Source organism: Lactuca sativa, chromosome 7, assembly GCF_002870075.4.
Source record: "Lactuca sativa cultivar Salinas chromosome 7, Lsat_Salinas_v11, whole genome shotgun sequence".
Classification (NCBI taxonomy): Eukaryota; Viridiplantae; Streptophyta; class Magnoliopsida; order Asterales; family Asteraceae; genus Lactuca; species Lactuca sativa.
Genome location: NC_056629.2, coordinates 94,420,743 through 94,492,831, shown reverse-complemented (window position 1 = coordinate 94,492,831; position 72,089 = coordinate 94,420,743). Strand labels below are relative to the sequence as shown.

At 35.8% G+C, this 72,089-nt stretch overlaps 1 protein-coding gene, 1 long non-coding RNA gene and 1 pseudogene across 2 annotated transcripts; 1 reads left to right on the top strand and 2 right to left on the bottom strand.

The window, feature by feature from the left end:
* Nucleotides 1–16,915: 16,915 nt before the first annotated feature.
* On the bottom strand, nt 16,916–18,915 carry LOC111903645 (serine/threonine-protein kinase PCRK2-like; annotated as a pseudogene).
* A 15,014-nt stretch (nt 18,916–33,929) lies between these two features.
* On the top strand, nt 33,930–36,293 carry LOC111903638 (uncharacterized). Its single transcript, XM_023899395.2, has 2 exons — nt 33,930–34,586; nt 34,980–36,293. Exons 1-2 carry the CDS (start codon nt 33,930–33,932, stop codon nt 36,291–36,293), a joined length of 1,971 nt encoding a protein of 656 aa, XP_023755163.2.
* A 2,119-nt stretch (nt 36,294–38,412) lies between these two features.
* Nucleotides 38,413–39,563, bottom strand: LOC122194957 (uncharacterized). The gene is made up of 2 exons (XR_006184809.1): nt 39,319–39,563; nt 38,413–38,893 (listed from the first exon to the last, which is right to left on the bottom strand). It is a non-coding gene; the product is annotated as an uncharacterized LOC122194957 (long non-coding RNA).
* Between the last annotated feature and the right edge of the window lie 32,526 nt (nt 39,564–72,089).

The following is a 72,089-nucleotide window of genomic DNA, read 5'->3' as shown; positions in this document are numbered from 1 at the left end:
TATTACTAATGATTGTTTGGAGATATACAAGTCAGAAGCAGAAAAGTTGAAGAAGTATTTTGCTAAGAACAGACAACGAGTTTCTTTAACAACAGATCTGTGGACTTCTAGGCAAAATCTTAGTTACATGTGTTTGACAACACATTTTATCGATAAAGATTGGACCATTCATAAAAGGATAATCAACTTTTGTCCGGTTTCTGGTCATTCCGGTGAGATAATTGGAAAATATGTGGAGAAGAACTTACTTGATTGGGGAATTGACAAGGTTTTCACGGTTACAGTTGATAATGCTAGTTCAAATGACCTTTGTATTCGATACTTAAAAAGAAGACTGAATGCATGGAAGCATAATGTGTTAGATAGTCAACATTTGCATATGAGATGTTGTGCCCACATTTTAAGTCTTGTTGTCAAAGAAGGTTTAAAAGATATAGACACAAGTATTGCTCGTATTCGATCAGCTGTGAAATATGTTAGGTCTTCTCCGGCTAGGCTCCAACGCTTTAAGGGATGTGTTGAGAAAATGAAAATCGAGAGCAAAAGCCTTGTTTGTCTTGATGTTGAAACAAGGTGGAATTCAACATACTTGATGCTAGAAAGTGCCATCAAGTTTCAAGATGCTTTTGATTTATTGGAGGAGCAAGATAGTAAGTACAGGTCTGAGCTTTTATCATTGAAGAGGTTGCCTAAGGAAGAGGATTGGGAGCATGTTAGGTGTATGTTACCTTTCTTGAAAGGTTTTTATACATCTACTTTGCGTATTTCTGGCTCTTTGTATGTAACTAGCAACAACTATTTTCATGAAGTCTTTGGCATTGGAGCAATAATAAAAAAAAGATGATAGCAAGTGATGAGGGTTTTAAAAAGATGGCTGCTAAAATGAAGGAGAAATATGATAAGTATTGGAGCAATTCATCAAACATTAATGTGTTTTTATTTATTGCTCCAATTCTTGATCCATGATACAAGTTAGGTTATGTTTCCTTCATTATTAGCCAAAGTTTGATGAAGAAAAAGCCAAAAATTTGTGTGATCAAGTAGAGAAAGTATTGCGAGACTTGTATGCTCATTACTTACATGAAGTTGGAGTTACTAATGAAAATCCAACTACTAGTTCCGGACATTTTGAAGAAGAGATTCTTATTGATGTTGATGATGATCCGACAACTTTCTTGAACAACCAATACAAAAGATTGTTGGAAGAGAACTCAAGTGGTACAGGTAATTTACAAGTTGTGTTTCTTTTAGTTTTGTTAGTTATACTTACATAATTAATTTTTTGTTTACTTTAATATTTGGTGATAATTGTAGCTGCAAAATGCGAGTTGGATTGGTATTTGAGTGAGCAATGTGAGTCTTTTGACAACAAGTTCAATTTACTTAGTTGGTGGAAGAAAAATCAAGCAAGATTTCCGGTTATTGCGGCTATTGCTAGGGATGTTTTGGCAATTCCAGCTTCAACTGTAGCCTCAGAATCTTCATTTAGTACCAGGGGACGCATTCTTGATGCATTTCGTAGCTCATTGACCCCCAAAACAGTTGAAGCATTGATAAGTTCTCAAAATTGGCTTAGGTCCAAAAATGTTCCTATTGATATTGAGGAAAGTTTTGAAGCTCTTGAAAATTTTGAAGCCGGTATGACTTTGTTTTTATAGTTCTTATAGTTTCATGTTTTATTCAATCTAATGTTTAATTTTTTGTTGTTTCAGAAGTGAAGGACTTACCTCAAGCTATATCCACTCTTACTGTGGATGATTGAAGTTTTATGATGGTAAAATTTTATATTTTTTTGTGCTTTAAAATGTTGTTTATATGCAGTTTTTTATTATAATTTTATTGCTGTTTCCTATACATTTTTGTGCTGTTTTTGTGTGTTTTTAAGCTGTTTTGTGCAGTTTTTTGTGATGTTTTGTGCAGTTTTTTTTAACTGTTTTGTGCAGTTTTTTATGTGCTGTTTTGTGTTTTTTTGAGCTGTTTTGTGCAGTTTTTTTGTGATGTTTGTGATGCTTTTTAAGTTGTTTTTATACTGTTTTATATGTGCTGTTTTTTGCTATTTGTACTAAATATATATGTTTTTTTTGCAGGTTTGGTGCTTATTTTGAGACGAGTTGCTGTTTTTTATTTGTCGAAGGGTTAATGGAATGTTTTTTATGTTATCAAACTAGTGTTAAACACTTTTAAAATATCTCTTGTTGAATTATTTTGTTTTGGATGATTTTGTTTTGAATGAATATTTTACAATTGACTTATTATAGCTTGTATTTTTTGATTAATTTTGTTTTTTACATTAAGCGGGTAACCGTGAACCGAACCGTGGTTACCCGCCTTTAAACGGTGCGGTTCGGTTCGAGTTTTTGCACAATTCGGTTCGGTTTCGGTTAGTGCATATAAGATACCCACCCCGTGATAGCGGTTTACAATTTTATTACTATCTGAGCCGAACCGCCCCGTGAACACCCCTATTACTAAGGATGCTACCAGTCACTTTCAAGGGAGCTGCAAAAGACTGGTTGAAAGCACTTCTACCTGGTAAAATCACTACTTGGGCTCAAATTCGTGAGAAATTTCTAGATCAGTTTTGCCCACCTTCCAAGATAGCTAAACTCAAGAAGGCAATAGCCAACTTTGAGCAACAACCGGGGGAGTCAATATACGAAGCTTGGGAGTGCTACAAAGGGCTGTTAAGGGACATGGTTCCCTACCACCCTAAGATTTGAGCAACAACCGGGGGAGTCAATATACTTAAGATATACGAACGCTTCTGGTGCACGTATTTCCCTACCACCCTAGATGGCAACATAGGGACATGGTTCAAAACGTTACTCCCTGGTAGCATCTGCAACTTCAGCCAACTGAAATACCTCTTTTTAACCAACTTCATGCAACTATGAAAATACAAAGGCGATTGTCACTCCATTATCGGGTGTAAGCAAAGGGAAGGGGAAACAATCAAAGACTACTTCACTAGGTGCACCAAGGCAACACTAGATGTCATGGGGCATGGTGAAGGATTGATTGCAGGAGCGTTTACTTGGGGGATACTTCCGGTTTCACTATCCCAGAAACTTATGGGCAAACAACCTCAGACGAGGGCAGAACTAAAAGACCGAGCGGAGCGTTTCCTATGCCAAGAAGAAGGTGAAGCGTCAAAGCAAGCACACCTCAACGCCATGTCTTCGTCGACCAGGAAACGGCACCACCAGTCAACCTCCCACCACGATTCCTAGGGGGTAGGTTCTCAGGACGAGACAGGCGACCACATGGACGATTCAGACCTTTCACAAGGGATGAAAGGCGAGGAAGGTGAGCAAAAGTTTATGCCGTCACCGAAAAACCACCAGCGAAGGGTACTAAGACACGATATTGCGAATACCACTAGAGTAGGACGCACGACACCATGAACTGCTCGGTTTTAAAGCAGGAAATGGAGGAAAAGCAGTTGAAGGGAAACGTGATAGAAATCGCCAAAAGTCTGCGAGTTAAGTTCGACGCAGAAAACCCTAAAGACAATACAGGGGGTAGATTACCTACAAGAGATACTCATGATCCACCATAAGCGGGGGAGAGCGGAGTGCACAAACAACGTGCGAAGCATTACGGAAACCATGCAAGTGTTAACTTTCTCTACAACCGTCCCAAGCCCAGCTGGATGGAAAGGAGACAACCCCCTCGTTATACAGGGGTCCATTCGAGATACCATGATCCACCGGGTATACGTCGACACGGGGAGTTCCACAGACATCATCTACGAGCGTTGCTTCCGGCTACTGCCGAATGCATGGAAAGGGGGATTGAGACCGACAGTAGGCCAGTTCACAGGATTCACAGAGCACAGCCTGTAGCCCTTAGGTACGATCCACTTACCATTCACACTTACTAGTCAAGATACAACCAAGCGGCGGACCACTCTTGTTGATTTCGTGGTCATACGACACCCATCTGAGCACAATGTCATATTGGGACGAACCGCCTGACTAACTTTTAGGGCAATATCATCAACGATTCATGGAATAGTAAAGTTCAACACGAGCCATGGCCTAGGGACAATCCTATCCACCCCTCCAAAGGAGCTCAAATGCTATGAGATTATGCAACCAAAGGACATTTCAACTGAGGCCAAAAGGCCGAAGACGGATTCATTGAGTGGTGGGGGAGATAATCAACAGAGAGTACACAAGTCAGTAAGTAAATGTGGGAACTGCCCTCCCTGCGGCAGTAAGGCAAGCGCTGATCCAAGTGCTACAAAAATACAAACACATGTTCGCTTGGACACCCACAGACATGGTAGGGGTAGACTCGGGGATTATAGAACACAAGATAATGATAAAGCCAGGGGCCAAAGAGGTAAAAAAAGAAGCGAGTCTAGGGAGGAGATCGAAACAAGGCAATTAATGCAGAAGTGGCCAAGTTAACCAGTGTCGGGATCCTTAGGGAAGCGATTTTCCGAACATGGATCGTCAACCCAGTAATGGTCAAGAAACATGATGGTAGTTGGTGCATGTGTATTGACTACTCAGACCTTAACAAGGAATGACCCAAAGACTGCTACCCATTGTCGGAAATAGACCAAAAGGTGGAGTCTCTACAAGGGTTCCAGTGGAAGTGTTTTTTGGATGCATACAAGGGATATCATCAAATCTTAATGAGCAAGGTTGACAAAAGAGAAGACAACCTTCTACACAGATCATGGTGCTTTCTGCTATACAAACCGGAGCAACCTACCAGCGGCTGGTCGACTCTCTGTTTTCCAATCAAATCGGTAGAAAACATCGAAGTTTATGCCGATGACATGGTCATCAAAAGCCCGAATGAACAGAGACTGTTGCACGACATGGAGGAGAGATTGCGAACCTTGGAAAAGTCTAAGATGAAACTGAACCCTGAAAAGTGTACCTTTGGGGTAGAAGAGGGGTAGTTCTTGGGTTACTATGTGACAAAGGAAGGAATCCTGTTGAGCCCAGTCAAAATTGATGAGCTTAAAGACACACTCTAGCCAAGCACACTAAGGGACGCCCAAGGGTTGAACAGTAAACTAATAGTGCTCAATCCTTTTATCTGTAAGTCATCCGAGAAAGCCATGCCTCTATTTCACACGCTCGAGGGATGCATTGAGAAGAACAACTTTCGATGGACGTCGGAGGTTGAATTCGCACTGCACACGCTCCCTATGCTAGCCAGCCCAGTACCAGACGTGACGTTGCAGGTCTATCTATCCACGTCAAGGGACGCTATTTCATTAGTATTGGTAGTCGAAAGGCAAGGAACACAACTTCCGGTCTACTTTGTGAGCCTAGCCCTGTAGGGACCAAAAATCTGTTGGGTTTTGAGCAATCTAAGACTCCTAAGTGTACATGCAACCCTAAATACCTTGGATCTATGTTTTCTCTATTATACATGCAAATATCAACTTTCCAAGGTATTGTTCTATTCTAGCATACAAAACTTTGAATAACACAAGTTAGAATAACATACCTTTTGTTGGTGCTTGTCTTCATGAAGCTTGAGTGCCTAGTGCCCCAAGTGTGACACCTCAAATGGTTCACACAACACCATAAGCACTTGGAATAACTTATAGATAAATTAGAACACTTCAAGAATCGGCTTGCCCTCCATGCATATCATATTCACCAATTTTCCCAAGAAAGAGATCATTATATAGTGTGTTACAATTAGGGTAAACCCTAATTGTCATGGCTATCCATTTCCATGGATCCATGGGTTCAAATACACCATGGAGCATCCAATGGGTTTGAGCCCAACTTGATAATCCATGGAGCATTAGCCCACTATATAAGTATGAATGATTTACACAATCAACCCATATATTTAATTAATCTTCTTTTGATCACATAATTAATTCTAAATTAATTACTGATCAATACTGATTAAATAATCTTATTAATATATTAGAACTTATAATATATTAATAAACCTTAAGTGTTATTTCTCTCATTTTAGTCTATCCAAGTGCATGATGCCATGCAACCCAAATGGACCATGCCGGGTCGGGTCAAGTCTTACCAATTATAGTTATTGACTTAGACATTAATCTCTTTGTGAAATGTATATCAATTGAACATGACTTCAATGATTCTCATTTCACAATCCCAATCCTTATTGTAAATGTAAGAATACAAAGTTCTTATCATTTACCGTAATCTATGCAATGATCCTCTTGTAATGATATTCACACAAGTCACAAAGACTTGGCAACAAACATTACAAAGTATTCCAATGGAAAGCAATTCCATGGAGATGGAGTCTCAAATTTAAAGTACATTCCTTTGAACATCCTTATTTGCATTAAGTTCTTTAATCTTACACAGATTCAAAGAATAACTTCCACCTATGGAAACAATTCCATATTCCCATCTTTACCATCACTTTTGAACAAGAGTTGCCTCTTTCCAAAATATGTCAATACGATCCTTAATCTATACTTCCAATTGTCCATGAGTAACCAAACTTTGGAAAACCCCAAATTGTTCTCGACAATTGCTTAATCATCTTAGTCATATCCAGTTCTAATCCCTTTTCCCTTCTTAACGCCCTAAGCATTAGGAAAAATTAGAATGGATGAATATTATAACACATGCAATCGATCCTATATCCGAAGCATATGGGATACGATTCATGCTATAAATTTTTTATTTGCCATGTTCTCATAATTCGAACTATGAAGACGGATGCCGTAATCATAATCGAATTTGAGAAAGCAACATATATAGAAATTCCTTATGTTGAACCATTCCAACATAACATTCATATATATTCTTGACTAAATTTGATTAAAATCTCAATCTAAGCTTGTAGAATTGGAATGAAGTATAAATTTCTCTCCCTTAATTATAGTAAACAACTTTTCAAAGCGAGTTGAAACTTTTGTTTTCTATAATTAACATTGCTAACTTGCAACATAATCATCATCCTCCCACTAGCATAATGATTATTATCTAACTAGCATAACACTTTATGCTCCCACTAGCTTTGACATGTACGTAGAAATCAGTCAGATTTCAGATACTAGATTGCCTTGATAAGACTTTATCAAATCATACTCCTGGAGTCTAACCCTTTCCTTAGATAGCTCACATGTGAGTCAAAACCTTTTCCATTCTCATTAGTTAGTGTGCCGGTTAACCACACACGCTCCACTAACGACATGAGAATGCAAACTTCACACTTGCTATCCACTTAAATCTACTTAGTGAAAGAGTTTCCTCACTATCATTTTCATGAATCTGAGAGAAACCTTATGACACTTAGATTTTGATGGTGTATGTGTTCCTATCCATGTAAATTTGAAATAACCATAATCACACGACAAGGTTAGTGACAAATCCAAATTCATATGGACAGAACTTGTGCAGTCTTAATTTCTTGCCACCTGGTAGCACAAGGGCCTGCCATTGCTTCCAAGTTGTTATGCAACCAGTTGAGAACTCTCAGAACTCCAATGAAAAACCAACTTTAACTGGAATGGGCACATAATATGTCAACACGATAGGTTACAAACCTCAAGTCATGGTCTAGTGATTAACAAAACTCTTGATTAGTTCTTGAATCTATCTTAAGATCCTTTTAAGACTCCCACTGACCTCTTGACATATAAGATTCTCTTTGTCAAGAACCATTCCTCGACAAAAACGAATATTCAAGAGTTAGTGCAGATTCTTATCAAGTTAAACACTTCTCATAATTGGTCTTAGTTGGTCTTTGTTTTATCCAAAACATCACAACTTACCAATTTCAAATGTACAAGAGTAAGAACACATTTTACTCTACATTTAACAAGTGTTTTAAACCTTTATTAAGATTATGTCACTCAAGGCTTAACTTGGAGTATGACTCTAAGATTTAATTTTGGAACAAAGTATAATTTATCTTTTGATCTAACCATTTCAACAATTCACGATTCCTCTCCTTAGTCAAACAAAATGAAGTAAGGTGTCCTCAGAGGATCAATTGTGACATGGTTTCATAATCACAATGATAATCATAAAACAAGATACTCAAGTACTTTCCCATCTCTTCAAATTAGAAAAACTTTTATCTTTCTGCCTTATTTGATTCTTCTTACTCATTATGTCTATCATTGAAACTTCTCCAATGATCCAGAACTATACTTAAACTTGTAAGTATAACCACATTTACTTAACTTTAGTAAATCATAATGAATAATCTTATCAACTTTGTGGTGGACTTGATCAGCGCACACCCAAGTGTATCCGATCCCTTTGTCCTTCACTTGATTCACATATACATGTGAACAAGGAATTAGACTTAATTTCCCAAATATATAAAAAATTCTCATGATCATACAATACAAGTTGCATGATTCCAAGTTTCTATCCATCTGAAACTTGGGTGATGAGAATCTTTCCTTATTTGGTAAATTATGTCACTTCCACTAATGAAAGAATCAAATCCATTTACCCATATTGTTTATCAATGGAAACATATAATCAACAATTTTTCACAAATGCCATTGTAAGGATACTTAAAAAAAGTCAAAACCATTTTTCTTATATTTTAAAACTTTGCGGAAAAATTTACCCTTACAATCCATATGGAAAACTTGTTGTTATCTATTCCTAAGCAATATATCATAACACTTAAGTAACAACTCAAAATTCTGATCACCGAACCACGCGATCGAAATCCATCTTCGCGATCAGAATCAGCATATACTTCCTTTAAGTGTCTTCACTTTTTCTTTGATTCTTAAAACATCAACATGTGACCTCATCACATTATGCAATAAGAATCTCAGAATAGAAACTTAATAGAGTTAGACAATGGACTTTACCTGAAGTAGAGTCAAACCTATTGACTTTACCATCCTTAAGATGTTTCAGGTAAATTGAGCAGCTTCGCAACCAATGTCTTTCCTTTGGCAACAAAATCTTATGGACTCTTTGGAAACGGTACATGGGACTATCACAGACTTAACCTTTCTCTTTACCATTTGGTCAACCGAGTTGACTATGGCCGATCCCTTTCCATTGGGAAGAGAAAGTTTTTCCTGGACCTCCAATGTCAATGTCCAAATAGGTTTGGAAAGTAGATCTTCCAATCCAATTTACTTTACAAATGCTCCAAATCACTGCTGATTTAGTATCATCTAGCAAATAGGTAAGATCATTAAGGTTGTTGTCGCGACCTGTCATCAGGGAGTGACTGAAGAACCAAGTCAGCAGCCAGCTACCTCGAGACTTCGACACCCGAGTCTCCCGACTTGTCAATATGTGGCTTAATCCCCAAGATCTAAGCACATATACACTTTGCTTGCCAATAGGGATTGAGTGACTTAGAACTTATCAAGTCTTAAAACTTGTGGGATAGGGAGATTTATGATTTCTAGTCCCACAAATGCCCAACAAAGGGATTGATCTTTCACCTTCATTGCCATTTGGGATATCATCTTCATTAGGAAGCTTGTTCCTATAGATTTGGGAAGACCATAGCTGTCTAAACTAGACATCTATAATGGGAGAAATTCAAGTTAGTTGATTTAAAGTCCTTAATATAACACCCAATATGAAATATTAAGGCTAGGACCCAACAACCTATTTATAATTGGAAGAGGGATGCCGTAATCCAAATTATAAAATACTTGAAGGTAGGTAAATGACGATTTACCAATTTCCACCATGAAAACGAAATATTTTATTATTAGGTTTTATTGGTTTTGAAACTCCTAGATCTTTTGAGATACATTGAACTTTTTAATGGCATGTTTGAATCCCGATTGTGCCCTCTCAAATTTGTGACTGGGATGCCGAGGATCACAAACAAGGTGTGAATAACCATACAAATTGACTTGGTACCCTTAACAATATTACCTAATCGATGTGCCGGTTAACCACACATGCTCCACCGATCTATAATAAAGTCAAGTTACCCTTTGCCACTCTTACTAGTCCATGTTAGTGTGCCGGTTAACCACACACGCTCCACTAACGACTTGGTATGGTACAAAGTGTAATTTTATGGGCTAGCACCTTTTCACATTTTCCTAAGTAACTAAGATTGGGAATTTATAAGTGTTTAGTTACGTAGTATTTTTCATTATACTTTTAATGAAGGGAGAATTATAGTCCATTCCTACCCGTTCGGCTAACGACCCTCCACCAGTCAAGGAAGCGGTGGGTGAGAGTGGAGAACCATTAAACTGCCATCTTATAGGCACTAACCTTATACCCCCCTTATAGACCGACTTCGTGAATGAGGCCTACTAACGGTAAGATTGACTTCCTCTTATACATATCTATATAATTAAAATTATAATAATAGTATAAGGGTTGAATTTTAAACCTTTTAAAATTTCAATGTTCAATTTGGAATTAAAGTATACATGAGGAATAACTTTTCAAATTCCAAAACTTGAGGGCAAGTTTTGAAACTATTTCAAGACTCTTTAAATCATAACTTATGAGTTTAATGGTTCATTAAAATGAAGACTCTTCATTTTAATGTAACCCCTTATTCTTTAAAAACACTTTAAAGAAGTGTCTTTTCAACATCCATAACTTGAGGACAAGTTATGGAGTCATTAAACTATTTAATGGAAAAAACTCTTACATTTTATATAACCTACAAAACTTTTATGAGTTTTTAAGATTCATAAATATGACTTTTCACATAACTTGAAGACAAGTTACAAAAACATATTTTATGAACTTCTTCTAGACTAATATGGATTGAAAACAACTAAAACATAATTTTTTCATTATCAATCTAAACTAACTCATAAATCAAGGAAACATAAAATTCTTGAAAATTCATAACTTGAGGACAAGTTATGAACTCCATACAATTTTCAACAAGATCATGAATTATATCAACAAACAATTTGCACACAGTTCCTATGATCTAGCAAAACTCATAAGCATGATCATTCATAATCAACAATTTTCAAGAATAACATGAACACATATAAACTTGAAACTTTTATTATAGCATTGAAATTGGTTTAACATAATCATTACCACATTCAAAACAAGTTTTATAACCCCAAAATAGTCAAAGGCAATGATTCTAGACCAATTCCAGCACCAAAACTCGAAAATATGTTGTCTGGGGGTCCAACTCGTCGAGTGCATGAACAAACTCGGCGAGTTGGATGCATTTTGCCTTGGACTCGTTGAGTCCCTTCATGGACTCAGCGAGTCTGCTGGGCAGACAGCACCAAAAGTAGATTTTTAAGCAGTTTAAGCAAGTACAACAAGAAAACAAGCCTAGGCTCTGATACCACTGTTGGGTTTTGAGCAATCTAACACTCCTAAGTGTACATGCAACCCTAAATACCTTGGATCTATGTTTTCTCTATTATACATGCAAATATCAACTTTCCAAGGTATTGTTCTATTCTAGCATACAAAACTTTGAATAACACAAGTTAGAATAACATACCTTTTGTTGGTGCTAGTCTTCATGAAGCTTGAGTGCCTAGTGCCTCAAGTGTGACACCTCAAATGGTTCACACAACACCATAAGCACTTGGAATAACCTAGAGATAAATTAGAACACTTCAAGAATCGGCTTGCCCTCTATGCATATCATAGTCACCAATTTTCCCAAGAAAGAGATCATTATATAGTGTGTTACAATTAGGGTAAACCCTAATTGTCATGGCTATCCATTTCCATGGATCCATGGGTTCAAATACACCATGGAGCATCCAATGGGTTTGAGCCCAACTTGATAATCCATGGAGCATTAGCCCACTATATAAGTATGGATGATTTACACAATCAACCCATATATTTAATTAGTCTTCTTTTGACCACATAATTAATTCTAAATTAATTATTGATCAATACTGATTAAATAATTTTATTAATATATTAGAACTTATAATATATTAATAAACCTTAAGTTTTATTTCTCTCATTTTAGTCTATCCAAGTGCATGATGTCATGCAACCCAAATGGACCATGCCGGGTCGGGTCAAGTCTTACCAATTATAGTTATTGACTTAGACATTAATCCAACAAAATCAACTACCCAATTATCGAGAAGTAGGTGCTCTCCTTAATCTACGCGGCTCGGCGACTTCGCCGATACTTTTAGGCCCACCAAATAGAAGTATTGACCAACTGTCCGATCAAGAAGGTACTCTTAAAACAAGAGACATCTGGACGCCTCACAAAATGGGCCATAGAACTAGGAGAGCACGACCTATTGTTGTTTATTTCTAAAAATCTGATTTTTATAAGTTCAGAAATTACCTTCTTCTACAGTACACTGTTGATCCATTACTACCATCAAAACATCATGTGCCTATTGGTAGGCCAAAAAAGAAAAGAATAAGAGTTTCTAGAGAAGATGATAGTTATAGAGTTTGTAGAAGGATTAAGTCGGTTACATGTTCAAAGTGTGGAAATGTTGTGAATAATGGTAAGATTTGCAAGTGGCAAGTAGTGGGAAGATCACATGCCAGGGGTAGTGGTATGTGATTAAATGTTGTTGTAGGATAGAATCCAAGTTGATATGTATCCCTAATTTCTCTCTTAGATTGATTCCTTCCTATTGTAATGATCGGCTATATTAAGCCAATCCTTGAAATTGTTTATGTGTAAAAAATATATACATACACATTCTGTCTCCTTTACCTTTATATGGTATCATAGCATACAAGCTCCAAAGAGCTGCCGATCCAATCTCTCACTTCACAGCTTCTGACCTAGTCTCTTTCTTCAAAAACCTTGTGCTACCCCATTTTCTACAAGCTAATGATATATCTCGCTACACTACCCTACCTCACACCCATGAACTGAATGATGTAGTTGAACACCGTCACCGTCATATTGTTGAAACGGGTATTGCCCTACTCCATTACACCAACCTTCCTCCTACCTACTGGACTCATGCTTGCCAAACTACAGTCTATCTCATAAATCGTCTTCTCACACCCATTTTCAATAAGCAAAGCCCTTTCAACCAAGGTCCATCCCACACATTTTTCTTGGCTATTCGACTTCCAAGTCTGCCTATAAATGCTTTGATCTAATCACCAGACATCTCTATTACTCCCTTCACGTTGAGTTTATAGAAGCTAATTTCCCCTATCATGCCACAAATATCCTATCCTACCAACTGATGACACCTTTATTCCTGTCCCATATTCACCCACCACTTCTTTCCCAATTCCTACTTCATCCACCTTATAGTCATAAACACCTCATATGCATCCTACTTCTTTACCTTCTCATGTATCTAATCAACATTTATCCACTACTCCCCTTGCCCATCCTTCCCCAACGTCTCCCACTCACCCCACTCAAACTACTGAGTCCACTACTGACCCACCTGTCACCATTCAAAAATATCAACCTCCTCCTATCCAACTAGAGGACCTCATACCAACCTCTCCTTTTACTCTTACTACACCCACTCCTACCACCTCTCTTACTGTATCTACCACCTCTATATCCACCCTCACCACTTCCATAAAGAATCAGAAAACAAAGTCAAAAATATTTCGATCCCTCATTCATAAACTCCACCATAGTTCATCCTATTCCCCCACCCTTAAATCCAATACCTATAACCAAGCTCTTAGAGACCAAAACTAGAGACAAGCCATGAACCAGGAATTTAATGCTCATATGTAAAACGGAACATGGGAACTAGTTCCTAAAGCTTCCCACAACCCCATTGGTTGTAAATGGGTCTTCTGGATCAAACGAAATCTGGATGGAACCATCTATAAATACAAAGCTTGTTTGGTTGCTAAAGGATTCCTTCAAGAATATGGACAAGATTACTTTGATACCTTCAGTCCATTCACCAAACCGATAACCATACTTATCATTCTATCTATTTCCTTTTCACAAAATTGGCCACTAGGCCAACTTGATTTTAATTATGCTTTCCTTCATGGTGCTCTACATGACCTAACCACCAAGCTTTCTTCATGCTCAGTTCCCAAATCACGTTTGTAAGCTCATAAAGTCTCTATATGGTCTAAAGCAGGCACCACGGGCCAGGTACATCGAACTCACGTACTTCCTCCACACTTGTGGTTTTCGTAAATCCCAAGCATATGCCTCTCTAATCATTTATAATCAGAACAACATCATTTGCTTCTTTATGGTCTATGTGGATGATGTTGTACTCACAAAAAACACTAATGCCTTTCTTACAAACTTCATTCATGCCTCATCAAATCCCTTTTCTATTAAAGATTTCGGTTCTCTCCACCACTTTTTTGGAATTGAAGTTATTCCCACATCTCATGGCCTATTTCTGTCCCAACATCGCCATATTCAAGATCTCTTAACCAATTTTCATATGGATGGTGCAAAAGATGTGGCGACTCCACTAAACTCTTATATCGTTCTCAACTCCATGGACGGGTCACCTAGTGTTGATCCTACACTTGATCGGAAACTGGTGGGCTCATTATAGTATTTGGCCTTCACACGGCCAAACGTATCGTTTGCCATTAATCGTTTTTCCCAGGTTATGCATGCTCCCACTTCAAATTCATTGGCAAGCATTGAAATGAGTTCTTTGCTACTTAAAGGGTACAATTCATCATGGATTATTTCTCAAAAAGAGGAACTCTGTTAATCTCAAATCATTTTTGGACTCATATTGGGGAGGGGTCTCGAATGGAGGTCGTTCAACTATTGCTTACATACTTTATCTTGGCTCAAACATTATCTCTTGGAAATCGACACGACAAAAATCTCTCCTAGAACATTAGCCCACACATCAACGTTTGTATTTTGAAAACGATGATCAAATACAATTAAGAAATTTCTTATCTACTTCATATCTCCAGCTTTATGAAATTAGGGTCGATCTAGAAATGATAAACGACTAATGAAGATCTAACAAGCATGTGCATGATTTTTAGTGTTCGACTCCTACGTTTTCTGCCCAATGCCAATGGTTGTAACAAATGTGGATTAAAATCAACTTCAAGAGATGGAAGCATAAGTAATTTATACATATGGTTTATTTTGGTGAATCATGAATTAAGTTAATATAAAGATAATGGGCAACTCATTAGAGCATGCGTTCATTAGATGAAGCTTCAGCTTTAAATTGGTAAGAAACAGTGTCCGGATATTAATAATACTGTATCCCTACAAAATAGTGTCACACATTAGAAGGTTAATATAAAATAGAACAGAAGACAGCACTCTGGCCCATGACAGCAGATAGTAGACGAGTGAGAGGTCAAGTCTTCACACTTTTTAATATTTGCAGCATTGTACACTTTACTTTCTTATATTTATTTACATAAGAATAATTGTATGTTTTTTATTTACGTAAGAACAATTGTATTTGATATTTCAGAGTCCACCCGATGTGATTGCATTTTGATAACACTGATACAAGACTTGGGAGATTTCTTCAATTGAGAGATTTTTGTATCGAGTTGGTTGAAGACACTTTGTAACAAGTTGAGCCAACTCAAATGCTCCCTCTGGAAGATGATTATTATGCTGAAGTTGTGGGTCCATAATCATTCCCAAATTTACCTTATTCGTTAGCAATGGAGTAGCCCATTCCATCAAAATTTTGTGGTCGAGAGGTATCCTTTCATCATACTTCTTCATCCCTGTTAGCATTTTAAGCAGTACCACTCCAAAATCATAGATCTCACTGTGCACTCCGGTTTCTGCCAAAGAGGTGTTTGATTGATCAGTTGATAATCTTTAACTCAGAATTTTAGTTGTTGGGCATAAATGAATTCTTAGACATGTCGATGTCTTCAAGTTTTAATGCATGTGTGTATGTGTATATCGTAACGCCCTTGTTTTCAGAACTACTTATAAAGGTACTGTTTTTGGAAGAAAAAAAAAGCTGCCCCTTGTTATCAGAAAATGAATGTATATATATGCATATAAAATGGTGTTATAAGTCTAAAACTCTTATAAGGGGATTAGTTAAGATCATTGTTCTATAAAAGGACTTAACAAACTATATGGAACACTAAATGAATGTTTGTTTTAGAAAAATGTTATAAATTTAATTTAAAATGAAAAGTTGAAAGTAAGCAAGCAAGCACATAACTTCAACCATTGCAACCCTTGCACCTAAGCATTATACCTTTTCATTTGGTGAATGGAAATAACTACCTTAACAATAACACTAAATATCCTATGTATAACTGTCAGAATAATAGCCCACCTCAATCGTATTAAAAATAGGAAAACATATATATTGAAAATGTACAGAAAACTTCATTTTTACAAAAGAACATACCATCTCCGGGCACAGGTCCAAAAATACCATTCGATTTGTTTCTTTCAAAAGTAGAGCGGCCAGGTGGGGCAAGTAAATTGTCTATTTCATAATCCGAAAGACGAGCATTAAAATCCTGAAAATAAGCAAGAAAAGATAAACTAAAATTGATGTTACTTGTTCCATGCAAAATGCAAGCAAGTCAAAGGCAGTGTACATTACCCTGTCCACCAATATATGCTTGCCATCAAAACTATTATAAGTGGGACGATTCCTCTGATGGAAGAAAGACATGCCTTGAGCTGCTCTTTGTGCTATTTTCAATCGTGCAGCCCAAGAAAGTATAGTTGTATCTGGCTCTGCATATACCATAACATATATTTTACACCACCATCACTCAAAGCCAGTTTATGCCTGGACACTTAAAAAGCAGGATCATACATGTTTGTTGTTTGGATATATTAACAAGTTGAATTGATTAACAAATGAAGAGTACTACACAAGTAAAAATAGCAGATATGCTTACCTTTGAATAGAAGATCATCTAAAGATATCCCTGGAAAGAGCTCGTATACCCAAAACATCGTTACATTAGACAAGCAATATCCCAAAAGTCTAGTAATATTGGGATGACTGAATTCTAATAGATTCAAGTCCAACTGCATAGCCAAATTGTCAATGTAGTTCAGTGCCTTAATATATAAGCTAGAAAAGATCACAAATTGAAAGTACCTTCCAGGTTAGAATCTCCTCCTTCCTAACATATATCGCCAAGCCAACACCACATTCTGTTGGTGCATATGAGTTTTCATCAATCCAACCTTTGTAAACGGATTTGTAAGAAGTTGGAGAACGCTCCATGTCTTTGAAATCATTTGTTGCACTTACCAACTCATTGTATGTAAATGTTCTGATAGTTCCAGTTGTAAAATTTTGGATATGGTGAGCACTAAACTCAGATTTGCTAACAACTTTACCATCCTGCTTCACAAATTTGCTTCTTCTGATTGCAGCACCAAGCATCGTAGATTTTCTTCCTACCGCAACACCAGACATTACAGAGTTGCTTCCTATTGCAACACCGGGCATCACAGATTTGCTTCCTACTGCAACACCCGACATCACAGATTCGCTTCCTATTGCAACACCAGACATTACAGAGTTGCTTCCTACAGCAACATCGGGCATCACAGATTTGCTTCTTCTGACTGCAATACCAAGCGCCTTACATTTTCTTCCTACTGCAACACCAGACATCACAGATTCGCTTCCTACTGAAACTCCAGACATTACAGAGTTGCTTCCTACTGCAACACCGGGCATCACAGATTTGCTTCCTACTACAACACCCGACATCATAGATTTGCTTCTGACTGCACCACCAAGCATCACAGAATTTCTTCCTACCACAACACCAGACATCACAGATTCGTTTCCTGGTGCAACACCAGACATTATAGAGTTGCTTCCTACTGCAACACCGGGAATCACAGATTTGTTTCCTACCTCCCGATCCAACATAATGTCAACTTTGCCTGTAAAACAAGCTCTTAACTTGTAAAGGAATCTTTCTTCATTAACGATAGAATCTTTGTTTTCCCTTTCTTTTGACAGAATACACTCGAGCCTAAAGATAACCTCAGCCATGGTTGGGCGTTCTTTTTGTTTGTCACGTAAGCAATGGCATGCTATTTTTACAAACTTCTTCAAGCATTTTCTAGAGATTTGTCCCATCAGTTTTGGGTCAATAATTTGATCGAGTTTTCCCTCTTTGATTTGGCTTTGAGCCCAAGGTGCTAAACCCCATTGCTCTTCATCAAGCGTTGAATCTACTGCCTGCTTTCCGGACAACACCTCAAACAATACAACTCCAAAAGCGTAAACATCAGATTTTCTATTCAATTTTCCAGTTTCGTAGTAGCACGGGTCAAAATAGCCAAATGTCCCTTTGATATTGGTGATCACATAAGTTCGTGTCTGATACTCTGATCTGTTGCGGCAACCTTGGCCAATCCAAAGTCAGAAATTTTAGCAGCAAATTTTGCATCCAACAAAATATTCGAGGTCTTTACATCCCGGTGGATAACTCCATGTTGAGTTGATGTACCTGTGTGAAGGTAGTGTAATCCCCGAGCTGCACCTATGCATATCTTGAGTCGTTGTGACCAAGATAAGGCACAATCAGCTTTGCAAAGATGATCTTTAAGTGTACCATTGGGCATGAACTCGTAAACAAGGGCCATCTCTTTCCCTTCAATACAATAACCAACCAGGGATACAAGATTGGCATGCCGCAGCTTGGAAAGGACCTTAACTTCGGCCTCAAATTCATGGGCTCCTTGTTTGGACATGGTACGCAACCGTTTAACTGCAAATTCATGGGCTCCTTGCAATTCTTCCACATATACAGCCTGACTTTTTAATTAAATATCAATCAAGGTGGAATGTATCAAATCATGGGTACAAATCAAAGCTTTCGCGGTTGCATCTGTAAGGGAGCTTCTAGTAGCATCAATCACCCTCTGTCGACACTAAATGTTGAATCTGATACAACGGTAGAGACTGACATTCTTAAAACATACATCATCACATAAGAAAGTACAATAAACTTTATGGAATTAAGTTTCCACCAACTTAAAATTTGAAAAAAATCTTCCACCCTTTTTTCCTATTCCATCCAACAAATAAACCTCAACCTCTGATTATTAAACCCTTGCCCAGTTTTTCCTTAAATCTTGCAAAATCATCTTCCAAATCAACTTCATGCCCACTCAGTGGTGGAAATGGCTTAGAGCAAGTACTATGTGCACGCCTTGAATTTTTTTTGTAGTAGTGTAATTTTTTTATATATATACAAGTGCACTAGTAAATTTTTTTTGCAACTTCTAGATTAATTAAAAAAAGAAAGCTAACTCATTGTGTCAAAATCTAGTGCCGATTACCTCATAATCCACTAACCAAATTATATTTTTAACTTATTAGGCTTATAATAAATGAGATTTGTTCATTCATAAGTCCATTTGGATTTAAATAAAAACAAAAGCCTAAAAGGTCGATTAATTGGAATGATGGTGGGGGTATACCTACACAAGGAAGGGGAATTGGGGAGCACATATGGTCCTTCCAGTGATGCTCGCCTGTGAAGAGCAAAACTGCAAGAAAACAACTCTTCATTTCGTCTTTCTTTGCCAAATCCCACTTTCACACTGTCTCAATTTGGCTTAAATTTGGCTTCTTCTTTCTTAAGGCTTCTTGGCTTGGTTAGGCTTTTTTCCACTAGCAAGAATCAAGAATAAAGCAAGTATTTTCTTTAAAACCGTATCATATTTAACTAGTTTATAACCCGTGGGAACTACGGTTATAAAACTAATTAAACTTTAATAGTTAAAATTTAAAATTATTAATAACTTATTTTAAATAAATTATTAATTAAGAGGTTTTTTTAGTTATATAAAATTATAATCATTGATTTAAATAAATATGTAAAATTATATGACTTATAGTTTGTATTAATTTTATTTTAATTTTTATTCTAATATTGTTAATTTAATGTAATTAGAATGAGAAATTTAAATTTTGAAATTTGAAATGGAGAATCAATATGTTGACAAAATGGTATGCATTAATTATAAGACATAATAAGGTGAAACATGACAAAAAATTTGCATTAATTATGAGGCTTAATATGCTGACACATGTCAAAACGAGATTAAAAACTACTCTTTTATTAGAATAGGGAGATGCTTTCCAAGTTTAATATAACTAATATATTAATAATTTATGTTGATGCTGAAATTAGGTTTGAATTTTAGTTGTTTAATCGTTACTTGTTATGATTAATGGTTATTGTTAATTTGTTGGTGAATAGTGAAACTAGGTTAAAATTCAATAATTTCTTGTGAATTTCTCCGGTTTCAATGGATGTTTTTTCAAGAGAAACCGTATGTTAGTAGTAGTGATGAAATTGGTGGAGAGAAAAGACCACAAACTATGACTCCACAACGACAACCACAACTTACTCCAATAAGTTTTGATATTAATAATATTCCTTCGGACTCAACGGATAGGCCAAGAATTACAACTTATCACCCAAACCAAATTGATGAAATAAGAAGAGCATTTTGGATTATAGGACCTTCTCAACCAAAAGGTCACAAATTTAAAATAACCAAGATTGGTACTAAGAATAGACATTTTGTAAATGAATTGTTTGATGATTTTAATTGTTAAGAGTTGTGGGGTTTTATTAACGGCAATAGACTATCTTAAGGCAGTGAAAACAATCAAAAGATATACCTAAGTGTACATGCACCCTAGATCTAGGTTTAACTAGTTATAGCAACGAACTTTAAAAATCAACTTGAAAAAAAACATATTGGCCTCTTGATTGCTCGGTTGGGATCTCGTATGTGCTAATGCTTGCAATGGATTAAGCTAATCTCTGGAGCCTTGGTCTTGCTCTTTTTGAATGTCGCACTGGTGAATTTCCTTATACAGCAAACAAAGGACCTGTTAATCTTATGTTACAGGTAATTTTATCAACTTCAGTATATTGGTTTTTCTTTTATTCTTGCTGATATATAAATTTTTATTTCCCACATCTTAATAGATCCTCGAAGATCCATCTCCATCACCACCAAAAGACATTTTTTCTCAAGAGTTTTCTAATATTATGCATATATATAGATACAAACATGTTTTCTGATTTAATTCATATCTATAGACACCAGATTACTGTAGAACATACAATCCTAAAACAGTTCCATTGTTTTCTGGATTTAGTTATTTGGGGCAATAGAGGATATCATTGGTCAAAGAAAATGGAGAAAAATTGCTTATGGAGGTATGCAAACTGGTTTTGATGACAATCACACATACAACACTTTCCTTCAAAAAAAATGTTGATGAATGCTAATGTAATCAAAAGCCTATCCATCAATCATAAAAGCCTATCCATCAATCATAAAAGCCACATCCTGTAATTTCAAGAGCCTATCCATCAATCATAAAGTCTATGGCCAATCCCTGCTGACGTGGCCAAACCTGCTACACTTGTAGCAACTTGGATCATTGGACAGATTTCGATAACCACTCGGAGCAATCACGGTACACACGGAATTCACTTCGCAAGATACCTCCGCTCGAAGATCTCTCAAAGCTTCCTTGACATGCCAAATGACATCTGACAACCCTTGCTAACCTAGACAATAGTAGAAAACCAACCTGAGATCCAATTCATCACAATTCCCCAAGCGTTACAAATACCTGGTATCCACTGGAAATGGCCGAAGATAGCATATCCACGAACATCTGAAGGGTTCCTGACCACCTCCTCCTATGGTACCCCGACCACCCTGAGAACATAATGTAGCACCTCGTTCCGATCACAATGATAATCCAAACCCTTGGAACGAAACTTCATCGCGCAGTTTCTACAAGCATTGCACTGGATTCGCCCCTGCTGGCCTCTCAAATGCTGATCCAAACTCTTGGGTCTCCTCCCGAGACCCTCTAATAAATTCACCTAACCTGAACCTCTCTCATGAGATACTCCTAATCAATCTTCCGTCCTCGACTCTGAGATCTGTATCATTGAGGGTCTCGCACCCTGACACACTCACCAGCTCAATCGACACGACTATAATGCAATAGACAGAACATTCCGCCCACACTATAATGCAATACCTTGATGCTTCCTAAGGAACAATATCACCGATCAAACGCAACTACCGAATAACAAGCAATTCCACATAGAGACCTTAAATCACTGAAGTCGCTCCTACTCATATTGCTGCCACATGGCCGCTTTCCTGGAGAACACCTGAGGACCTTGCTGGTCCCTACCTGTCTATCAACTGTCTGGAACACCCCACACATACCCGATTGCTAAGCCAAAAATACACTCAGCAGTCCCCTGCGACCTCTGATAGACTACCTCATCCAACCATAATTGCCATGTCTCCTTCAACCCATTGATCCATCCGATCGAGATAGGCTGACAACCCGTCGCCACTGAACCCAACACCAAAAAGATGAATACTACCAGAATAACTGTATACTTACATCATACCTGGCCTCCGTCGACCCATTGTTTCCTGATTTTGACATGTCGTGGCTCTATTACGGATACAGCCACCCGAGACACATCACAATGGCTTAAACTAACATCAAACCAATCCGTTCACCACCCTGGAATTCTGCCGTCGATGCCCTTGGCATATAGATTCCCCACATCCCACTTATTCAAACAAAATCCCGCACGAATTCCGATTCGGGTTCCTATCCAAATCCAAATTGTCACTCTGGTCCTATCCAAAGATCCTCGAATCGCCATTTGCATAATGTACCATGACTTCCTGTCATCCTTTACTCGACCGATAAATAAATACCCTTAGCCGATTCCCTGAGACTTCCAGTCTCGCACCCGGTCTAACCACCAGTTTCTTATGAGATCCGATAATAGGGCTACCCAGTCGTAGCCCTACAGAAACATGCACTACTCGACCACAAAATCCTACATCACAAGGTCTAACCCTTAGCTCAGGAGTCTCTACCGATTCCATCCTAAATTCCCATAACCATCCGGGCTCGCCCCCGAATAACTGATCGGTCAATCACCTCTGGTCCTAATCCTAACTAAGTTGTGGCTCCCCCACAACCCTACGAACTAGCCTACCCTAGTCCAATTCACTAGGAAGGATCCATGAACGCACCCCAGCAGCCTTACAACACTCTCTACTGCTAGTGAATGCTACGGCTCCCCTGCAATCTTACAACACTTCCCACACTATCTGACCGATAGTGAACGCTATGGCTCCCCCGTAGTCTTACAACATTTTTCACATTACCCAATTGCTAGTGAATGCTACGGCTCCCCCATAGTCTTACAACACTTTCCACACTATCCGACTGCTAGTGAATGCTACGGCTCCCCCGTAGTCTTACAACACTTTCACCCTCACATTATCACTAACCATAGCCCTATCACTCATCTATCAATTTAAACACATCTCAACGTTGAGCGCCCACGTGGTCTATCCTTATAACTGAACTTAAACACTAACTGGAACTCTACGTGGTTCCCTCTCCCAAAGCCTGCTATATGATATCAGACGACACAAACCAAATGTTTAGGAGTTTCCCGAACTCCCATCCACGATATCCTATATATTCAGTCAGCCCCTAAGGCTGACTTTCCTCCCCTAAAGGGGAATGTGAGAGGCATCCTCGTCTTATACTCGCTTCAATCCTGGATATCTGAATAACTCTCCCCCACTTAGATTTAACTAAGTCCACTCAACATATGAGAATTGAAGGATTCCCAAACCCTCTCTCATTCCAATGATCAATCTGCTGACGACCAGTACTTAACAAAGCTTTAACACCATGAATAAACCTTCCAAAACAACATGATTCTCGAAAATCAACTAACACTTCTTGAATACAGACAATGCCAATGACTCTAGTTGTTCAAACTAATATCACACTCAGATCTCAGAGTCCAAAAGTTGGATGCTTCCAACAACACTTCGGCGACCACTTCTCTCTTCCTTTGACAACCCCAAAAGCCTTTCCAAACATAATTGCTAAGGTTACTGGAACCTAGTCATAATTCCCTTGTTCAAGCCCTTGAACCAACCCTAAAAATGATTGGAGCAGGTGCACCCACTACTCCTCCCCGGTCGTCAGACAGTCGACCTCCTTGTCGTCCACACAACGAAAAAGTAACGGGATTGCTCCCTATGGCCAATCCCAGCTGACGTGGCCAAACCTGCTACACTTGTAGCAACCTAGATCACTGGACATATTTCGATAACCACTCGGAGCAATCACGGTACACACGGAATTCGCTTCGCAAGATACATCCGCCCGAAGATCTCTCAAAGCTTCCTTGACATGCCAAATGACATCTGACAACCCTTGCTAACCTAGACAATAGTAGAAAACCAACCTGAGATCCAACTCATCACAATTCCCCAAGCGTTACAAATACCCGGTATCCACTGGAAATGGCCGAAGATAGCATATCCACGAACATCTGAAGGGTTCCTGACCACCTCCTCCTATGGTACCCCGACCACCCTGAGAACATAATGTAGCACCTCCTTCCGATCACAATGATAATCCAAACCCTTGGAACGAAACTTCATCGCAAAGTTTCTACAAGCATTGCACTGGATCCGCCCCTGCTGGCCTCTCAAATGCTGATCCAAACTCTTGGGTCTCCTCCCGAGACCCTCTAATAAATTCACCTAACCTGAACCTCTCTCATGAGATACTCCTAATCAATCTTCCGTCCTTGACTCTGAGATCCGTATCATTGAGGGTCTCGCACCCTGACTCACTCACCAGCTCAATCGACACGACTATAATGCAATAGCTAGAGCAATCTCTTTTCTAAACCGGGCTACAACTATCCCTGAGACTTGGTCTCCAAACCCGAATGTGAAATAGATCGCACAATCAACCCTTGCCGCCTGATACAAAGGATCTGAGGTGAAATCGAAATCCTGGCAGTCCTTCCACTACTGGCTCACCACCGGTGCTGGGACCAAACCATGTCCCATCCCTGCGTGCTCATCCTCATTCTGCAAAGCAACTATTCGCACGATCAAGGCATAACCAAGAATTCTCCTTCCCATAAGCTTCTCAGATTCTCCAAAACTCTCACCGATTCGAGTATGGATCTTGTGCTTTCAGTAGTACGGGCCCAATACTACCTTCCACACCTATCCATACTTTACTTAGCAATCCTCCTGAATCCTCTAAGTCGCTTACTCCACCAGTACACTAAATGGCTGCTAAACAGCAAGACAAACTCTACCGTAGCACCTCTTAGGCTCCCCTAGGTTCCCAACCTCGCTTTGCCATCAGCTGCTGAGGACTCCTCATGATGCCAACCATCCTCCTCCTAGATATCGTCATATCCACTTAGTAGCTGGCTCCCATCACCCAAGAGTTCCACCAAGCACAAAGCAAGCAACATTCGTGCAGGAGCACTCCGATCCAAAGAACTATCATAGAACATTCTGCCCACATGTTGCGACTCGCACTGTCCACATCCATCCATCCTTACTGTCGGCTGCCTTTATACATGCAAATTGTACACAGAACAGGAAACGAGTCCTAACCGTATATAATTTTTAAAACATACACTTAAAAGTTACCAATACCAATTATCATTCTAATTCCAGCATGACATCCAATATCCTCATGGCTACAAGCACCACATAACAGGCCAACCTATTGCTGACTACTCAGTACTAGCATGGAAGTCTACCAGCTCATACAACATATAAAGGCATCTCTCCTAGCCCTAACTAGCATGCGATTCGCAGATTCATAATCAAATCATAACAGATAACAAATGTGGGTATTCTGGGGAAACTTACTCGAGCTCGGTTGATTGCATGCACCACACCCTTTCTTTTCTTAGAAAACCTTTTCCTTGAAACATTTTCTTTTGAAAATTTTGAAAGCTTTATAGATCCTCAGTTTGAGTCCAGACACACCCGAATGTATCCCCGAATCCCTCATACCAAGGCTCTAATATCAACTTGTAACGACCCAAAAATCAAAGGTAAAAATTTCATTTTTAATATAGCTAAAACATTGATACCATTTATTCTAAACAATTCAAATCATCATTAAGTAAAACATTTATCAGAGTTCATCCCAAAATCATTCATTGCGGAAATCATAGGTGTGTGCACTACGATCAATCCAAGCCCTTCCTTTCCAAAATGATGATACCTGAAACCATAAACAAAACCTGTAAGCACGAAGCTTAGTGAGTTTCCCAGAGCATACCATACACACAAACCACATATCACATATCCTGTTGCTATAAAAGCTACCTATATCACATTTCCTGCTAGCTATAAAAGCAACATATAACACATAAGCCATGCATACAAAAACCTATAAGGATGTTGTGGGCTCCCCCCAGGGTCTTACACCATTGTGTCATGGGCTACCCCACGTGGTATTAACCTGAGAATGTCATAGGCTACCCCACATGGTCTTATATCTAATTGCCACGGGCTCCCCCCGAGGTCTTCCATGCAAGTATCACAAAGACAACTAGCATAACATATATCACATAAACATATCAAATATCACATAAATACCTACACATAACACAATTAAACCTATAAGGATGCCGTGGGCTCCCCCCAGGGTCATACACCATTGTGCCATGGGCTACCCCACATGGTCTTTACCTAGGAATACCATGGGCTACCCCACATGGTCTTACATCCAATGCCACGGGCTCCCCCCAGGGTCTTCCATGCAATAACACCCGATCACATAGCATATCAAATCACATAATGAATAACACATATACCATAACTACATAATGGGCCGACCATGGTGCCTTAGACCCATGGGTATGGTGAGAAGACCCACCTCGAATGTAGAAGCTTCCTGAAGAAATCCTTAGCTGCTGCCCCACCAGCTACCCGAGTTGCCACTACCAATCAATATACCCAATTAGCAATTAGGTCCCAAACCATTATCCATAATCAATGCATGGGGTAAAATGACCATTTTACCCCTGGCGCAATATGATCCAAAACTAAAGGCCCAAACCCAAAACAAAAGCCCAACATTATAATGTCCCTAAAACCATCAATGGCCCAATTTTCCTAATTGGGCCCAAACCTTTCTAATAGACCTTAGACTAAAGCTCAATATTTTCCTTAGTCAATAATTCTGACCAAATTGGCCCATGATGGCCCACAACAACCCATTCTAAGAATTGGCCCAAATTGAGGCCTACAAATGTGAAGTCGATTTCTGTGGCCCAATAGGCCCAACTATTCCAATATTGGCCCAAGATACATTCAAATCAAACAAACCGCAAGTCCAAACCCAAAGATCCGAAGTTCACTAAGCCCTAAGTCCTCCTGAGAGCGTACGCCCAACGTACCTCTTCTGTACGCTTAGCGTACTGAGCAAATAGACTGTACGCGCAGTGTACTACATAGTACGACCAACATACAAACAACTCATGCAAAACATCCATTAAATGCTTAATACTTGATCCAATAAGTCCAAATCACAGATCTGAACTATACTTAATGTCTAAACCCATAAAGTCACTGACTTGGTGACTTTGCATGCCCCAAACAAACCCAAACTCCAAAAATGGCATCCTACTTCCATAAAAGTGACCATAACTCAAGCATGAACCCATTAAGACCATCAAGATGGCAACTTTCTACCTCAGGGACTCAAATAGCATCAAGGGTGGCAACCCCAAGCCTAAAAATAGATTTGGAACCATAAAGCTCGATTCTTGGGACCAAAAGATCCAAAAACTAAACATAATAGATCTAAGCATTCAATGGTCAAGTTCAAAGCTTTATACCTTTATCAAGCTGAGAATGAGTCCTAAAAGCCAGATCTATAAGATCCTCCTTGATTCTCATCTTTGCATCAAACTTCATCTTCTTGAAAATGGGTCAAACACCCTAAAAATGGACTCCATAAGCTCAAAATGCCACCACGGATGATATATGACAATTTCTAGGGTTTAGAGGGTGGAGGCTAAGATATTAGGGTTAGGTTATGAGATAAGGAGTTCAAATAGGGTCCAAGACCCTAAAATAGGGTTCAGGCCTGATTGGCGTACACCCAACATTCATATGGTACGCTCATCGTACCTCGAAGAACATTCGCGACCATCCTGGTCAGTATGCCCAGCGTAATACCTTCTTTACTAGTACGACCAACGTACTCCTTGTGTTCGCCTAGCGTACTCCATAAGTACACCCATCGTACTGCCTTCTTCACTAGTACGCCCAGCATACTCCTCGTGTACGCCCAGGATACTCCAAAAGTATGCCCAGTGTACTACCTTTTTCACTAGTACGCCCAGTGTAGTCCTTGTCTACGCCCAACATACTCGGCTAAGCCTGAAACTACTAAACTTCCGAAGGCGATAACTTCTTCGTTATAAATCCGTTTCCGACGATCCTTATATCCACGGAAAGATAACGAGAAGCCCTACACTTCTATCAACTCATATCTTCCTAAATACCTTCCAAACAAGAGTCCATTTTCCACAATAACCCGAACTGCCATTCTACTGAAATACCCTTAGGCTCCAAAACACGAACCGAATACCCGGATCACTTCTAATACATCACCCGCACCCAAAAGGGGTTAGATCTTACCTTCCCAAAAGCCATAATCCTTATAATGACCGACCTTCGAGCCACCACCTCGAACTAGGAGTCAATTCAGAACAGAGCGTTACATATGAGGTTAATGAAACATTATATACATATGATTTTCTTTAATTTGGAATAAAATATGTAAATTTTAAACTGTGACTTTCGTGTAAATAAAACAGTGAAATATTGTATTATGTTGTGAATTAGTGTTTGAATTGATGAATTAAATTGCGAATTCTAATTTTTTTTATTCAAGTATGATTTTTAAGGGACGAATGTTGGCGGTTTTGGCACCGATGGTTGGTGGTCGAGATGGTTGTTGACATCGTATGGTAGTTGGCGGTGTTGATGCTAGTGGTGGTGGTAAAGTAAGTATATGTTATATTTCTCACTCATCTTCATCTTCTTCATTGATTTCAGATAAGTTATCATTTTTTATGATTCATGCATATGTTTTGCTTTTATGTTTGGCTCTGAAATATACGATAATTTATGTATATATTAAACTGTGAATGGGCTATAGTTATACACTGAGATATGAGATTATACTTATCAATGAGTTGTGAATGTAGTGTATTAAACTATGAATTTTGTGTATTAATTTGTAAATTTTGTTCACATCTTAATATAATAAAATTTACAATTTAATACACAAAAATTCCTCCAGATATGAACGTATAAATGTGAGTTATAAGTTGAGAATTTGGCTGTGAATAAATAACTATTGTGATTTAACTGTGAATTTATTGTATAAAGCTATGAATTTTGTGTTTTAAACTGTGAATTGACCGTTTTAAGTTGTGATTTTTTTATGAATTTTGTGTTAGCTTCTGAAGTATGTGAAGAAAGAACCATTATACACATATATGATTTTCACTAATTTTAAATAAATTATATAAAATTTAAACTGTGAATATTGTGTAAATTAAACTTTGAAAGAAGCATTATCCTCCGGATTTGATGGTATAAATGTAAGTTTTAAGTTAAGAATATGACATTTATATTTATTAAATTGTTAGTTTATTATATTAACCTGTAAAATTTTCTATTTTAAATGGTAATTAGGTATATTAAGCTGTGAATTGAGTGCATTTTGTTGTGAATTTTTTATAAATTTTGTGTTAAAATATGCATGATTTACGTATGAATTCTTGTATAAATTTTCTTCTGAATATATTTATTTTGGTGTTGTATACTTATGTAAGAATGCATTTATTTTTATAATTGTTTTGTATTAAATTTAAAATGAGTAAATTAATAGGTTTATTAAATTATGAATGTATTACTTAACTTGCCATTACATTACTTTATATGCAAATCTCATTTGTAAGGAAGAATGGTTGCGATACTGACGTAGGTGGTTGGTGATGGCGTGTGGTGGTGGTGGTGGTAGAGTTTGGATTTGACAATTCTCTAAATTTATGAATTAGTGAAAATTGATTGTATTAAGCTGTGAATTTCGTAAATTAAACTATAAATTGACTGTATAAATTTGTATTTCATATAAGTTTTCTGTTAAGATATGAATGAAAATATTTGACTAAATTTTTTTTACGATTTTACCCATTTCTTACCGAAAAGACAAAATTGGGATTTAAACATATTTAGACATATTCACAATAAATATTTACTTATAATATGAGAGTTCTTAGGGTTCTTAATCTTTTGTGGTTCTCATTTGAACCACTTCCTTTAATGTATATATATACTAGGAGCGTACCCGCGCGATGCAGCGAGCGGCAAATCGTTTCATTCCAATGATTAATTAGATTTTCCTGGCCGACGAATTGTTTGTCTTCAATCTATTTCGGGCATCTCAATCGTTGGTCGGTCTACAAACTCTTTTCATTTTCTTTTTCTGTGTTCGAATTCAGGTTGTTTCGGTTTAGGTTTAGATTTTTCGTTCATATTTATTTTTGTGGATTTTGATGTTCGTGTTTTCAGTTGAGCTAAACCGCTCAATTAAAAATGAATAAAAATATTAAATGTGTTTTAATATTAAACAACTTTAAAAGAAGTATAAAAAATTATTAGGTTTAAAAACATGAAACGTTAATGATTATTAATATTCATATAAAACAATAATAATGGTTGTAATGTAATTTAAGTGTCATCAATATATTAACAAAATGATTATAAAATGTCTAAAAAGATATTAAAATGAAACAATTCAAAAATAAAATTAATATGATGAAAAATAAACGTAATATATTGATTATATTTTTATAAAACAACTAAAGAACATTAACAAAAATTAAGAAGTTAGTTTTTAATGATATGACATGAGTATGTCATTTCAAGTTTCAATAAGAAGCTATTGGTTAAGGCTGGAGGGAGTGGTGCCACCGAAACCGCACTCCCTCCCCCGCCACGTAAGCGTCATGTCACTTTTTACCACTCAAGTGTGGTTTCTTGCCACACTTTTGGTGTGGTGCCACAGTTTTAGTTTTATTTTTATTTTTGTTTGTTTTTTTGTTTGTTAACTATTTTAATTTAATAAAACTTATTTTTTTAATAAAAAAACATAATTTTAAAAACATAATCTTTCATTAATTAAAAATACAAATACCATACATTACTTAATGTAAAAAAAACTAAAAATTTAGAAAAACAAAGTAGAAACATAAAAACTTGAAAAAACTTTAAAAAAAACACACAAGAAACCATTAAAAACTTGAAAAAAAAAACTAGAAATTAGCCACGATTGATGTAACGGTTTTTCACTTCCTCCTTCATCGCCAAACCACTTCAAGCTCAGCCCCAATCATATTCGATGTGTTCATCGCTAGTATTCGCATGTCGCTCTCCCTTTGTTTCCGAAGCTCTCTTTCATAAGCAATTTTCAAAATCTTGTCCATTCTGTCTTTTATACCCTTCATGTCGGTTCCCATTTCTTTCAAATCATCTGAATCCGACGCTTTGCCTTTGCCTTTGCTTTTTGATTTGTCTCTTCCCAATGGTCTGGAAGGTGGTGGAACTGGAACAGGTTCATCTTCGTTCAGATCAAATTGAACATGGGCATTTGATGTAGTGTGGTCGGACTCAGATGTTCTGCTGCGTTTTGACCCACTGTCGATATGTTGGTCAGATGTTTTACTACTCAGCCATTTCTTGTTATCTTTCAAAAAATTCCAAACTTCAAGAAACTTGAAAGCCTTCTGATTTTCTTTTTGATACACTTTCAACGCTTTCTTCAAAATGACTTCATCGCTTTCTCCACTTTTCCATTGACGTTTCATGTTGTTCCACAAGTCATTAAACAACATGACTTCCTTGTTCATCTTCCCCCATTTGGAGTACACTTGATGTTTTGAATGGTATTCTCCACGGTTCATTCCTTTATGGAACCTGTGTAAAACACGAATCCAAAAGCGGTCATGCTTTTGGTCTTTTCCAACCGTCGCATCTTCTGAAATATCGATCCAAGATTGTGTCAACAATAACGCTTCCAAAGGTTCCCAACATCTAGCCCCCGCCTTCTCTTTTCTTTTAGTTGCTGCTCGAGTGGGCTAAATTTCTGTAACGAATTCCGGTTCAAAATCAGAAACGACCATTTCTGGTTGCGTTTGTGTTTGTTGAACAAACTCGGGTTGGGACAAAAAATCAAATGGATTAAAATCCGGGTCGGGTTGTGGTAGTGGTGGTGTTTGTGGATGTGGTTACCCTAGTCGTTGTGGAAAACAAGGAAACATACCGCCGTAGTGGTAATATGAAGGTGAGAAAATCGGTTGATCAAATGAAGGTATTGGGGTGTTGGTGTTTATGACTGGTGTTGTTTCTTTGCTATGTCTTTTGGAAGAAGACATTTTTTCAAAGAATATTGGATGAAATGATTGTCTTTATATGTGTTTAAAGGTTGTGTAAATGTAAAAATGGTAACATATATATATATATATATATATATATATATATATATATATATATATATATATATATATATATATATATATATATATATAGATGGAGTAAATGGTTAAAAAAAATATAAAAAAAAAAAATTAAATTACACGAATCTTTGAACGGTCAAAAGAGAAAAGGGCAACAACCAATCAGCACATGCGGTCTTCAATGGCCGCACTGCGGTCTCGACCGCACCAAACTGCACCCTGGGGGCATGGGCGGTCCTAGCTAGGTGCCCGGTGTGGCACCGACAACACCTAGCTTCTGCGTATGAAGTAGAAATTTTTTTTTTTAATTTTTACCTATTGTGCCACTACGTAAAAAAAATCGTGCAACTACTAAAAAAATTGTGCAACTACATAAAAAAAATATTGTCACTCTTTCGGGAATTACCGAACGAAAAAAAATAATAACGATCCAAATGTTTTATTCAATTGTAGTTAGTCCAATTGTCTAAAGCCCTAAAACCCAAATGAAACTTAATTTGATAAATTAGCAATTGGGCTAATTGCTTGGAAAAAAGATAGCCCAATAATCCTAATTGCTTGTAATTAATCCATCGGTTGAAAGAAAAAAAAAACACGATCGAAGATTACACAGGGGCAGGGGCGACACACGAGGCAATAGGCATGACTATCGACTTTTGCCTCCAAAATTCAATCGATCAATCGACCTTGAGGGCTGAGGCTTGATCGATTTCATAAAAGGATCGATCACAATTCACAATACTTGATGTCTTGATCGATTTCATAATGAAGCAAGTAAGTTTTACCAATTACCAATTCATTAAGATATTTGAAATTGATATGTGTTTTTGAAGTTAGTGATTGACTTGGGTGAAATTGATTTGTTTTGTTGAAGTTATATTGTTTTCTTAGGTTATATTGCTATGTTTTTTTATTGAATTGATTGTTTGATTAGGTGAAATTGATATGTTTTATTGAATTTATTGTTTGATTAGGTGAAAGCAACTTGTTTTATTGAATCGATTGTTTGATTAGGTGAAATTGATATGTTTTATTTAATTTATTGTTTGATTAGGTGAAACCAACTTGTTTTATTGAAGTCATTGTTTGATTAGGTGTAATTGTTATGTTTTTATTGAATTTATTGTTTGATTAGGTGAAAACAAGTTGTTTTATTGAAGTCATTGTTATGTTTTTATAGGTTAAACTAAGTGGTTTTTTTTACCAAAAGACAAAGACCTAATCCTAATGAAAGTGGTGAAGAATGTTCCCAAATACCAATCACCAATCAATCAATGCCTTCCGTTTCTAATCCTAATGCAACTCCACAAACACCAATCACCAATCAATCAATCCCTTCGGTTTCTAATGCAACTCCACAAACATAATGCTCTAACCAACCTAATGATAATGTTAACTTGAAGGATCTTCCAAAGGACCCGGCGGATAGGCCATTGATTACAAGTTACAAACCAAATATAAGAGATGATGTAAGAAGAGCATATTTGCTTCAAGGACCGTGTCAAGTAAGGGCACATAAGTTTCCTAAAAAAAATAGGTGATAGATTTAGAAGATTCGTTCCTTCATGGTTTGATGACTTTGATTGGTTGGAATATAGTGTGAAAAAGGATAGTGCATATTGTTTATATTGTTATTTATGTGGGGACCTCATGGGACAAAAAGGAGGGAGAGATGCATTTGTTTCCCAAGGTTTTGATACTTGGAATAAAAAAGATGCATTTCGGACTCATGTGGGTGGTATTGATAGTTTTCACAACAAAGCAAAAGAAAAGTGTGAGTTTTTAATGAGGGAAAAACAATCTATCAATGTAGTCTTGAGGAGGCAAACCGAAGCAGAGGATCATAAATATAAATCTCGATTAAGTGTTTCTATTATTGTTGTTAGACTTTTATTGAAAACCGGTTTAACGTTTCGTGGTCATGACGAGTCGGTTAACTCGGAAAATAGAGGGCTATACATTGAAGTGTTAAAAGCCATTCGAGAGACTAGTGAATATATTTTCAACAAGACTTTAGAAAAGGATCCAAAAAACAATAAACTAATTTCCCCTAAAATTCAAAAAGAACTTGTGCAATGTTTTGCACAAGAAGTACTTTTGAGTATTCGTGAAGAGATTGGTCAAGATGTTTTTGCTTTACTAGTTGATGAATCTAGTGATGTTTCAAAAAAGGAACAAATGGCTATTGTTTTGCGTTATGTCGATACTCTTGGCTTTGTGAAAGAAAGATTCATAGGTCTAGTGCATGTGAAGGATACATCTTCTTTGACACTCAAAAACGCTATAAATGAAGTACTTACAAGCAAGGTTCTAAATAACGTAAGGCGTGACTTGGCGGCAATGTCAAGCCTCAAGCTTTTCCGAGCCTTGGCGAGTCATGACGTTTGTAAGGCGTGACTTAAGGCGGCAATTTTCTATATAATTAATATTTTTATATATATTTTCAATTATTATTAATTTTTATACACATATATGAGTTAAGGCAGCGTTTTGGCAAAGCTTGGCGGCAGGTGCAAGCCTTGGAGTCGTGGCGCGCCTTGGCGGAGCCATGGCGAGCTTTTTAGAACCTTGCTTACAAGTAATAAGTTGAGTTTTAGTCAGGTAATTTATTCTTTACTTTTTTGTTATTTCAATTTAATATATATATATATATATATATATATATATATATATATATATAATTGTTTTAAATTTTAATAGATAAGAGGACAAGGTTATGATGGGGCTAGCAATATGCGAGGGGAATTCAATGGTTTGAAAGCTTTGATATTACAAGAGAATGACACAGATTTTTATGTACATTGCTTTGCACACCAACTTCAATTAGTAGTTGTGGTTGTAGCAAAGAAGCATGATGGTGTTAGTGACTTTTTTGAGCAAATTTCGTTGGTGGTTAATGTAGTTTGTGCATCGTGTAAAAGAAAAGACTTACTACGAGAGCAAGCAAGAGAAAGGGTGCAAAAAGGCTTGTGTAGTGGTGAACTTGAAACCGGAAGAGGGTTAAATCAAGAGACTACACTTGTTCAAGCGGGAGAAACAAGATGGGGTTCACATTTCAACACACTCACATGTTTGATGAAGTTATTTGCGGATGTTCTTGTAGTTTTAGATTTTGTAAAAGAGGAGGGAGGGTCATTGGCAAACCGTCAACAAGCATCTGGAATCTTAGCATATTTTAAATCATATGAGTTCGTGTTTTACTTACATATGATGTATGACATTTTACACCTCACGGGTACATTGTCAAAGCAACTTCAAAGAAAAGATCTAGACATTTTAGAAGCGGCTTCGATGGTTAGAGGGACAATGGAGGCATTGCAATCTTTTAGAAACATAGGGTTTGCTAGCATTTTGCCAAAAGTATCCTCTTTTTGTGAAACACACGAAATTGATACTTTGGATATGGAAGAGTTGTATATTGGTGCGAGAAACCGTAGGACTACAAAGACTAATAGGTTTCATTTTGAGGTTGAAATCTTCAACACGGTGGTAGATATGCAACTTATAGAATATCGGGATCGATTTAGTGAAACAAGCACCCAATTATTAGAATACATGGGTGCTTTGAGCCCTTGTGATTCATTTGCACAATTTGACAAATCAAAGTTATTGAAGTTGGGTAAGTTATACAAGTATGACTTTGATGATTCAGATATGATAGACCTTGAAGGACAACTTGAGATATTTTATCACTCTTACATCAAAGATGAGCGCTTTGCTAGTTTGAAAGGAATTTCCGACCTTTCTCGTTTGATGGTTAGTACGGGGAAGCATCGATCTTATCCTTTGGTTTATAAGCTATTAAAGTTGGCTTTGATATTACCTGTAGCGACCGTAAGTGTAGAAAGATGTTTTTCAAAGATCAAGCTCTTGAAGACTGACTTGCGTAACAAAATTGGCGATGAATTTTTGAACGACGCATTGCTGTGTAATGTCGAGACCGAAGCACTTGCGAAAGTTGAGAATGAAAAAGTAATGGAGCGGTTTCAAAAGATGTCTGCACGAAGAGGATAAATTTAATTTCTAGTATATCGTTGTTATATTATGTTTAACCAGAAAAAAAAAATTGTATTAGATGAATAGATGTTTTATATTATGTTTGACCGGAATTTTTTTTAATGTTTTATATTATGTGTGATGGGAAAAAAAATTATGCAACCCCTATTATTAATTCCTGCGTCCGCCCCTGGGGGTGGTGTTCGCGGCCCACGTGACATCACCGCGGTTCCAAACCGCATACCACACCGAGCAGTCTAAAAAAAACATACCAAAATGAATATTTTAAAATCAGTTTTATATTTTACAGCTTTTCATTATGTATTTTTAATCTTTATTGTTATAATTATTTAATATTTATAACAATTAATTTGTCCAATGAATAAAGCATTTGTAATCTTTATTGTTAATCACAATGTAAATCAGATCATCCTTTTGTCCACATTCTTTCATACGTATTGTGTTTGTCTGTGTTGTTGAAGGTTTTGTTACATAATAGCTAACATGAAAACTATGTACGTATAATATTTGGTTTGCTTTTCTACTACATATTTAATATTTATAACAATTAATTTGTCCAATGAATAAAGCATTGTAATCTTTATTGTTAATTGTTAATAAGTAATATACACAATGTAAATCAGATCATTCTTTTGTCCACATTCTTTCATACGTATTGTGTTTGTCTGTGTTGTTGAAGGTTTTGTTACATAATAGCTAACATGAAAACTATGTACGTATAATATTTGGTTTGCTTTTGTACTACAAAATTAATGGGTTATCGTAACGTTTATCTTCATATTTAAAAATAGTAAGTATTTACACAAGTCAACATAACAAATTAAGAACTAGGGGTGTTGAACGGGTAAAATTTTCGGGTTTCGGATAAAACAGATATTTCCTTAAGAAAATAATACCCGATACCCGACCTATATTGTAATTCGTGTTTTCAGGTTTCGGGTATTCGGGTTTGAGGTCGGGTCGGATAATTATCAGGTATACCCGAAAATTTCTTAAATGACACTTATTGATAATTTTTTTTGTTTTTTTTTTACATGTTGGTTGGTTTAATAAAGAATCAGGTTGGAAAATACTCCATACAATTAACAAGTACATATATAATAACAATACAAATCATTATAATATGTTATGGACTTTTTTAATCCCATTCTGTGCAATAGTGAGAAACTGAGGATTGGGATGACGGTTCAGGACTTCAGCTTTAGCGTCGTATTCGCTTTACAATTTTACGTCAACTATCGAGTCTTCGTTCATAAGAAAGAAACAAATGGTTTTGTTTTATTTGAAGTGTGTGTACGTGATTGCATTGTATATTTGGTATTATTTAAAAAACGAATTTGGGTATTCGGGTATACCCGAAAATAAATATTCATACCTAAAACCCGACCTATATTATTATCGGATTAACCTATTACCCGAATATTCATACCCGTTACCTGTTCTACCCCACCCATTCTAACCGAATTCGGAATAGGTCGGGTGGGTAGAACGGGTTTCGGGTTTTTTCGACAGGCCTATTAAGAACTATAGAATATTTACTTAGATTTTTGTTTTCTAAAAACAATAGACCTATAACAATTTTATTTTATTTTAATTTCTTTGAGCTCATACTTCTACCAAATCGTGACATTTGGTTTTCCATTGTTTAAGATCAGGTCTTGCTATTTCAACCACTCAACCATTTTTACTGTAAAGGAATCTCTTTTTGAAATGCATACTATAACATATTTTATAAAGTATGTTAATTTATACAAAAAAAAGTATAACAAAAACTTTCAAAAATGAACGAACTGAATATGATTAAATACTAACAAACAACCAGTAAAATATAAAAGATAATTACAAAGCTCCCAATAACAACTCTAAACTTCATCTTAATGTTAACTGTTACTTTTCTTTCTTTTTTTTTTTTTGTCCATTAAAAATAGAGTGATAAAGTTTTTTTTGTTTATAATAATTCTAAACGCTTGTTACATCAAACATTTACTCGAATCTATTTAAGAAAAACATTGGCACTTGTTCTTGTTTTATTATGTATGGAATACTAACATTCAAAACACTTCTTTCATGTATCTTGTTCTGTTTCTTTTACACAATCGTATTCAAACAAAAGCAGTAAACACATATATCAGATATATTATCCATAAGTAGTTAATATAAACATATAAGAACTTAAATACGCATCGATATCTAACTGACAAACATGCCTTCAGCTTACTTTATACAAAATAGTATTTCTATCTCAATCAAACAAAAAACATATTGAATCTGAGTTCAAAACAATTTAAATAATAAGGACTTTTTTTAGTCTTTGGATCTGAAAAACTGTATCATATACCAGATCCAAAAGCTTATCTCTCTGCCTTAGAAGCTTATCTCTCTACCTTACTCACCCCTTCATCTTCACTTTCCTCTTTTTCTCAGATCGAAAAAGGAGATTATAGATACAAACTCAGATATGCAATGGTTATGAGTGTGTGAGATAGCACACAAAAAGAGAGAGAAAGGGTGAGCGACGAAGGTTGTGACTGGATAATAGATTACAAACCTTTTTCCTCCACTTACTTGGCATTTCCTTTTCCTGCTTGATGGGTTGACTGTTGGTTTACTTGTTGAAAATAGTTACATGTTATTTATGTAACAAAATCAATAGCAAACAATAAAAACATGACATTTTATTAATAATAGAATAGATTTCATTATGACATTTCATCAAACACTTAATAGACAACTAAAATCACATATTTTTTCTCTAGGAAAGAAGTTTGTTCAAAAGAACCTAAATTTTTTGGAGGGAAATAATCAAATAAGCTTGTGCAAAAGAACCTAAATGGAATGTATAAATCGATAAACAAGAAAAATTGGAAAATATAACCAGATAAGCAATACATTACTTTTAGGTTGATATACGCAACCCATTTCAGAAATAAGAGGCATAATCAGACTCAAAATCATTAATGGAAACTTAAATCTGTATCTATGGAATAACTAAGAAAATGGAAAAAGAAAAGCAATAAATTACCTTTAGGCTGATATCGACATTATCCATTTCAGAAACCAAAAATCAGAGGTGTTTTCAAAATCAAAAATTGAGAGGCGTATTCTCCCTATCGTTTTGACAATTGCTTCTTGAGAACAAGAAGTGATTTAGGAGGTGGGAAGAGAACTGGGAGATTTAAGAGGCTGTGAGGATCTTTTCCTTTTTTCCCGCTTACGAGCAGCAGACGCGCAAAAAAAAATGTGAACTGACTGAAAAATGTAAAAATTTTAAAAACTTTACAAGCTAAGGATCGAACACGGGCATCTTATATCAACTTTAGTGGGTGTTTAACTTAGTTTTTTAAAGGCAAAAGATCTTTTTGGAAAAGTTACAAAAAGTCAAGTTTTCTTGACTTTTCCAAAAAGTTGATTTTCCTTCTTTGCAAAATCCAAAAGTAGCTTTCAAAAGTCTTTTGCCAAATATTTTTTGCCTATGATCTTTTTCTAAAAGGACTTTTGGTTGTTCAAAAGCTAAGCCAAACACCCTTAATGTCTACAAGGGCTTAACCATCCTAACTGCAAGTACCTTTGATTCATTTTCGCTAATATATTATATATTATCTAAAACCACATATATAGTAATCTGCAAAATTTAGGGGCCCCGAGATTCGGCGAGGCCCGGGGCGGTCGCCCAACTTGCCCTCCCTCTAGGGTTGGCCCTGAGGATAGAATGCTTCAGAAGGAGAATGGAGAAGGGAGAGAGTCTGATTTTGAATTGTAGGTCTTTGGACGAATGCATGAGGTGTAGGACTGTATTTATTCAATTTTTTTACTTTTGTTCAAAATTTATATTATTTTGATTGGCTAAATGGTATTGATCACTATCTTAACCCTTTATTTTTTATCCAAAGGTTGCTATGCTTCTCCTTGTTTTAAGATTTTGGTCTTAAAACCTTTAGTCTTCCTATTATATATATATATATATATATATATATATATATATATATATATATATATATATATATATATATATATATATATATATATAGGGGTTAGGTAATATACATTACAGCCTCACTTAAGCTTAGGTACTAAACCTCTAAAATATGTTCGTTTTAACTTAATGACATAACTTCATATATGTTCTTCTTAAACATCAAAATATGATATTTACCCGACTTAGTTTCTAAATATCATATTTACTGTTCATAAAATTTCAAAATATCATACTTACCATTAATAAAATTTCAAAATATTATACTTGTCCTTTTTAAACATCAAAATATCATTTATGTCCTTCTTGAATATCAGAATATCCTATATGTACTTTTTAAACATCAAAACGTCAATGGTAATATCTAAAATATCCCCCATCTGCAACATGATAATAATCAACAACAACAAAAACTAAACAATCAAAATATACATTCCATAGAGAGGGTTGAAGATGAATATTTTTGTTTGTCAAGAGGGCAACATTCCAACAATTTAGAAGTTCACATTCCATTATCATAGACGTAAAGATAATATGGTTAAACTTTTTAATTATTATAATAATTCTAAGGTATAAACATGATTATAAAATATTAAAAACATTATAAGAAAGGATTTGGGCAAATATGATATTTTGAAGGTTTATGAAGGGTAAATATGATATTAAGAAATTAACCTGGGAAAATATGATATTTTGAGGTTTAAGAGGGGCATATATAAAATTCTCCCTAACTTAATAAATATACCCGATTTGGTTTTCACTTTATAAATATACGATCCTCGTTAACATTTCCTTCCTCCATTATCGTTTTACCATCTTTGTTTTCTTTCTTTAATTATCGTTTATTACCTCATCCGAATAAACATTACTTTTTTCCACTGTCACGAAGGTCAAAGATACTCAATATACTTGCTTCCTTATCAAAACTATTTCGTCCATCTTGAATTTACATCATCAAGTGTTAATCGTGTATCCCTTAACCGCAATCTTTATATGGTAAAACAATGTATTTTCATGAGGTTTAGTACCTAAGCTTACGTGGGGCTGTAATGTATATTCATTTCTCCCATATATATATATATATATATATATATATATATATATATATATATATATATATATATATATATATATATATATAGGGAAATGTGAATATGTAGCTGACATGTATGTAATATTAGGTATAAAACCATCAGAATTGACTTCATTTTAATTAAAAAATCACAATTTTTTTCATTGTTATCTTCTTTCTATTGCTTTTGAGCTCAAACTATTTCTGATTTTAGAATTTATCCCCAACATCTATGTATTTTGAATGTGTTGTTTATATTAGACCTGTAGTAGACTTCATAACTTTCTTTGACACCTACCATATGCATACTTGCATGGTTCTTTTTGATGTGTTATGGGAAGAAGTTTAGTGGGTTTTAATGAACAATTTTAATCTTTCATTGTAGTTTTCTATATTAAATTTGAATATGAAGATTTATAGGTAATTGATAATGTATTCTTGTACATGGTTTGTTGTGCAAAATTAAATATTTAAAACTTCATAATAATATGTACAAAGCCTATCAACTAGTCTTATAAAGGATACAAGAAGGATGGTAGAAATTTGATTGCATTTTGTTAAAAGAGTAATTAAATATCCTTCTACTTTTCATCCTAATTATCTTCCTACCCATTTAAAATGATGACAAGTGTCCTAAAGTATCATTTGTTTTATCTAAATATGACACTTGTCACCATTTTATGTGGGTAGGAAGATAAATAGGAATAAAAGGTAGGAGGATATTTAATTTCTCCTGTTAAAACTATGTATTTTTTGATGGTTCTATACCTAATATTAGATATATAACAGCCACATATTCCCTAAGCCCATATATATATATATATATATATATATATATATATATATATATATATATATATATATATATATATATATATATATATATATATATATATATGGGATAGTTCAAATAAAAATAGTAAATAGTGGGAGAACATAAAAACATTATTTTTATATTATTATTCTGCAATTAATTTTGTATTCATAACTTTATGTCATTATTGAGCAATGAATAAATGAATAGTCAAAAGTTAAAACTAAAATTAGAATTTACTACAAAAATGTACATACATAAATTGATAATAGAATAATAACATTCTAATAAATATATGAATAATCAAACGTTAATATTCATATTAGAATTACTTCAACAATACACATATATAACATTCGTTACAGAATAATAACATAAACATAGTGTTTTTATGTTCTCACACTATTTACTGTTTTTATTTGAACTTACTTCTCTCTCTGTCTCTGTGTCTATCTCTCTCTCTCTCTCTCTCTCTCTATATATATATATATATATATATATATATATATATATATATATGCATTCTATCTCCTTCACCTTTATATGGTATCAAAGTGTACAAGCTCCAAAGAGCCACCGATCCAATCTCTTACTTCACAACCTTGAATTTAGAGTCTTTCTTTCGAAACCTTGTGCTACAATAAGCTCTAAACCGATTATCCAAATTACTGCTGCAACCCACTTCCAGATTAAACTCACATCGATTAATTTGCCAGTCTGTGATAGTCAGATTGAGTTAACCCTAATTGAGCTCAAACTTGACTCATTCATCATCGATGAACAAACAGTATCCATTATGTGTTCTAGTTGATAACATGCCAAATTCATATGTTCTAGTAGGAAGATCACATGCTAGGGGAAGTGGTATGGGCATAAATGTTGGCGTGGGACAAAATCTATGTTGATATGTATCCTTAATTTCTCTCCTAGATTGATTCCTTCCTATTCTACTGATTCGCTATATTAATCCAATCCTTGTAATTGTTTCTCTGTAAAAAATACATTCATACACATTCTATCTCCTTGAGCTTCATATGGTATCACAACATACAAACTCAAAGAGTTGCCGATCCAATCTCTCACTTCACAGCCTCCGACCTAGTATTTTTCTTCAAAAACCTTGTGCTACAATGAGCTGTAAACCGATTATCCAAATTACCACTACAACCCACTTCCGAATTAAACTCACATCAAGTAATTTCCCAATATACATCAAATTGAGTGAACCCTAATCGAGAATGAGCTTGACTCATTCCTTATCGGTAAACAACAACATCCATTGTGTGTTCTAGTTGATAACGAAAAATCGATGCCAAACCCAGCCTATGTTCCTTGGTACAAACAAGATCAGGTGATTACTAGTGCAATTCCACAAGCTATTCGGATGAAATTTAGTCTATAATATGATCTGCTATCACTTCTTGGGACGCCTAGAAACTCAAGCTAGCTTTACCGGTAGATCAAGATCTCGTGTCATCTCCCTGAAACCAAAACTTATCCATAGTTAATGACGTTTCCCTGGCATAGAGTCCTACTGTTGAGGAAGACCTTGTAGTTAATATTGTTTCACAGAACGGTGACGAATTCAGTACAATTGTAGTTGCTCCTAATGTTGGGTTTTGAGCATTCTAACACTCCTATGGTGTACATGCAACCCTATAAACCTTGGATCTATGTTTTCTCTATTATACATGCAAATAAGAGCTTTCCAAGGCTTTAATCCTAACTAGCATAATATGAGGTAACTATACTACAAAGACTAGTTAGATGACATACCTTTTGGTGTAGCTTGATGTCTTCAAGCTTTAAGAGCTTAGCCCCAATAGTGTGGAAGCCTCAAATGGAATCACAAATCACCAAAACACCTTGGAAGACTTTAGAGAATATGGATATTTGGTTCTCTCTAGTGAAATTGGCTAGCCCTCTTAGTGTACCCACACTAGTGTCCATTTCACCAACCAAGGACATCTTTATATAGTGTGGAGGATTAGGGTTAAACCCTAGTACCCATGACCTTTCATTTCCTAGGATCCATGGGTTAAAGCTCCATGGACTATCCATGAAGACTTAGCCCAACCTAAATGAACTTGGCCCACTACACATATATATCTAAGAGTCCATATTTAATTAGTTAATTTTGATCACTTAATTAATTGTAAATTAATTTTTGATCAATACTAATTAAATAATATGATTATATTAATATATTAGAACTTATAATATATTAATATAAATCATAAATATACTATTCTCAAAATACTATCCATATAAATTGTGTCGGTGAAATGCAACCCAAATGGACCATGCCGGGTCGGGTCAAGTACATACCAAATATAGTTATGGACTTAGACATTAATCCAACAGTATCCATAACTTATGGAGTTACAAAATTTGGTGTTAATGTTTTAAAGAATTCCATAACTTATTCTTAAGTTATGGAACATGAAAAGTTTCATCATAAAACAAAAACTGTTGGATTAATGTCTAAGTCCATAACTATATTTGGTATGTACTTGACCCGACCCGGCATGGTCCATTTGGGTTGCACTTCACCGGCACAATTTATATGGATAGTATTTTGAGAATAGTATATTTATGATTTATATTAATATATTATAAGTTCTAATATATTAATATAATCATATTATTTAATTAGTATTGATCAAGAATTAATTTATAATTAATTAAGTGATCAAAATGAACTAATTAAATATGGACTCTTAGATATATATGTGTAGTGGGCCAAGTTCATTTAGGTTGGGCTAAGTCTTCATGGATAGTCCATGGAGCTTTAACCCATGGATCCTAGGAAATGAAAGGTCATGGGTATTAGGGTTTAACCCTAATCCTCCACACTATATAAAGATGTCCTTGGTTGGTGAAATGGACACTAGTGTGGGTACACTAAGAGGGCTAGCCAATTTTACTAGAGAGAACCAAATATCCATATTTTCTAAAGTCTTCCAAGGTGTTTTGGTGATTTGTGATTCCATTTGAGGCTTCCACACTATTGGGGCTAAGCTCTTAAAGCTTGAAGACATCAAGCTACACCAAAAGGTATGTCATCTAACTAGTCTTTGTAGTATAGTTACCTCATAGTATGCTAGTTAGGATTAAAGCCTTGGAAAGCTCTTATTTGTATGTATAATAGAGAAAACATAGATCCAAGGTTTATAGGGTTGCATGTACACCATAGGAGTGTTAGAATGCTCAAAACCCAACAGTGGTATCAGAGCCATGGGTTGTTTTCTGTTATATTGATGCATATGTTTTATTTTCAAAGTTGAAAAAAAAGGAAAAAAAACATGACGTTTGTCAAATTTTAAGATAATTACTTTTTTTTTGTGAAAAACTAATTATTTCTAAAATTTGAATCATTTGCTATATGAGTTGAATTAGGTCAAATTTAGTAATGGATAAAATGATACGATTATTTTATTAGTTTTAAAAGTTTGATCTAAAGAGTTTTTTGAAACCTCCATAAGTTATGGATATGAAAAGGTTTAAAAAAAATTTGATTCAAAGTTTTTATGGAGTTACAAAATTTGGTGTTAATATTTTAAAGAATTCCATAACTTATTCTTAAGTTATGGAACATGAAAAGTTTCATCATAAAACAAAAATTTAACTCCATAAGTTATGGATTACCAAAAGTTTTATGTTTCCTTGTTTTATGAGTTATTTTTTAGATTAATGAAAAATATGTGTTAGATGTTTTCAATCCAAATTAATCTAAAAGTTGTTCATAAAATGTGTTTTTGTAACTCGTCCTCAAGTTATATGAAAAGTCACATTTATGAATCTTAAAAAACTCATAAAAATGTCTTAGGTTATAAAAAAAAATGAAGAGTCTTTTCTTATAAATAGTTTTTATGGCTCCATAACTTGTCCTCAAGTTATGGATGTCCAAGAGTCTCTTCATTAAAAGTTTTAATACTTTAATTAAAACTCATAAGTTATGAAAATCCAAGAGTTTTGAATAGTTTCAAAACTTGCCCTCAAGTTTTGGAATTTGAAAAGTTTTATTTTATGAATACTTTAATTCCAAGTTAAGCCCTTAGAATTTTAAAGAGTTAAAATTCAACCCTTATACTTTATAATATTATAAGTTAATAATATTTATATATATGTATAAGAGTAAAGTCAGTCTTACCGTTAGTAGGCCTTATTCACGAAGCCGGTCAATAAGGGGGGTATAAGGTTACTACCTATAAAATGGCAGTTTAATGGGTGTCCACTCTCACCCACCACTTCCTTGACTGGTGGAGGGTTGTTAGCCGAACGGGTTTGACAGGACTATAATTCTCCCTTCATTAAAAGTATTAATGATAAATACTAAGTAACTAAACTCTTAATAATACCCAATCTTAGTTACTTAGGAAAATGTGAACAAGGTGCTAATCCATGAAATTACACTTTGCACTTTGTTTAATTCGGTTAGTGGAGCGTGTGTGGTTAATCGGCACACTAACTCGTATTTAACAAGGTAGGCAAAGGGTAACTTAATGCTTATCATAGTATCGATGGAGCGTGTGTGGTTAACCGGCACATCGATTGAGGGGTAAACACTTAAGGGTACCAAGTAATTTGCATGGTTACTTCACACCTTGTTTTGTGATCCTCGGCATCCCAGTCACAAAACCGGAAGGGCACACTCGGGATTGAAACATGCCATTGAAAGTTCAATGAATCTCAAAGATCTAGGAATTTCAAATCCAATTAAAACCTAATTAATTATTTCGTTTTTCATGGTGGAAATTGGTGAATCGTCATTCACCTACCTTCAAATATTCTATAGCTTGGATTACGGCATCCCTCTTCCAAGTTATAAAATAGTTTGTTGGGTCCTAGCCTTAATATTTCATATTGGGTGTTATATTAAGGACTTTAAATCAACTATCTTGAATATCTCCCAAAAGATGTCAAGTTCAGACATCTATGATCTTCCCAAATATCTTGGAACCTCACTTCCTCCACCTCCTCCAATTATTCTCCCTAACCCACAAGTTCAAGGTCACTGAAGCCCTATTGGCAAGGCAAGGTCTAGGTGTGATCACATCTTGGAGATGAAGTCACATGCTGACAAGCCGGGAGAGTTGGGTGTCAAAGTCTTGAGAAAGTTAGTGGTTCAATCACTTTCTAAGTCACATAGTGAGTTCCTTTGGGACTCCTATGAGATAGACTATGACAAGACCCTCAATGATCCTATCTATTTGCTTGGTTCTGCTAAATCAGAAATGATTTAGTGTACTAGTAAAGAAAATTTGATTAGGAGATCAACTTCCCAAAACTTTATGAACAGGGACAATAGTGACATAGGAAATCAAGAAATGCATTCTCTTCCTAATGGAAAAGGATTGGCCATAGTCAACTTGGTTAACCTAAGGATCCATATATTTCTATTGCCAAAGGAAGGGGCTTTGGTTATGAAGCTGCCAATCTTACCTAAGGATGATAAAGTCAATAAGTTTGACTTTATTTCAGGTAAAGTCCATGGTCTAACTCTATTAAGTTCCTACTTGGAGATTCTTATTACATGATGTGGCTGGGTCACATGTTGATGTTTTAAGAATCAAAGAAAAGTAAAGAAACTTAAAGGAAGTATATGCTGATTCTGATCGCGAAGATGGATTTCGATCGCATGGTTCGGTGATCAGAATTTTGAGCACGTGCTTAAGAGTTATGATAGATTGCTTAGGAATAGATGACAACAAGTTTTCATATACATCTACATTGTAAGGATTAGTTTTTCCGCAAAGTTTTAAAATAAAAGAAAAGTTTTTAATTTTATTTATTTTAAAAAAATATATCCTTACAATGGCATTTGGAAAAAAAAAGATGTTGTTTATATGATTCCATTGATAGCAATATTGGAAATATGAATTTGAGTCTTTCATTTGTGGTACTGTCTAAATTTACCAAATAAGGAAAGATTCTCATCACCCAAGTTTCAGTTGGATAGAAACTTGAAATCATGCAAGTTGTATAGTATGATGAATGAGAACTTTCAAGCGTTGGAAAATTAAGACTACCTGCTTGTTCACATGGATGTGCGAGTCAAGAGAAGGACTAAGGGATCAAGTACACTTTCTTGTGCACTTGTCAAAGTCCACCACAAAAGATGGATAAGACTATTCGTCATGATTTACTAAGGTTTAGTAAATATGATTATACTTACAAGCTTAAGTATAATTCTGAAGCATTGGAAAATTTTTCAATGTATGACAGAACGAATAAGAAGAATCAAATTAGGCAGAAGGATAAAAGTTTCTCAAATCTGAAAAGATGGGAGAGTCCTTTTAGTATCATGTTTTAAGATCATCTTAATGATTTTGAGACCTTATCACAATTCATCCTCTAAGTATATTCTGAGAGTTAAGAAGAGGAGTTATGAATTGTTGAAGTGGTTAAATCAAGAAGATGGTTCATACTTCATTCGAAAACAGTTCATAGAGTTATACTCTAAGATTGTAACTTGAGTGACATGTCTTAAAAAAATGTTTAAAACACTTGTCAAATGTAAGAGTAAAAGTTTTCTACTCTTGTACATTTGAAATTGGTAAGTTGTGATGTTTTGGATAAAACAAAGATCAACTAAGGCTAATTGTGTTAAGTGTCTGTCTTGATTAGAATCCACACACTATCTCTTGAATATTTGGCAAGAAAGTCTTATAGGTCAAGGAGACAGTGGGAGTCTAAAAGATCCTGAAAGGGTTTCAAGAAGTAATCAAGAACAAAAACCTGTATTTCATCACTAGCACACAACTAGAGGTTTATAACCTATCGTGTTGACATTTCTGTGCCCATTCCAGTTAAATTGGCTATACATTTGAGTTCCACATGTTCTTAATTGTTTGGATAACTACTTGGAAGCAATGGCAGGCCCTTGAGCTGCCTGGTGGCAAGAAGTTAAGATTGCACAAGCTGAATCCATATGAGTTAGGATTTGTCACTAACCTAGTCATGTGGTTATGGTTTTGACAAATTCACATGGATAGGAACGCTTACACCATAAAATCTAAGTGTCATAAGGTTTCTCTTCGATTCATGAAAATGATGGTAAGGAAACTCTTTCACTAAGTAGATTTTAAGTAGATAGCAATTGTGACTTTTGCAGTTCTCAAAGTCGTTAGTGGAGCGTGTGTGGTTATCCGGCACACTAACATTGACTTATGAGAAATGGCAAAAGGTCTAAACAATTTAGACTATGATTACGGCATCGCTTTTCATAGTTCTGAAATTGTTTAGACACACTTGTGAGCTATCTAAGAGAGGTGTGTGATTTTGATAAAGTCTTATCAAGGCAATCTAGTATCAGAAATCTGAACTTTGGTAAGAAAGTCAATAAAGTATTGATTTCTAGAAGTCCAGTTGATTTCTGGGTACATGTCAAAGCTAGTGGGAGCATAAGTGTTATGCTATTAATCATCATGTTAGTGGGAGCATGATAATTATGATAAAGGTTGCAAGTTAGTAATGTTAATTATAGAAAAACAAAATGTCTCAATTGGGAAAAAAGGTTGTTTTGCTATAATTAAGGGAGAGGATATTATACTTCATCTCAAATCTAAAAGCTTAGCTTGAGGTCTTAATCGTATTTAGTCAAGAATATATATGAATTTCATGTTGGAATGGCTCAACATAAGGAAATTCTATATATGGGTTCATTATTTGCGTTCTAAAATTCAATTATGATTACGACATCCCTTTTCATAATCTGAATTATGAGAACTTGGCAAATAGAAATGGAAATATTATAGCAAAAGACTGGTTTAGTCTTTATGTGAGACATCATGAATCGTGTCCCATATGCTTCGGATATAGGATCGATTACATGTGCTATATTCATCCTTTCTAAATTTTTCCAAATGCCTGGGGCATTAAGAAGGGAAAAGGTCTAGAATTGGATATGACTAAAATGATTAAGCAATTGTTGAGGACAATCTAAGGTTTACCAAGGATTGGTTGCTCAAGGACAGTTGGAAGTATAGTGTTGACTTTGGAAGGACCATATTGACATAGTCTAAAAAGAGGCAACTCTTGTTCGGAAGTGATAGTCAAAATGGAATATGGAAATGGTTCAAAGTTAGAAAGTATTCAATCTATAAGATTAGGAAACTTAATGCAAGAAGGATGTTTCCAAGGAGTTGATCTCCGTTGGAATACTTTGTAATGATTGTTGCCAAGTCTGGTTGAATTTGTGCATAATCATTACAAGAGGATCAATGCATATAAGTTTAGAATCTAACATATTTCAGTAAATGGCATGAATTTGGAATTCTTGCATTTGCAGTAAGGGTTTGGGACTGTGAAAAGATGATCATTGGAGTTATGCTCAATTGATCTATTTCACAAAGTAAATATCATAGACAAACATAGTATGCATACTTTGTGTATGGCATGACTAGTGTTTAGAAAACATAGTGTACATGCTTGGAGCATGGGACAACTATTGTTTTAAATTCAAGTATAAAGTTGATAAAACTGAAACAATGAATAATGAGTAATCAGTATGGTGATAGATAAAAGTGTTTATTTATATTCATAGGGTTTGATACCATACTTGATTCATTTATTCATGTGTTTCACTTTGCATGTTTTGACTTCCAGAATAAACTAGGTTATTCTTCTGGAATGACTAAGTTATTCAAACCATCCACAATCGGTCAGATGTTGGAAGTAGATATGAATTAAGACTGTCATGGGTTGGCTTGTAGAGGTCTAAGATGTTGGACAAAGGGCTACAACACTCATGAGTGCTCATAAGTTCTGAGTATTGGATTCAACCCGCGCTCATTGGAATCACTTCATGTATTTTATCACGAGTGATCATGAGACGATAATATCTTATATTCTTCAAACCTAGACGTATGAGTTGTTACTATGAGTTGGTTATACATTGATTGCACGAAAACGCATTCGGTAACTCGGTGTTATAAAACATGCCTTTGTGTATGATTCAACAAGTAGTAGAACAAGCCATATGAGTCGAATTTTATCCATTCCTTTTACCTTTGGGATAAAAGCGATATCTGTGGGCCCCTCAATGATTTAATGATGATACATGTGAGTGCTTGGCCAAGCTAGGACTGATTTGATTTGTTCAATCAGTCAGTCATCATGAATCGGAAATCGGGGAGCAACAAATGGACAGAGAGAATGATTATAATCCATGTGTCAGTCCATATGATATCTAGAATGGAGGAATATATGATCCCTTATCTAATGGACAAGTTCGTTGACAAGATCAGAGTTCGACAGCGACTTTAAGAGCTACGATTGCCAGTTAGGTTTTGAAGTCATACTCAATAATAGTTTTAGACTTATCCAAGTGGGAGACTGTTGGATTAATGTCTAAGTCCATAACTATATTTGGTATGTACTTGACCCGACCCGGCATGGTTCATTTGGGTTGCACTTCACCGGCACAATTTATATGGATAGTATTTTGAGAATAGTATATTTATCATTTATATTAATATATTATAAGTTCTAATATATTAATATAATCATATTATTTAATTAGTATTGATCAAGAATTAATTTATAATTAATTAAGTGATCAAAATGAACTAATTAAATATGGACTCTTAGATATATATGTGTAGTGGGCCAAGTTCATTTAGGTTGGGCTAAGTCTTCATGGATAGTCCATGGAGCTTTAACCCATGGATCCTAGGAAATGAAAGGTCATGGGTATTAGGGTTTAACCCTAATCCTCCACACTATATAAAGATGTCCTTGGTTGGTGAAATGGACACTAGTGTGGGTACACTAAGAGGGCTAGCCAATTTCACTAGAGAGAACCAAATATCCATATTCTCTAAAGTCTTCCAAGGTGTTTTGGTGATTTGTGATTCCATTTGAGGCTTCCACACTATTGGGGCTAAGCTCTTAAAGCTTGAAGACATCAAGCTACACCAAAAGGTATGTCATCTAACTAGTCTTTGTAGTATAGTTATCTCATAGTATGCTAGTTAGGATTAAAGCCTTGGAAAGCTCTTATTTGGATGTATAATAGAGAAAACATAGATCCAAGGTTTATAGGGTTGCATGTACACCATAGGAGTGTTAGAATGCTCAAAACCCAACAGACGTTTGTCAAATTTTAAGATAATTACTTTTTTTTTGTGAAAAACTAATTATTTGTAAAATTTGAATCATTTGCTATATGAGTTGAATTAGGTCAAATTTAGTAAAGGATAAAATGATATGATTGTTTTATTAGTTTTAAAAAATTTGATCTAAAGAGGTTTTTGAAACCTCCATAAGTTATGGATATGATAATGTTAAAAAAAATTGATTCAAAGTTTTTATGGAGTTACAAAATTTAGTGTTAATGTTTTAAAGAATTCCATAACTTATTCTTAAGTTATGGAACATGAAAAGTTTCATCATAAAACAAACATTTAACTCCATAACTTATGGATTACCAAAAGTTTTATGTTTCCTTGTTTTATGAGTTATTTTTTAGATTAATGAAAAATATGTGTTAGATGTTTTCAATCCAAATTAATCTAAAAGTTGTTCATAAAATGTGTTTTTGTAACTTGTCCTCAAGTTATATATGAAACGTCACATTTATGAATCTTAAAAACTTATAAAAATGCCTTAGGTTATAAAAAAATGAAGAGTCTTTTCTTATAAATAGTTTTTATGGCTCCATAACTTGTCCTCAAGTTATGGATGTCCAAGAGTCTCTTCATTAAAAGTTTTAATACTTTAATTAAAACTCATAAATTATGAAAATCCAAGAGTTTTGAATAGTTTCAAAACTTGCCCTCAATTTTTGAAATTTGAAAAGTTTTCTTTTATGAATACTTTAATTCCAAGTTAAGCCCTTAGAATTTTAAAGAGTTAAAATTCAACCCTTATACTTTATAATATTATAAGTTAATAATATTTATATATATGTATAAGAGTAAAGTCAGTCTTACCGTTAGTAGGCCTCATTCACGAAGCCGGTCTATAAGGGGGGTATAAGGTTACTACCTATAAAATGACAGTTTAATGGGTGTCCACTCTCACCCACCACTTCTTTGACTGGTGGAGGGTCGTTAGCCGAACGGGTTTGACAGGACTATAATTCTCCCTTCATTAAAAGTATTAATGATAAATACTAAGTAACTAAACTCTTAATAATACCCAATCTTAGTTACTTAGGAAAATGTGAATAAGGTGCTAATCCATGAAATTACACTTTGCACTTTGTTTAAGTCGGTTAGTGGAGCGTGTGTGGTTAACCGGCACACTAACTCGTATTTAACAAGGTAGGCAAAGGGTAACTTAATGCTTATCATAGTATCGATGGAGCGTGTGTGGTTAACCGGCACATCGATTGAGGGGTAATCACGTAAGGGTACCAAGTAATTTGCATGGTTACTTCACACCTTGTTTTGTGATCCTCGGCATCCCAGTCACAAAACCTGAAGGGCACACTCGAGATTGATACATGCCATTGAAAGTTCAATGAATCTCAAAGATCTAGGAATTTCAAATCCAATTAAAACCTAATTAATTATTTCGTTTTTCATGGTGGGAATTGGTGAATCGTCATTCACCTACCTTCAAATATTCTATAGCTTGGATTACGGCATCCCTCTTCCAAGTTATAAAATAGTTTGTTGGGTCCTAGCCTTAATATTTCATATTGGGTGTTATATTAAGGACTTTAAATCAACTATCTTGAATATCTCCCAAAAGATGTCAAGTTCAGACATATATGATCTTCCAAAATATCTTGGAACCTCACTTCCTCCCACCTCCTCCAATTATTCTCCCTAACCCACAAGTTCAAGGTCACTGAAGCCCTATTGGCAAGGCATGGTCTAGGTGTGATCACATCTTGGAGATGAAGTCACATGCTGACAAGCCGGGAGAGTTGGGTGTCAAAGTCTTGAGAAAGTTAGTGGATCAATCACTTTCTAAGTCACATAGTGAGTTCCTTTGGGACTCCTATGAGATAGACTATGAAAAGACCCTTAATGATCCTATCTATTTGCTTGGTTCTGCTAAATCAGAAATGATTTAGTGTACTAGTAAAGCAAATTTGATTAGGAGATCAACTTCCCAAATCTGAATTATGAGAACTTGGCAAATAGAAATGGAAATATTATAGCAAAAGACTGGTTTAGTCTTTATGTGAGACATCATGAATCGTGTCCCATATGCTTCGGATATAGGATCGATTACATGTGCTATATTCATCCTTTCTAAATTTTTCCAAATGCCTGGGGCATTAAGAAGGGAAAAGGTCTAGAATTGGATCAAATTGAATCTGATTGTATGATAATGTCGGAATCATACAGAAACTTTAAAGACATTAGAATTAAACATAGACGATTACAGACAAAACACAACTGTGCAACCATGAACAGAGTTACAGTACTTTAGATTTACCACAAGACTATTGCTGCGAATAAGATATACTACAAAAGACAAGTATACGCAGCACGAGAATTCCTATACAAACAGGATCTCGCAAAAGATAAGACTCTAGTTGCACTAGTTCTAGATAGTTTATAAGTCTGTTACAACGAAACGCCCAAATTACATTTAACGTGGTTCCGGAGTAGGCTCTCCTGTAGCTGTGATCCTGAGAATTTAGATTGTTCATGTAAAGAGTATGACGATGTTCTCGAAAGTTTGACCTACATCCCTATGATGCAGTCCTAATACAGAATGAAAGTATGTTCGCGAAGGTTTGACCTACATCCCTATGATGCAATCCTAGTAATGAGTAGAGGTAAGTTCGTAGAATGGTCTCAGGACGTTTGTTGTACAAGTTGAGGTATCGTGGGTTGGTGAATAACAAAATCCAACCACTGAAAGAGACTTGGAAATGTCTCCGTATCTAACTTGCTATGGTCCAATGACTTAACTAAAGCAGGTTTCAGATAGACTCCAATGAGAGTATGATAAGAGTACTTGAATGAAGGAAATGACACAAAAGTTAGCCGGCTGTCAATATCTTGGATATTTACGACGTAAAGGTTTAGGAAAATGACCTTGTAAAGGTCTTACATCATATCCATAGGAGATAGTTCCTGACAGCATAAAGACCTAACTAAAGTACTTACGGTACGAGATAATTTCATAGAAAATGCCACATCAGGCATAGACAGAAAAATACGATTCCTCTTTTTATAAGGGAAATAAAGTAAAGCGTCTACTACTGGCGACGGTCATTCCTCTGGTGAACTCTTAGTTCAACCAATTGACGTTCCATGTCAAGTAGGTGTCTTTCGCACCCCATCTGGCATACTTGGAGCCCTATGACTTCGGCTCGTGATTCAGTCAGTGCTTGCAGTAGGGTTTCATGGTTTCTCTCTGATCTCTCGTGAGCATCTTCTAGATGAATGGTGTGGAGGGTATGCATTCTAGTATAGGCGCCTAGTTCTGCAATCTGATGTAGGGCTGTCCTGCTTTGAATCTCATTTCGGGCCTCTCTGCGGACCAAGATTGGCAAGACTCTATCTGCTGAGTCCCCATTGCTCAAGTTGTAAAAGCTTCGGTCGCCATCAAATAGCATAAACTGATCTTGTCCTTGGCTCCCTCTTTCCAAGCATTCCACTCACTCAGGGTCGGGCAATGAAAAGTCGGACGAGGGTTAGGAATTGGAAAGGAGCTGCTTGGGGTAGGTTCTCAACCTCTGGTTCGGAGTTAGCATCATACGAAAAGTCTTCATCACGGTGATCATCCAAGGGGATAGGATGATCATTCTCTGGTTCTTCTCCAAACCAACCAGCTATGACTTCATTCGGAAGATACTGGTTGTCAAGGGGATGGAGTCCAGCTATGATTTCTATGCGAGAATTTAGGGTAAGTGGATAATTATTAGACGAACTATCTAGATAATTATTTAGAAAACCCTCATTAGTTACATCACTATTTGTGAAGTGCATACCAACTATGTGTAATCTAAACAGGATAGACCTTCGAATAAGTGACCTTATTTCCAAATTCACACAGAATAGGGGTAAGGCAAAATTATCACTGATTCTAAGTCTATAACATCCTAAATACATGTAGCCTTAGTGTATCCACTTAGCAACTATCAACTTAGTAATGAGGATCCCGTTTTAATTCTCAAGTATAAAGTACTTATAGTAACACCAAATAGTCCTATAGTATTTTAATTTTACTGTTATGTTCTATTGTTCTCATTGTGGTAGGGTTGGTAAGATTTTAGCATTGTTGCAACCACACACTTAAACTTAGGCACATGCTAGTCAACCCTCGGATAATATAGGCGATCAGGCTATATCTTCCCAGTTTTGACCATATGTCTCTAAGCCCACTTGTGTTGCCCAACAATCGTAATTCTTTTGTACTGTCCTAGTGACACTGAGTTTAGTATGAATGCAGCACGTATACTTACTTAAACATTTTAATATTTAAAGTATAAACTCTTGGTCAGAGTATTTTTAATCCCTTATGTATTTATAGTTAGTATATCTTTTATGGGTTGATATACTTAATTCACTATAAACAATGCTCTGATACCAATCTGTCGCACCCCAAAACCACGAACGGCGGAAACGTTCTGGGGCGGAGGACGTCATGTATGCATCACAACAAATGTAAAGTAGTAAACAAGCAACAACATCATCCATTGCATTAATAGTATAATTTTAGTTACAAGTGTTTTCTTTCATAGTACAAGACAACATGATAACTGATCAAAATAAAAGACGAGTCTTGACTGCTCCGTCTTCTCTAAACCTTGCATCGACACCTGTCTATTTGTAACCTGAGAATACAAGTTATTTTGAAAGAGTAGATCAGCATTTAAGCTGGTGAGTTCATAAGTATTTAATGTCATTGCTTTGATTAGTTGATATGAAAGACTGGTGAATGAATGATGAAATATTTAGTATAAGTATGAAAAGCTCTAGAAAATCCCATATTTCCTACTAGTATAAAAGTAGTCTTCTACCAAGACTCGAATGTTTTGAAAGTAGTCTTTTACCTAGACCTGACTGTTTTGAAAGTACGCATCTCTTGAAAATATGACGGTTTTTCCCTGATTAACTCTTATTAGTAGCCCCTTAAGTATACCTGAAATGGTATCAACTTAAAACATCCGTAGATTGTTCATTTACCTCTGTTGCTAACAGCCGGGTTTAGGAATAGTTAGTCCCTTATGTATACCCACGATGGTATCAGCCTAAAACATCCGTAGATTGTTCATTTACCTCTGCAGCTAACAGTGGTTGTCGGAATGGTTAGTCCCTCAAAGTATCATGTGGTACTAGGAGATAAAGTCCCAATCTATCTCGTCGATGATGTGATTAAATCACAAGGTAAAGATAGAAAGGCGAACGTTATAACCGTATCTAGACATATAACATGTAATAGTAATTTGCCATATAATGTCTATGTAAAAGTATTCATGTATAAGTATTCATGTAAGAGTATTCTTTCATATAACATGTAGTCGTAATCTGCCATATAATGTCTATGTAAAAGTATTCATGTATAAGTATTCATGTAAGAGTATTCTTTCATATAACATGTAGTCGTAATCTGCCATATAATGTCTATGTAAAAGTATTCATGTATAAGTATTCATGTAAGAGTATTCTTTCATATAACATGTAGTCTGGACTCATGAATGAACTGACTCTGGTGTAACTTCTTGTAGTAGGGATAATGTTTTGTTTACTCTAAACTATTCCTATAATAGTTTACTAGAATGTAATTGATGAGTGTCCAAGTAGGTTTATACACTCTTGCTACCCAAGAGTATCGGAACTAAATTAACTGATGGAACATTTATGACCATATATGTATACATGATATATAACTAATATTTAAACGACTTTTGGACGAATACCCAATATCCCACCAGACCATATCTCAAGGCGCGAAAAGGAAATAGGGTGGATAGCCTTCCTAAGTCTTTTAAACATTCCTTATATAACTATACATATAGAGGCATGCAATTTATAATATAAAAGCATAAAGAAGTTTTGTAAAACCGTTGAAAAGTCTAATAAAGAATTTGTGACTTGATGTAAGTTTATAAAATGATTGAAAGTATTTTGTTTGATAAGACAGTTTAAGTACACGGAAACCACTGTTTGAAAACACCTTTGTAATCGAGTTTGAAAGGAAGCTTACAGTATGTAAGAGAGTTTGATAACGAGCTTTAATCATGTAAAAATGTTTAAGAAAGTCATTTGAAGTAATATGTTTAGTAAAACTGTTAAACTTGTAGTAAATCCATTTGTATACTAGTTATAAATCACATAAGATTGATTTATTAACAAGAAGTATCCCAAAATAATCGTATGTTTGTAGTATGAAAGGTGGACACATATACATACAGTATAAGCAGAGTGTTTGATTTATATATAGATAACAACACTTTTCATTTCAAAAGATATGATGTTATCGTGATACATTTTGCATACGAAAGTTTCTTTATAATAGTTATAAATCACATGTGGTTCCGTTGGTAAAAAGTGTATAACGGAACTTTGTATAACATACGATAATCATCACGTGTTTTACTTGTATTCCCCCCCTTAAAAGCATATAAAAACATTTATAAAACATTTAAAAGTGTGGATTATAGGGGTATGAACTCACTTGATTGAAGTGGTTGATTTGAAGTAGTCGAGAGAGGAATCGAGCAGAACTTCGACAGGAAGAGTTGAAAACGCGGGAAATCTCGGGATTCTCGGGAATCTCGGGAATCTCGAGAACACAAAACCTTCCTTCGGGACTTGAAGGTGAAAACTGGGGCTTTGGGAGGTTCTCGGGGGCTTAAACGCAGAGTTTCGGCGCGAGAAAGAAAGGAACTGAGCAATGGAGCTCGGAACCCTTGAAATCTATTTATAGGGGCATTTTTGGGGTGTGCCACGTCGTGGCAAGTGATGGCCACGTCGTGGGGAGTCAAACCTATCCTCTTCCATTGATTGGACGCCCTCAGTCACTTGCCGGGTCGCGGCAAGCTTGTGCCACGTCGTGGGGGCCTGACAGCCTCAGATTTTGGACCCCGAACTTGTAAAATCCATAAATTTCGCGTACGAGCTCCTTTTTCGACGTTCTTTATATGCACGCGTAGCTAAAAACATGATCTACAACTCTCGTTTAGACTTCATCGGCAAATTCTGACTTTATTTTTAATTATTTATTTTTAACGGGCCGGGACACAAAAAGTCCGTTAAAATTCCATAACTTCTTCATCCGATGTTCGTTTTCGTCAGACTTTTCGCCGTTGCGCTACTAATGTTGAGACCTTAGATTCTCATTTAGGTTGTTTTGGTCAAAAGTATCTCGAGCTCTATTTCGAGTTTTTAGCTGTCTACTGCTATACCCGAATCTTGGAAAAATCGTAACTTTCTCATACGAAGTCAGATTTGGACGTTCTTTTTATGTACGCTCACGGTTTGAGGTTATCTATAACTTCCATTTAGATACTTAAGGCTAAAAACTATTGTATTGAAACTTCGCGTTTTTCGTTTATTCGGTGTTGCCGGTTTTGCCGAGAATCTTCGGTTGGTCATAACTTATTCGTTATAACTCGGATTTTTGGGTTCTTTATATGTACGAAAACCTTGATACGATTCCTACTACTTTATTTAACCCAAATAAGATTTTAGGAAAGTTATGTTTTGACCTAAATTTGATTGGTTTTACATTACATTGTCTCGAAATATCGGGTTGTCACATCATCCCCCCGTTAGAAGGAATTTCGTCCCGAAATTAGAATTTAAGCAAGAAAGTATGCAAGAATGATCGAGTCGTGAGGAGGAAACTTCCTAATTGATTGGTTCTAGCGCACCTAAGTGATCACGGGTTCTCGATTGGCATTCCAACGAACCTTCACTAACTGGCGATGGCGTTTCTTCGTCCGCTTGACCTCTCGGTTGAGGGTCACTATAGTTCTAATACGAAGGCGAGGATATCGACGAGTGGACTTGCAAGAGTCCTAACGGAAAGGTATGGTTTCACGATCGAGATGCGAAGAGTAGAAAGTATGTTACTGAGTTCGCGGAGTAGGTCTTGTTTGTGTGAGGCACAGGACCGATTCTGATAAGAATCTCGGAGGTCCTGTCTAACTTGGATTTGGCTTTCCACGATTTACGAAGCGTATTAAGCCATTCCCAGAGTGAGTTATGCTAAAGAACTTGGTCACTCACTTGGAATCTCAAAGGTTCCTTTTCTTACGTAACTTCCCAGTCAAAGGCCACCCCTTGCTGGGTCAAAGTCGTACGAGTTTCTGTAGCTTGCGAGGAGTTCTGAATGAACTAAGGCGGTAGGTCGGTAAGACCTAGAATCTGGCGAAAAACTGTCGGCGTCTCTGGTGTCGATAAATGCTCAACGGTTTTGACAAATTGAAAGAGTACTCATAATTTCTCACATTACTAACAGTGTGTCCTAGAAATTTGACTCTTCAATTTCAAAACTCGTGCCTAGAGAACTTTGCTAAAAGTTCCTCTGTAGGAATGTTACCATGGGCTTTCTTCTTACTATGAGGGTAGATAAGTAAGTCATTACATGGAGAAATGATGACTGATCCCAATAAGAAAGACGTAACTCTATTTATTTAGCTCATGAAAACTATGGGCGCATTGGTCCTATCTGAAAGGTATCACTACGAACTCGAAGTGTCCGCATCGAGTTCAGGAGATATCTTCTGGACATCCTCCCCTAACACTCGAACTGGTGATATTCGGATTCCAGATCTATTCCTGGAAGTAGTTTCTTTCCTTGCGTTTGCTCAACCATTTTGTCTATGCGAGGCAGAGATAACAATTTCTATGAAAATCTTGACGTAGTCCTCGATATCCGAGGCACATACGTTGCAATCTGTCGATCTTCGCGAGAATATGACCGGGGTTCTCTAGGGTGAGAAGCCTAGTCTTCTAATTCTCTTTCTGTGTAGTTCGTCAAGCGGTTTGTACTGTTCTGGTATCTCCGAGGGTGTTTAAACTATAGGGCGATCTGTTTTCGGGAATCTCGGGAATCTCGAGAACACAAAACCTTCCTTCGGGACTTGAAGGTGAAAACCGGGGCTTTGGGAGGTTCTCGGGGGCTTAAACGCAGAGTTTCGGCGCGAGAAAGAAAGGAACTGAGCAATGGAGCTCGGAACCCTTGAAATCTATTTATAGGGGCATTTTTGGGGTGTGCCACATCATGGCAAGTGATGGCCACGTCGTGGGGAGTCAAACCTATCCTCTTCCATTGATTGGACGCCCTCATTCACTTGCCGGGTCGCGGCAAGCTTGTGCCACGTCGTGGGGGCCTGACAGCCTCGGATTTTGGACCCCGAACTTGTAAAATCCATAACTTTCGTGTACGAGCTCCGTTTTCGACGTTCTTTATATGCACGCGTAGCTAAAAACATGATCTACAACTCTCGTTTAGACTTCATCGGCAAATTCTGACTTTATTTTTAATTATTTATTTTTAACGGGCTGGGACACGAAAAGTCCGTTAAAATTCCATAACTTCTTCATCCGATGTCCGTTTTCGTCAGACTTTTCGCCGTTGCGCTACTAATGTTGAGACCTTAGATTCTCATTTAGGTTGTTTTGGTCAAAAGTATCTCGAGCTCTATTTCGAGTTTTTAGCTGTCTACTGCTATACCCGAATCTTTGAAAAATCATAACTTTCTCATACGAAGTCAGATTTGGACATTCTTTTTATGTACGCTCACGGTTTGAGGTTATCTATAACTTCCATTTAGATACTTAAGGCTAAAAACTATTGTATTGAAACTTCGCGTTTTTCGTTTATTCGGTGTTGCCGGTTTTGCCGAGAATCTTCGGTTGGTCATAACTTATTCGTTATAACTCGGATTTTTGGGTTCTTTATATGTACGAAAACCTTGATACGATTCCTACTACTTTATTTAACCCAAATAAGATTTTAGGAAAGTTATATTTTGACCTAAATTTGATTGGTTTTACATTACATTGTCTCGAAATATCGGGTTGTCACAGCATGGGACAACTATTGTTTTAAATTCAAGTATAAAGTTGATAAAACTGAAACAATGAATAATGAGTAATGGTGATAAATAAAAGTGTTTATTTATATTCATAGGGTTTGATAACATATTTGATTCATTTATTCTTGTGTTTCACTTTGCATGTTTTGACTTCCAGAATAAACTAGGTTATTCTTCTGGAATGACTAAGTTATTCAAACCATCCACATTCGGTTATATGTTGGAAGTAGATATGAATTAAGACTGTCATGGGTTGGCTTGTAGAGGTCTAAGATGTTAGACAAAGGGCTACAACACTCATGAGTGCTCATAAGTTCTGAGTATTGGATTCAACCCGCGCTCATTGGAATCACTTCATGGATTTTATCACGAGTGATCATGAGACGATAATATCTTATATTCTTCAAACCTAGAGATATGAGTTGTTACTACGAGTTGGTCATACATTGATTGCACGAAAACGCATTTGGTAACTCGGTGTTATAAAACGTGCCTTTGTGTATGATTCAACAAGTAGTAGAACAAGCCATATGAGTCGAAGTTTATCCATTCCTTTTACCTTCAGGATAAAAGCGATATCTGTGGGCCCCTCGATGATTTAATGATGATACATGTGAGTGCTTGGCCAAGCCAGGACTGATTTGATTTGTTCAATCAGTCAGTCATCATGAATCGGAAATCGGGAAACAACAAATGGACAGAGAGAATGATTATAATCCACGTCTCAGTCCATATGATATCTAGAATGGAGGAATATATGATCCCTTATCTAATGGACAAGCTCGTTGACAATATCAGAGTTCGACAGCGGCTTTAAGAGCTACGATTGCCAGTTAGGTTTTGAAGTCATACTCAATAATAGTTTTAGACTTATCCAAGTGGGAGACTGTTGGATTAATGTCTAAGTCCATAACTATATTTGGTATGTACTTGACCCGACCCGGCATGGTCCATTTGGGTTGCACTTCACCGACATAATTTATATGGATAATATTTTGAGAATAGTATATTTATGATTTCTATTAATATATTATAAGTTCTAATATATTAATATAATCATATTATTTAATTAGTATTGATCAAGAATTAATTTATAATCAATTAAGTGATCAAAATGAACTAATTAAATATGGACTGTTAGATATATATATATATATATATATATATATATATATATGTGTGTGTGTGTGTGTGTAGTGGGCCAAGTTCATTTAGGTTGGGCTAAGTATTCATGGATAGTCCATGGAGATTTAACCCATGGATCCTAGGAAATGAAAAGTCATGGGTATTAGGGTTTAACCCTAATCCTCCACACTATATAAAGATGTCCTTGGTTGGTGAAATGGGCACTAGTGTGGTACACTATGAAGGGCTAGCCGATTTCACTAGATAGAACCAAGTATTCATATTCTCTAAAGTCTTCCAAGGTGTTTTGGTGATTTGTGATTCCACTTGAGGCTTCCACACTATTGGGGCTAAGCTCTTAAAGCTTGAAGACATCAAGCTACATCAAAAGGTATGCCATCTAACTAGTACTTTGTAGTATAAGAACTTCATAATATGCTAGTTAGGATTAAAGACTTGGAAAGTTCTTATTTGCATGTATAATAGAGAAAACGTAGATCTAAGGTTTATAGGGTTGCATGTACACCATAGGAGTGTTAGAATGCTCATAACCCAACAGAGAGCTCAAGGTCCTGCTATTGCTTCCAAGTAGTTATCCAAACAATTGAGAACATGTAGAACTCAAATGTATAGCCAATTTAACTGGAATGGGCACAGAAATGTCAACACGATAGGTTATAAACCTCTAGTTGTGTGCTAGTGATGAAATAAAAGTTTTTGTTCTTGAGCATTCTAACACTCCTATGGTGTACATGCAACCCTATAAACCTTGGATCTATGTTTTCTCTATTATACATGCAAATAAGAGCTTTCCAAGGCTTTAATCCTAACTAGCATACTATAAGGTAACTATACTACAAAGACTAGTTAGATGACATACCTTTTGGTGTAGCTTGATGTCTTCAAGCTTTAAGAGCTTAGCCCCAATAGTGTGGAAGCCTCAAATGGAATCACAAATCACCAAAACACCTTGGAAGACTTTAGAGAATATGGATATTTGGTTCTCTCTAGTGAAATTGGCTATCCCTCTTAGCGTACCCACACTAGTGTCCATTTCACCAACCAAGGACATCTTTATATAGTGTGGAGGATTAGGGTTAAACCCTAATACCCATGAGCTTTCATTTCCTAGGATCCATGGGTTAAAGCTCCATGGACTATCCATGAAGACTTAGCCCAACCTAAATGAACTTGGCCCACTACACATATATATATCTTAGAGTCCATATTTAATTAGTTCATTTTGATCACTTAATTAATTATAAATTAATTCTTGATCAATACTAATTAAATAATATGATTATATTAATATATTAGAACTTATAATATATTAATATAAATCATAAATATACTATTCTCAGAATACTATCCATATAAATTGTGCCGGTGAAGTGCAACCCAAATGGACCATGCCGGGTCGGGTCAAGTACATACCAAATATAGTTATGGACTTAGACATTAATCCAACAGTCTCCCACTTGGATAAGTCTAAAACTATTATTGAGTATGACTTCAAAACCTAACTGGCAATCGTAGCTCTTAAAGCCGCTGTCGAACTCTGATATTGTCAACGAGCTTGTCCATTAGATAAGGGATCATATATTCCTCCATTCTAGATATCATATGGACTGAGACGTGGATTATAATCATTCTCTCTGTCCATTTGTTGTTTCCCGATTTCCGATTCATGATGACTGACTGATTGAACAAATCAAATCAGTCCTGGCTTGGCCAAGCACTCACATGTATCATCATTAAATCATCGAGGGGCCCACAGATATCGCTTTTATCCCAAAGGTAAAAGGAATGGATAAACTTCGACTCATACAGCTTGTTCTACTACTTGTTGAATCATACACAAAGGCACGTTTTATAACACCGAGTTACCGAATGCGTTTTCGTGCAATCAATGTACAACCAACTCATAGTAACAACTCATATGTCTAGGTTTGAAGAATATAAGATATTATCGTCTCATGATCACTCGTGATAAAATCCATGAAGTGATTCCAATGAGCGCGGGTTGAATCCAATACTCAGAACTTATGAGCACTCATGAGTGTTGTAGCCCTTTGTCCAACATCTTAGACCTCTACAAGCCAACCCATGACAGTCTTAATTCATATCTACTTCCAACGTATGACCGACTGTGGTTGGTTTGAATAACTTAGTCATTCCAGAAGAATAACCTAGTTTATTCTGGAAGTCAAAACATGCAAAGTGAAACACAAGAATAAATGAATCAAGTATGGTATCAAACCCTATGAATATAAATAAATACTTTTATTTATCACCATACTGATTACTCATTATTCATTGTTTCAGTTTTATCAACTTTATACTTGAATTTAAAACAATAGTTGTCCCATGCTCCAAGCATGTACACTATGTTTTCTAAACACTAGTCATGCCATACACAAAGTATGCAAACTATGTTTGTCTATGATCTTTACTTTGTGAAATAGATCAATTGAGCATAACTCCAATGATCATCTTTTCACAGTCCCAAACCCTTACTGCAAATGCAAGAACTCCAAATTCATGCCATTTACTGAAATCTGTTAGATTCTAAACTTATATGCATTGATCCTCTTGTAATGATTATGCACAAATTCAACCAAACTTGGCAACAATCATTACAGAGTATTCCAACGGAGATCAACTCCTTGGAAACATCCTTCTTGCATTAAGTTTCCTAATCTTACAGATTGAATACTTTCTAACTTTGAACCATTTCCATATTCCATTTTGACTATCACTTCCGAACAAGAGTTGCCTATTTTCAGACTATGTCAATATGGTCCTTCCAAAGTCAACACTATACTTCCAACTGTCCTTGAGCAACCAATCCTTGGTAAACCTTAGATTATCCTCAACAATTGCTTAATCATTTTAGTCATATCCAATTCTAGACCTTTTCCCTTCTTAATGCCCCAGGCATTTGGAAAATTTTAGAAAGGATGAATATCGCACATGTAATCGATCCTATATCCAAAGCATATGGGACACGATTCATGATGTCTCTCATAAAGACTAAACCAGTCTTTTGCTATAATATTTCCATTTCTATTTGCCAAGTTCTCATAATTCAGATTATGAAAAGGGATGCCGTAATCATAATCGAATTTTAGAACGCAAATAATGAACCCATACATAGAATTTCCTTATGTTGAGCCATTCCAACATGAAATTCATATATATATCCTTGACTAAATGATTAAAACCTCAATCTAAGCTTTTAGATTTGAGATGAAGTACAATTTCCTCTCCCTTAATTATAGCAAAACAACTTCTTTTTTTCCCAATTGAGACCTTTTGTTTTTCTATAATTAACATTGCTAACTTGCAACCTTTATCATAATTATCATGCTCCCACTAACATGATGATTAATAGCATAACACTTATGCTCCCACTAGCTTTGACATGTACCCAGAAATCAACTGGACTTCTAGAAATCAATACTTTATTGACTTTCTTACCAAAGTTCAGATTTCTGGTACTAGATTGCCTTGATAAGACTTTATCAAAATCACACACCTCTCTTAGATAGCTCACAAGTGTGTCTAAACAATTTCAGAACTATGAAAAGGGATGCCGTAATCATAGTCTAAATTGTTTAGACCTTTTGCCATTTCTCATAAGTCAATGTTAGTGTGCCGGTTAACCACACACGCTCCACTAACGACTTTGAGAACTGCAAAAGTCACAATTGCTATCTACTTAAAATCTACTTAGTGAAAGAGTTTCCTTACCATCATTTTCATGAATCGAAGAGAAACCTTATGACACTTAGATTTTATGGTGTAAGCGTTCCTATCCATGTGAATTTGTCAAAATCATAACCACATGACTAGGTTAGTGACAAATCCTAACTCATATGGATTAAGCTTGTGCAATCTTAACTTCTTGCCACCTGGCAGCTCAAGGGCCTGCCATTGCTTGCAAGTAGTTATCCAAACAATTGAGAACATGTAGAACTCAAATGTATAGCCAATTTAACTGGAATGGGCACAGAAATGTCAACACGATAGGTTATAAACCTCTAGTTGTGTGCTAGTGATGAAATACAGGTTTTTGTTCTTGATTACTTCTTGAAACCCTTTCAGGATCTTTTAGACTCCCACTGTCTCCTTGACCTATAAGACTTTCTTGCCAAATATTCAAGAGATAGTGTGTGGATTCTAATTAAGCAGACACTTATCACAATTAGCCTTAGTTGATCTTTGTTTTATCTAAAACATCACAACTTACCAATTTCAAATGTACAAGAGTAGAAAACTTTTACTCTTACATTTGACAAGTGTTTTAAACCTTTTTTAAGACATGTCACTCAAGTTACAATCTTAGAGTATAACTCTATGAACTGTTTTCGAATGAAGTATGAATCATCTTCTTGATTTAACCACTTCAACAATTCATAACTCCTCTTCTTAACTCTCAGAATATACTTAGGGGATGAATTGTGATAAGGTCTCAAAATCATTAAGATGATCTTAAAACATGATACTAAAAGGACTCTCCCATCTTTTCAGATTTGAGAAACTTTTATCCTTCTGCCTAATTTGATTCTTCTTATTCATTCTGTCATACATTGAAAAATTTTCCAATGCTTCAGAATTATACTTAAGCTTGTAAGTATAATCATATTTACTAAACCTTAGTAAATCATGACGAATAGTCTTATCCATCTTTTGTGGTGGACTTTGACAAGTGCACAAGAAAGTGTACTTGATCCCTTAGTCCTTCTCTTGACTCACACATCCATGTGAACAAGCAGGTAGTCTTAATTTTCCAACGCTTGAAAGTTCTCATTCATCATACTATACAACTTGCATGATTTCAAGTTTCTATCCAACTGAAACTTGGGTGATGAGAATCTTTCCTTATTTGGTAAATTTAGACAGTACCACAAATGAAAGACTCAAATTCATATTTCCAATATTGCTATCAATGGAATCATATAAACAACATCTTTTTTTTCCAAATGCCATTGTAAGGATATTTTTTTTAAAATAAATAAAATTAAAAACTTTTCTTTTATTTTAAAACTTTGCAGAAAAACTAATCCTTACAATGTAGATGTATATGAAAACTTGTTGTCATCTATTCCTAAGCAATCTATCATAACTCTTAAGCACGTGCTCAAAATTCTGATCACCGAACCATGCGATCGAAATCCATCTTCGCGATCAGAATCAGCATATACTTCCTTTAAGTTTCTTTACTTTTCTTTGATTCTTAAAACATCAACATGTGACCCAGCCACATCATGTAATAAGAATCTCCAATTAGGAATTTAATAGAGTTAGACCATGGACTTTACCTGAAATAAAGTCAAACTTATTGACTTTATCATCCTTAGGTAAGATTGGCAGCTTCATAACCAAAGCCCCTTCCTTTGGCAATAGAAATATATGGATCCTTAGGTAATAGTACATGGGACTATCTCTGACTTAGCCTTTCTCTTTACCATTTGGTTAACCAAGTTGACTATGGCCAATCCTTTTCCACTAGGAAGAGAATGCATTTCTTGATTTCCTATGTCACTATTGTCCCTGTCCATAAAGTTTTGGGAAGTTGATCTCCTTATCAAATTTTCTTTACTAGTACACTAAATCATTTCTGATTTAGCAGAACCAAGCAAATAGATAGGATCATTAAGGGTCTTGTCATATTCTATCTCATAGGAGTCCCAAAGGAACTCACTATGTGACTTAGAAAGTGATTGAACCACTAACTTTCTCAAGACTTTGACACCCAACTCTCCCGGCTTGTCAGCATGTGACTTCATCTCCAAGATGTGATCACACCTAGACCTTGCCTTGCCAATAGGGCTTGAGTGACCTTGAACTTGTGGGTTAGGGAGAATAATTGGAGGAGGTGGAGGAAGTGAGGTTCCAAGATATTTGGGAAGATCATAGATGTCTGAACTTGACATCTTTTGGGAGATATTCAAGATAGTTGGTTTAAAGTCCTTAATATAACACCCAATATGAAATATTAAGGCTAGGACCCAACAAACTATTTTATAACTTGGAAGAGGGATGCCGTAATCCAAGCTATAGAATATTTGAAGGTAGGTGAATGACGATTCACCAATTTCCACCATGAAAAACAAAATAATTAATTAGGTTTTAATTGGATTTGAAATTCCTAGATCTTTGAGATTCATTGAACTTTCAATGGCATGTTTCAATCTCGAGTGTGCCCTTCAGGTTTTGTGATTGGGATGCCGAGGATCACAAAACAAGGTGTGAAGTAACCATGCAAATTACTTGGTACCCTTAAGTGTTTACCCCTCAATCGATGTGCCGGTTAACCACACACGCTCCATCGATAGTATGATAAGCATTAAGTTACCCTTTTCCTACCTTGTTAAATACGAGTTAGTGTGCCGGTTAACCACACACGCTCCACTAACCGACTTAAACAAAATGCAAAGTGTAAATTCATGGATTAGCACCTTATTCACATTTTCCTAAGTAACTAAGATTGGGTATTATTAAGAGTTTAGTTACTTAGTATTTATCATTAATACTTTTAATGAAGGGAGAATTATAGTCCTGTAAAACCCGTTCGGCTAACGACCCTCCACCAGTCAAGGAAGCGGTGGGTGAGAGTGGACACCCATTAAACTGTCATTTTATAGACAGTAACCTTATACCCCCTTATAGACCGGCTTCGTGAATGAGGCCTACTAACGGTAAGACTGACTTTACTCTTATACATATATATAAATATTATTAACTTATAATATTATAAAGTATAAGGGTTGAATTTTAACTCTTTAAAATTCTAAGGGCTTAACTTGGAATTAAAGTATTCATAAAAGAAAACTTTTCAAATTCCAAAACTTGAGGGCAAGTTTTGAAACTATTCAAAACTCTTGGATTTTCATAACTTATGAGTTTTAATTAAAGTATTAAAACTTTTAATGAAGAGACTCTTGGACATCCCTAACTTGAGGACAAGTTATGGAGCCATAAAAACTATTTATAAGAAAAGACTCTTCATTTTTTTTATAACCTAAGACATTTTTATGAGTTTTTTAAGATTCATAAATGTGACTTTTCATATTCATAACTTATGGAGGTTTCAAAAAACTCTTTAGATCAAATTTTTAAAACTAATAAAATAATCGTATGATTTTATCCATTACTAAGTTTGACCTAATTCAACTCATATAGCAAATGATTCAAATTTTACAAATAATTAGTTTTTCACAAAAAAAATTAATTATCTTAAAATTTGACAAACATCACGTTTTTTTTTCCTTTTTTTTTCAATTTTGAAAATAAAACATTTGCATCAATATAACAGAAAACAACCCATGGCTCTGATACCACTTTTGGGTTTTGAGCATTCTAACACTCCTATGGTGTACATGCAACCCTATAAACCTTGGATCTATGTTTTCTCTATTATACATGCAAATAAGAGCTTTCCAAGGCTTTAATCCTAACTAGCATACTATGAGGTAACTATACTACAAAGACTAGTTAGATGACATACCTTTTGGTGTAGCTTGATCTCTTCAAGCTTTAAGAGCTTAGCCCCAATAGTGTGGAAGCCTCAAATGGAATCACAAATCACCAAAACACCTTGGAAGACTTTAGAGAATATGGATATTTGGTTCTCTCTAGTGAAATTGGCTAGCCCTCTTAGTGTACCCGCACTAGTGTCCATTTCACCAACCAAGGACATCTTTATATAGTGTGGAGGATTAGGGTTAAACCCTAATACCCATGAGCTTTCATTTCCTAGGATCCATGGGTTAAAGCTCCATGGACTATCCATGAAGACTTAGCCCAACCTAAATGTACTTGGCCCACTACACATATATATCTAAGAGTCCATATTTAATTAGTTCATTTTGATCACTTAATTAATTATAAATTAATTCTTGATCAATACTATTTAAATAATATGATTATATTAATATATTAGAACTTATAATATATTAATATAAATCATAAATATACTATTCTCAAAATACTATCCATATAAATTGTGCCGGTGAAGTGCAACCCAAATGGACCATATGCCGTGTCGGGTCAAGTACATACCAAATATAGTTATGGACTTAGACATTAATCCAACACCTAAAATATGTAAAACCCATTGTCATATCTAGAATTGTTTGACAAATTAATAGATTTCTAAAGGACATTCAAATAAAATGGAACAACCACTAAATCGATCTTGACTACTGTCAATTATACTACTCGACATCAAGGCCGCCCAGTGCCTCGTCATGATCATAATGACTTTCAAAACTATATCGGTCGATTGACATCACCTCACAGGGTTAGCACAACTAAAACCAAGCCATGAACAATAACTCAAGTGAAAATCGCTCAACGCGGTATAATTTCAGGCACTTCTTCAATATCCCAGGTCATAACACTATGACTACAACAAACTCTCTCGCCTTCTTTGGATAAACAACATTATTGTTACTTCTTCAACAATAATGCCAGTGGAAAATGTTACAACATATGGCTCATCTAAATTTCCACCTACCTGGCTATACGATAGTGGTGCTTCAAATCAAGTTGACCCCCACTACAAAATGTCTCCGACTATGGTGATCTAGATAAGATAATACTCAGTGACGGTAACAATTTACACATCTCTCACATTGGTTTTAAACACATCAACACACCCAATAAAAAATTATATTTACCTAATGTATTGTATGTTACACATTTATGTCGTAATCTTATTTCTGTTGCTAAATTATGCAAAACAAACGCAGTTTCAGTGGGATTTTTTCCTTACTCTTTTTTTTTTTTGTGAAGGATCTTCGCATGGGGGCACGTCTAATGCGAGGCAAGAATAG

Bases quoted from the DNA above. Each gene is read 5' to 3' on its own strand.
- LOC111903638 (XM_023899395.2), top strand. From the start codon at position 33,930: ATGGGACAAAAAGGAGGGAGAGATGCATTTGTTTCCCAAGGTTTTGAT. The intron at 34,587-34,979 runs GTTCTAAATAAC...AAATTTTAATAG, and splicing joins ATGAAGTACTTACAAGCAAG to ATAAGAGGACAAGGTTATGA.